The following is a 67866-nucleotide window of genomic DNA, read 5'->3' on the forward strand; positions in this document are numbered from 1 at the left end:
CACACATACTTTTTCCACTCTACTACCCCCTAGGCCCCTATAATATTATATGCACGCACACACCATTAATGAGTAGTCATACATGTGATGCTATTTATGTATGGGATGGGCCATCATTCATGTGATGTTAACCATATGGGTTTGGTACTAAAAGTTAAGAACTGATACTTAAAAAAAATTCTTTATGGAAGGGAAACAATTGCATGCTGTAAACTTCGAAGGATTCTAATACAATGACCGGGCCAGCGCTATCTTGCGCAAGCGCGTGGGAAGCACGTCTAACCTTTTCTAATCCTCACATGCATGGTAAAATGTAATAAAATGTAGTTACCGAGGAAATGTTTGCCATTCGCTTCTAATGTTACTTAATTATAAGTCCTTTATGCATTTATTTATTTTTTTGCTGCCTGCACTTATGGTTGGAAGAGAAAATAACACATAATAGGCTTATAGCTGTTCGGGCAATATGATAGGAGTTTTTTAAAAAGTATTTTTAATTAAAAATATATTAAAATAATTTTTTTTTAATTTTTAAAATTTGTTTTTAGCATATTCAAATTATCTAAACACATAAAAAAATAAAACAAAAAATTTTTAAAACGCTTTGCCTCCATAAAAAGAAACAGGTTACCATGTGAGTGATTAAAATGCAAATGGAAAGAGTCAGGCATGCATGGGGAAGCTGGAAGACGAGCCCATGATTCCTGGTGTCGGTATTCACGGATTTGTCTTTGCCTGTATTTATCATATGACCATCCCACATAACAACAAGACTTGTATTTTTGGCTTCTCCAAGGATTCTTCAACCTCTATGTGTCTGAAGTTTTTAATATTCTGCCCCTGACAATTCATCAGATTCAATGTTGTTTTCTAATCCAACCGAGGTAAGGTTCGTGATCTCGATCTCTGGCACAAACATTCATAGAATTCTATACAGGTCGGGAGTTTATCTAGTAGCATTGAGAAGAATTTTTTTTTTTTTTTGTAAAGAAATGTTGAATTTATCGAAAGATATTAACACAATAAAAATAATAAATTTAAACTTTTTAAAAATCTTAAGGATTTTCTTAGATGAAAATAGAGCTCTTTAAGATTTATTTGAAGATTACTTGAAGAGCATCATAAATAATTAATTCAAGGCCGAGTTATTATAAATTATAAATTATTTAAGTATATAGTTTCTAATGATAATTCACATGAACCACCAGAAAAAAATATCTTGAATCCTTTTAGGAGAGAAAAATTATTATACATTTAAGTGTTAGCTCTTTTTTTTGTGTTTAGATATTTCTATATTGTAATGTTGTGTTATCATGTGCAGAAAATAAAAGGCATGATATAAAACCTAAATACTTTATAAATAACAAAAATCAATTTGTCCCTTAAATAATATCACATATATTTTTAGGATGATTTTATAAAGTTATTCAATCAAGTCCCTACTTGATTTTTTCTAGGTCTAGATCGAATTATAATTCCCTGTATTAATTACATTCTAGTTCTTAATTTTTAAAATTTATTTACAATCAAGTCACATTTAATTAATCATTCCATTTTAATTTATCACCAATGGTTTTTATGTGTGATTCATCATTAGGTTCCCTAATAAGTTGGTTCAAATATAAATCACAATTCTAAATAAAATAGGATAAAATAGGTTAAACAATTTAATTTATTGTTAATCCAACAATTGATTGATTTCTATTTAAAGATCAAGTAAAATATTTAGCAACATATTATGATCTCCCAAATAATAGAAAAGTCATAGATGGTTTAACTTAACCTTTCAATGATCAGTTTCTCAGTGTAATTATTATCTTTTCATCAAGAATGTTTTGATTTAGATATTATAACCTGGGATATATTTGCTTTATTAAATCATTTTTATTCTCAACACCATAGTCATTAATTATTTGAATAAGATATTAAACTCTTTTAAAATTCCATTCCATCTTGGCTAATGATTTTATAATCAATATTATTTGAGAGCATATGAAACATTTTTTTTTTAATTCATCTAAGGTAATGAATCTTTTCTTGATTACTCAAATATCTTTATATAGTTTATATTATACCCAATATTTTTTCGTTTGTTGCCTTTGATTAGGACAACGTGTGGTCATAATCAAAGTATACACTTTCTATAAAAAATAACTTAGTAATTTCAAGTCTAAAGATTTTTTACACAACTATCACATGAACTTTTCTTTACATATAAATGATCTCTTCATATAAAATTCTCTTGTGTGCCAGTTCAGTATATATGTCATCTAACAAGAATCTACATATTAGTTTTAGGTATTTCTCATATTTTTAATTTATAAGAACCATTATTTTCTTCCATAACATAAAAAACATAATATGCACTAGGTCTCAATTTAATATTCTTAATCATTGAATCAATTTATGCCTTATTGACCAATTCTTATTATCATCCATTCGGTTCTAAAGAATTAAACGTCAATTAATTTTTTTCTCACATATTCCTTGGTCGATTTAGAAAGCCTAATTAATTAACCAAACACAGATAGATAGCAGAACTTGATTTATGCCTACCATAGCATCACAGAATCACAACCATGTCAATAACATGAACATTGAGCTTCTACAAACACACTTCAGAGGAGTACTGGGCTTTTGCAGTGATCAAGAGGGCGTCCATAGACTTCAGTCTTTCACGTGAAGAATATAAAAATTGTTTTGCTTGTTTTTTTCTGTTCATTGAGACTTGAGAAGATTCGATCAGTGAAGTGCGAAGGTCAACTCCCCAGCAATTTATCGCATTATTTTATCCGTTGCAGGCCTCCAAAAACGTAAATATTTTATTGCATGAGAATACGTAACCCTACTAATGCGGATCGAACCGTTATTCCAGAATGAGCATGTTTGTCCTCTTTCTAACATCACCAGACATTGAACTCTCCTTTTATTTTGATGTCCATGGTAGTACAAAGTCTTCTTTGTTGCTATTTGTAATCATGCATGCCATTACGCATTCCCACATCATGCCGTGCTCAGCTAGAGCTAATCAAGAGCTTGCTTTCGTCAAGCTCCAGCCCATTCTAAAGTCAAGACGATGGAGGCTTAAAAAATTAGGGCATCTATCTTAACAGTATTTTTTTCTTGGATGTCAAGATGTTGTTTTGGGCCGAGTACTTGCTCATAGTTCCATGCATCATCAATACGTACAATCTGGCTTCCATACGTTCTGCCATGGGAGCTATAGGCACCCATCAAATAATGAGATCGTTTTACTCTCTACACATATTCATGTAAAATCACATTTTTAAAAACTATAGACAACATGAATACGAAAAAAAATTGGTGAGTGCATATTATTACCCATGGGAGCTTTTATCTACACAGCGGGCAAAAAAAAAAAAAATCCTGAAATTATATATAAAAAAAATCAAAAAATTGCAAACATGTTTTAAAAAAGAAAGAAAATTAAAGTTAGGATTTGGGTTATAGAACTGGTTGGATCGAATAAGCTTATCTTATCCCATGACATTAGATGCATCAAACAAAAAAACATAAAGGAGTGATCACAACAAAAAAAAATTAATTAAAAAGAAAACAAAAAAAATTAATTAAAAAGAAAACAAAAAAAATTAATTAAAAAGAAAACAAAAAAAATACATTTCAATATAACCAAGATGAAATAAAAAAATAAAAGGGGAAGAAATGACCTAAAAAAATTTGAGTGCGTTTGTTAGCATGCAACCCATGCACATGAGGCCATTATAATTTTTAAAGAAACTAGAAAAAAGAATATAGAATACTAAGCGTCAAATAATAAAAAAGATCAATATCACCCAAGTCAACCTTTCAAATCCGTCACCTCGATCATAAGCTCAATACAACCCTACTGGCGATAACCACGATTCTCAATTCACAACCAACTCAATATTAAATTATAAAATTAAAAATAAATTGAAAAAAGTCGCTCCAAAAAATTTAGTAATATAAAAGAATGAGAACCAAATGATAAACAAAAAAATCAAGGTGAAAAAAAAAAACATTGATTAATTCAAGGGTGAAATTAGAAAAAAAAAAGAAAAAAGAAAAAGAAGAAGCAAACATTTCACAAAATAAATCAAGTAAAAAAAATCTAAAATCAAAAGAAAGAGGATCAAATATGAAACCAAAATAAAATAAAAGGAAAAATAATATTTCAATATTAGAGGATGAAAATGAAAAAAACTCAATTTGATAAAAGCCACAGAACAAAAACAAAAAAGTAATATAAAAGAATGAGGACTAAATACTAAATAAAAAACTACGAGGGTAAATAACATTTATTGATTCAAGGGTGAAATTGAAAAAAAAAATCAAACATCTCACAAAAAACTCAAATAAAAACCCAAAATCAAAAGAAATATGATCAAATCTAAAATCAAAACAAAATAAAAGGAAAAATAACATTTCAATGCTAGAAGATGAAATTTAAAAAAAAACTAAATTTGATAAAAGGCCTCATAACAAAAAAAAAATGTAATATAAAAGAACGAGGACAAAATGCTAAATAAAAAAAAATAAGGGGTAAAATGACATTAATTGATTCAAGGGTAAAATTAAAAAAAAAACAAACATTTGACTAAAACAAATCAAAACGAACGCTCAAAATAAAAAATAAAAAAGGATCAAACCTAAAACTAAGACAAAATAAGAGGAAAAATAATATTTCAATTAAGGGTGAAATCAAAAAGAAATTTAAAGTTAACAAAAGAAATTAAGACAAAAATCATAAAATCAAAAGTGAGACGACTAAATCAAATACAAAGACAAAATAAGAGAACAACATGAATTTTTTTATTGGACAACATATTTTTCAAGGCAAATAGAGAGAGAGAGAGAGAAAAGAAAAATGTCGTTGGAACCAAACCTCATACCGGATCAACACACGCACCACCTCATTTGAAAGAGAACATCGTGATCTTTTTAACGCCGTCATGAATGGACAATTTCTACCACCCAAATCCTCTGCACGAGCCTCTTGAAATATGCGAAGTGGTCTAACACAGTGGTGCGTGAACAGAACATGACGACAAACTTTCTTCTTTAAATTTGTTGTTTTTTTAAATATCAAATTATCTATGTCTTGATCCTATAACTATAAAATGAAAAGACGAATAAATTTTTAGATTCTAATTTAAAATTCTTTGATCGAAGGGGTAACAAAGTAAATTTATTATTCATTTTCAAAGCAAAGGACAAATCTGCATCTATCTTGACCCGATAATTATAAAAAGACCAAAAGAAAAATACAAATAAGCCCTTAGATTCTAGTTAAAACTTATTTGTTTTAAGGGGCAACCAGGTAAATTTAATGTGTTTTTTAAACAAAAAGATGAAATCACTACAGTACTATACAATTAAAAATAATAATCTTAAACCCTAATCAAAATAATAATAACCAATTAGTCATTATACAATTACAATTGTACCGGGAGGCTATACAAATGAGTTTTCTTAGAATGACAGATTAAATAATAATTACACTAATTAAGTCTATGTGTACAATGATTTCTCCACCTCATTCTGTTTTTGTTTTTTTTGTTTTTTTTTTTAATGCTTGGACTTAAAATCCGGCTAAGAACTTGGTCACATTCAATTTCTTGAATTAATGGACTTTAATATCTTAGCTTAGGTATCTCCTTATTTTTTCATGGACAAGGCAAACACCGAGTGATTCTTGTGACCCAGCCCAGATAGCAAAACGAGCTTAGCAGTTCGCACTTTTCATCCCCGTTGTTTCAAAGTCTAAGTGCAAATAAAGAATTAAGCTCCTTAAGATGATGTGGATTTTGCCTCCTCTGTCATGTTCTCAAGTTCCTTTAGCTGTTTGTTACATGTGGTGGATGCTGTAAACATAATAAAGAACTCTCAACACGATGTCACGAAGCTGCGTGTATATATCTTTCTGGTATTTTTTTATTTTAGGAATCTGCCCAGGCGCGTAATGCATGTGTTTATTATGGCAAAGAAATAATAGAATCTCAGTGATTGGAATGAGCAAGTTCGCACGAGCGATGATTTATGATCATAGACACTAGCCTCTTCTTAATTCATAGCTTCATACCGAACTGAACAGCTGGAGTGCTGGCTATTGTTCACTACTTATGTGATGATATATGATCTGCAATGTGTTGAATCTTTCACTTGGAGCCAATATCCTTACGGAACCTGTCATGCATTCGGGCCTGCCGAGCCATTGTTGAACATGGTGGACAGGGAACAGGAACTTCATTCTCCGTGTTTGCTGTCAGGTATTTTCTAGGATCGGGGCTATGTATCTGCATTAACCCCAGATAGGCCATGATATCGTCAATGTTAATGCTTTTGGACTTTGAACTTTTAATTTGGCAGGGAATTCTTTATTTCCCAAATGTTGGATGAGATAGCTAGTGCTGACTGTTGAGAACCCTTTTGGGGGCCATTTGATTTGTGAAATGCACGTGCCCCTGCGTTTTGGTGGCCGCATCTTTTGCTTTGCCTTTTACATGTTCGAAGGTTGTCAATTCTGACACTTGGCAGAACCACATAGTGGGCGAGTGGTGGAGTGGGGATTGATTTCTACATGAGATCGAAAGAGCATGGCCACGTATAAATCCAGAAAAAAAATCTAAAAAACTCCAATAAACCCAAAAAAAAAAGAAAAAAAAGTAATGTGAGCTCGAATTATCATGTTTGAGCCTTATTATTAGTAAGATACATGGTTGTTTGAAAAAAAAATAGTTAAGTGAGCTCGGACCATCTTATTTAAGCCGAATTATTACCAAGATATATAGTAGCTTGAGCCTATACTAGAAGCACACCCATATATGCTTATTTGGAGGTATGTCCACTGTTAGGCGCACACCACTATTGAGCATGCTACCTAACACTTGCATGGATTCGAGCTATCATGCTCAAGCCCAACATGCTTAGGTCTAGGCAGTACATCTAGACCCCCCCTTTTTTTTATCTCTAATGAGCTCAGACACTTTGTTAGAGCTCAACACTTTCTTGAATTTTTTTTCAAAACCCCACGTGGATCCTTTGGTATCTTATACTTATCTAATATGTATTATTTTAAGTAAAATACAACTCAAAATATTACAATGATGAATTTATACTTTAGCCCCTTATCTCTAAAAAAACTCGTGTGCAATAAATATATCATGAATCCTTCCAACTCCTGGTTAACAATCTCTTTATTTTTAACATTTTTAGCATACATGTTTTCAGAGCCTATCTCTCAAAAATATCATTGCACTTTCTCTCTTTATAAAGTTACTGATTTAAGCATCTCAGATTCCCTATATCCATCAAAGGGAACCTTTTGTAAGTACAACTACCAACCACCGGGCTTTTCATATCAAGCCACTAGACATCTTGGTTAGGAAGAATGAGTCATGTTATTTGAACTAAGAGATTAATTGATTATCCAACATATCAACATTATTCCTAAGCATCTTAGATTTTAAAACCTTATTAATTGGCGTTGTCTGTAGGGAATTAATAAAAGTCTATTAGTTTCTAAAACTTGTTTTTGATATTTCTAGGTCATTCTATAAAACACAATCAAGACACACTTGAACCAGGACATGGGAAAAATATACTCGTTACCGCGAATATTTATATCCAACTGCACTACCAGAAAATCGATAAATATAAACGGAAATACCGAGGGAATATTTTTATTGGTAAATTGCCGATGGATTTTACCGACAGAAATATTCCCTCGATATTTACCAAGGGAATTACAATGGGAAAAATAATAATTAAAACAAAGCAAAAAAAAAACGATGACGTGCCATTTTTACCAACGGAATTACCGACGAAATTTATTCCATCGATAAAATCCATCGGTAAATTCATTGGTAAACTGTGAACATTGTTCATCATGTCAATTACAAAGAGAATCAACAACGGAAAATTCCGTCGGTATTTTTCAGAGAGCTCTGGAACTGTTTACTTCCCAATTGCATTGTTAATTACTGTTCTGTACAGACAAAATTACCGATAGATTGAAAAGTCGTCGGTGATATTTGACGGTTTCTAAAATATTTTTGATTAAATTGAAAATTTAAATTAAATATTACAGATGAAATCACCGATGGAATGATTAAAAATATTAATATTTAATTATTCGTTGGTAAAACGCTCCAATAAAAAGTCTAGAATCTCTAATTTCACTACAGACGGGGCTCCTTTCTTCTTCCTCCTCCTCCTCCTCCTCTTCTTCTTCCCCATATGTACAAAACATCAATATCCATTTCTTTCTCTTCTCTTCTCTCCTCAACTCCTTCTCTTCTCCTCCATGCTCAGGTATGTATTCTTCTCCTTTCTTTTTTTTTCTTCGTAGTTTTTTTTAATTAATATACTTTACGAATTTTTTTTTCTCTTCTTAGTTTCACTTGCAACCACATTAAGGTAAGATTTTTCTTTTTTCTTCTTTATTCTTGTTTTATTTTTCACTATATTTGTTATTTTATTTTATTTTTAATTGTTTTTGTTCTTAATAATTGTATGAATATTATTGTAGGATTTTTTTTCATATGATTTTCTTCTTCTTTTTTCCAAGCTTTTTGAGTATTATAAAGTGTTGATTTATATTAATATAATTATTTTATAGTTTTGTAAAATGGATTTTTTTAAAAAAAAATTAAAATAATTACCGATGGAATTACATACGGTATTTTTTTGAGGAAAATACCGACATAATAAAGCAGATAATTTTTTTTTTGCGTGCCTTTCTATCAGTAAATTCATTGGTAATAATATTTTTTTATTACCGACAGACAAAAAATTACCGATGAAAAAGTCACTTACGAAGCATTTTCATTGGTGATTTCGCTGGTAAATTAATTACCAATGAAATGATAGTACAAATACCGATGGAAAATTCCGTCGGTAAATCTAAAGATTGTGGTAGTGTTGGACCTTCAACAACTCACCAGTCAGGTTCAACTCCTCACTCAGGTCGTGTTGGTAACCTAATGGAAAAATCAGACCTTGTCACCCTGAAAAGTCTTGACACCATCAACTACACACAACACCCAAGTGCCAAAGCCACCGGCCACACCAGACACCCGTAGACAATTACACTACCTAAAAGAGACTATGCAGAATGACATTTATGAGACTTTCTCAAGGGTTTGCTTGTGCCATTGTGATACCCATGTATATAGCTGGTACTCCAAACATACTCCTCTTAACTACCCTGAGATGGATACCGGTTACCATAACCGTCATTCCATGCAAAACTCCGCGGACTCCCAAAATCATAACAAATAAAGGACTAAAAGACGATTTGTACATAAGTATACCCATAAGAATAACTACATCCCCTATCATTGAAGGGTTTTTCCTTCTTCAAACAAGTATTGAACACTCGACTCCTTAAGGATTACATTTCTATAAAAATAAGTTTGGACAAATATAATGGCCTGACCAACTCGAGGGAGCATATATAAAGTGTGCGTGGTAGCTTAGAGTTGGTCATCTAGGATAGTGAATCAATGTGAAAAAAATACTCCTCATAACCTTATAGGGGTTTATGCGTTCATGGTATAACAATTTAAAGGTAAGCTCTATTAAAGGATTTAGTGACCTTTGCGCCAACCTAATGGCATGCTTCAACATCAGAATACTCACCAAAAAAAGCTCTACGAAGTTATTTGGTGGTTATCAAACAAGAGGGAGAATCTACACAAGCATATTTGAAGAGGTTCAATAAAGAGATTAAGATGAAAGAATTGCTTAAACCAATAGCCTTAGAGGCCTTGATAAGAGGGGTAAGGAAACACGCCCCATGGAGAAGATTTTATACCTTACCATATATAAGCTTACTCAAGGTGAAACAATTCATAAAAAATTACATACGAGTGGAATAGGCCAATTTGCTAGGACATGGACCCTCTTGTTTTTATAAGGACAACTAGCATGAAAGGCCTTTTAGATAAAATTATTCTCCTAATAGAAATGAAAGATCGAGGAAGAACCATGAGGGATCAGCCCATAAGTATTTGATGTATTATAAGGATTTATAACTCCCTTAAATAAAAATAAGATCACTTATTCAAAGTTATTAAGATAGTCAAAGCAAACACCTTTACACCACTTCCAAAACATATTCCTCTTAAGAATGTCTCCCATGCCTATCATTCAAATCACCTTTGGATGTGTAATCCTCAATAGAAATGTAAGTTTTTTAAAATAAAAATAATATATCTCTGACATACATTTCTCATCTACATATCTGTAATAAAGGCTTTCATACATCTTTCAAGGAAGGGATTAACTTGGTCTCCCTAGGACAATAGTTTCATAATCCCTAATGGATGGGTATGAGGTCTTCTTATTACAATAACATCATTCTTTAGGTGATGCCTAAGAGCCTCTTACTAATTCATCAGGGGTTGATTTTAGATCCATTATTCTCCAGTGCAGTCTCGAACTGACATATTTTTTAGGTGATACCTAAAGTCCTCTCACCAATTCTTCAGGGGTTGATCCCAGATCGTCCATTCTCTAGTGCAGTTTTAGACTAACACATTCTCTGGATGATTCCAAAGCCCCTCTCACCAATTCACCAGGGATTGATCTTGGATCTCCTGCCTTTTCAATGCGATCTTGGACTGGCACGAATCTTTAGTGGGGCTCCCAGAATTTATATTATCTCTATGGATGATCTTGTATCTCCCACTCTTAAGATAACCTCTCTCTAATAGAGTGCTCTTACACCCCATTACATCGCGAAAAAAAGCCACAAGCCACCCACTCTCAGAAAAAAAAACCACTCTTTAGCGGGGGCTCCCATGTCTCATGCCATCTTAAAAAGTTTTATACCTTCCACATTCTATTGACCACTCTTTAGCGGGGGGCTCTCATGCCCCATGTCATCCCAGAAAGGTCGCATACCTCTCACACTTCAATACGACCACTCTTCAAATGATGTATTTGGTCTCTCTAGTGCAATATCACTACTCTCTATGGGTCTGTCCCATTCACTCCTTAGAATTTTTTCTAAGTATAAGTGTTGATATAAGTACTTCCCCCTAGCAACTTAGAAAATTTTCTAAGTATAGGTTCCTCCTTCACGGGTTCCCCTCATCCACTTAGAAATTTTCTAAGTATGAGTACTTTCATGGTTCCCTTCTATATACTTAGAGATTCTTTTTTCAACCATGGTGTCTGCCCCTACACATGGGGCTCTTTAGTATATTACCGCGAGTTTTCACTCAATTTTCATACGAAGAAAACTCGACAAAACTTGTGGAGTTTTCACTGGGAAATTTTAAAAATCTTTACGTATAAATATCATAAAGATTTAGGGGGTTACTATTAAACCCAAATTTAACAGGCCTAAAAAATCATAGAAGGCCTAAAAAAATCTTTATGGGCTTGGGCTATCATGCTTGAGCCCAATTACTATCAAGGTGCATGGGCTCGGGCATGGTATCCCGGGCCTATGCTTGGCGTGCTGCCTAGCACTTATATGGGCTCAGTCTACCATGCCCAAGCCCAACGTGTTTGGGTTTATACAACGTGTCTAGATCTATTTTTCACCTCTAATAGACTTAGGCACCTTGCTCTAGCCTAACACTCCCTTGAGAATTTTGTCAAGATCCCACACGAGTTCTTCAGTATTTTATATTGATCCATTATGTAAAAAGACAAAATTCATAGGTTATAAATACACAATGAATCCTTATAATTCCAGGTTCACAATCTCTTCATTCTTAACATTTTCAGCATATATATTTTTAGAGCTTATCTTTCTAAATTATCATTGAACTTTCTCTTTATAAAATTATTAACTTAAACATCTGAGAATCCATACTTCTATCAAATGAGGCCTTTTACAGGTACAAACTATCAATCACCTGGGCTTTCTGTATCAAGCCTTTAGACACCTTGGCTATGAAGAATGGATTAGATTGCTTAAACTAAGAAATCAATCGATTATCCAACGCATTAGTTTTTCCCTAAACATCTTTGATTTTAGAACCTCATCACTTTCTTATTTATCTTTATACCCTTCTTTATATGTGCAAATTATCAACTACAGTTAAAATATATAGCCAACCTCTCCAATCTAAACACCAACATGTTTTGTATGATTCAATTCATTTTTTAATTGAATTCCTCTCTTACATTTCAACACAAGATTTGAAGGCTCTTAAAAAAGTGATATAATGAAGAATTTTACAGTAAAAGTAGCATTATAATTCACCAATTTGAGATCCATGACATGTGTGCGTAGAAGGTTATTACGGATACATAGACTGGATGGATGGGTTGGGGTTGGAGTAAAATTGAACAATGAAGCTTTCGGGTTCATAAACACAATATCAACCGTGAGCAAATATGTGAAAATATTAGCAAGACATATAATGTTCTGGGATATAAGAGATGAAGATAGTGGAAACAAGATAAAAAAAGAAAACGAAGACAGAATTATGTTTGACAATGGTGTATAAGACAAAGTAATTATTTTTGTATCATGTTTGGTTATGATAAACAAAATATATAAAAAAAAACATATTTTATCCTTAACATGTATTACTATCAAACTTACATATTTTAAAAAATAATTAGATGTTATCTTGTTTACTTTTGTTTATATTAAGTGTTGAAATCAATAATATTATAATAACTCCAATTATAAAACCCGGATTGGCCTGGTGGGTTAACCCGAGACCTAGATCGGTCTGAGGTTAAGAAAAAAATAGAGAAATTGTTGACCCAACCTGACTCGATCAAGACCCAAGTCAATCTATGACCGGGTTGATCCGGGACAAAATATGGGTAAAAAACCCGTTGAATTTTGTTTGATTATTTTGGTCAAAATAAGGTTGTTTTGATTCCTTTAAAAAATAATTAGGTCAACCCGGGTTCACCATCTCGACCCGTAACTCGAACTTTATCCCATGTCAACTCTCGATTTGGATTTTAAAACTATAAAAATAATAATCATTTTTATACATATATTGATTTGGGTCAATCTGCATTCACACTTTCTATTTATGACTCAGGCCTTGCTATGAGTCGACCTTCAGGTCAGATTTTAAAATTATGATAATAAGCATTTTTATCCTTACATTCATTTGAATGTAACTTGTGTTAAGTTTTTAAAACTGTGATGATAACCATTTTTATTTTTATATTGACTTGGGTCAACCCGAGTAGAGCCTCTTAACTTGTGACTCGAGTCTTGCCTCGATCGACTTCTGAGTTAAGTTTTAAAATTATGATAATAACTATTTTTATCCTTACATGTTTTAGTTGAATAATTTTAGAATTATTTCTTGAAACATATTATTTTTTGTTTTGAAAGTTGAAAAAATTGCTCTAAAATTATCTAATAAATAAATTTATTTTATATTTTTATTTTTCTAATCAAATACATTTCTATATTTATTATCTATGTTCCTTTTATTCTGAAATAATAACCAAATACTGTATAAGAATTGAGATTGAGGTCATCCTAATTGTAACCCTTGTACCATAATTTCAGGCATGCTGAATCCGCGATCACATGCTGTTTCTCTGTAACACAACTCACATGGATAAGATGTCTGCTATATGTTGCCGCAGGTGTTCATATACGTGGATGATGAGTTGACCAAAATGCCAAATGGTTGCACATGAATTAAAATGATCGAAATCTAAAACTTGAAGGACCAGAGTGGGCTGTGCTTGTCCTTCCTCTGTTAAGACTAAGATGTCCAGTAAGAATGAATGCATCTGAGCTTGCTTCAGGATTTATCACATGATGTCTTAAAACACGTGAGCACAACCCTTGTCTGCCTAGACCTGTTTGAGGCTGCGCATGTTATTATTTTGAATTTTTATTGTGAGTTTGCAAGTTGCGGGTTATATTTAGACTTGTTTTCTTGAGGTGTCCTCCCATGATTCCAATAATTTTGTCATTGGGAACTGCTAGTGGAGGAAAAAGCATCCAAGAACAGGTTTTTCTTTAAGAAAGGGATGGTTTAGATCTATTGCACCTAACCATCAATAATGTGGTCTGTGTGTTGTTCTCTTTTTTCAATCTTTTTAGACAATGCTTGGTCCTCTTACTTGACATCTGCATGTGTCATGTTAGAAGACCTTGTGGCTTAATTTATGCAGATCTTTAAATTGGGATTCACTTCCCTTTTGTTTATCTACGCTGGACGCTAAAAATATAGGTTGGATTAAGACATTTCACCGAGCTAATATCTGTAATGCTTCTTATCTCCCAAACAATCATCAATAATTAACTTTGAGAGGTAGTTCAATTAGTCAGATCTTGATCTTGAGTTTGCTCCTAATAGTTATGAATTTGAGTTTCTTCAAAGCCACTAGAGACTTACATGATTATTAACTTTAGAGCGTGTGAGATTAGTCGAGATGCGTCCAAACTGACCCGAACAACCATGTTAATAAAAAAAATCATCACTGTAAATTCCGTTTTCTTTCATCAAATGGTTATCAAATACCATAATCCTTTATGGAAGGTGAAGTTTGCAACAATTTTTTTTTCTAAAACATAGTTGATTTGTTCATATGATTGTATCATTAGTTATTTATTACATTATATTCTAAAATAACCTTGTAACGGGGAATTAGTACACAATGATAGATGATGACTCAAAACTAAGGTCAAATAAAATATCTGCTTTGGAGGAAGAAGAAGAAGAAGAAGAAAACTTCAAAATGAAACCTCAACATTGATGGTGTCCTTGATTTACTTCAAATAGAAAGAAAAGGAAGACTTGATAAAGATGTGGGTCTGTTTGGTGCCGAGGACACCCAAGAAGCCTCCTTTACTTTTATTGATTCATAAATTTACTCCAGAGCTCCAACCTTTGCTTAGCATGCAAATTTGGTGCTGCTACTAAAATCAACAATCTTTAGTTGAAGAAAAGACAGCTTAATTAACCTAAAATACCCTCCCTCCCTCTCTCTCTCTCTCTCTCTCATGCGTTGACCATCTATTATTGACACTGTAGCAAAAATGGAGTGGTTTGAGTGCTGAACCTAAACCCATTAACTTTGGAGTGAGCCACCGAACCAACCAAGAACTTTCAGGTCACCAAAACTGTCAAAGTCCACATTAAGGGGCCCACTGCAACTGTATATCCAGAGAGATAGACTGGTAAAAAAAGGACGCACACAACTCTCTCAAGAATCTGTTCCATGAAAGAAAAGATAACAATATGTCCAAAGTCCGGAATCCCAAAATTTTCCTTCATTTTCTCACGAACCAAACATCATTTTTAGCCGAACAGCCTGTCCATGTCTCCCCTCTCTGGTTTTTCTCTATTGGAGTTGTTTCTACTTTGCAGTCTAGAGGTAATAATGATATAACCTTTACAATATTTACTTTCTCATTGGATTCGTTTTTCTCTCTTTGAATCTCATGTTCTAGATAGATAGATATAGAGTGTCATACACAAGATAATTATCTTGAGTTAAGAAAAAAAATGCATGGTTTTAAGCTCTTTGATAGATTCAAGAGCACACAAGTCCATGCTTTAAGCCCCCAAGATAACAACTCCGGTTCAAGAGGAAAACTTTCAAAATCTAAATTTACAAACTCTGGTTCAGGAGCTCAAGCTTTACTTCCTTATGGACTCCCAACAACTGAGCTCCTTGAACCCCCTATAGACTCTTACTTGAAACCTATAGACTATGTGGAATCTTTAGCTGAAATTCATAGACGCCTGAATACTTGCTCACTAACGGATAAGTCAATATTATGCATCGAGCAGTATTCGATTTTGCGTGGATTAGGTGATCCTAAGTTGCTTAGAAGGTGCCTTTGCGCAGCGAGGCAATATGCTTTTGATGTGCACTCGAAGGCAGTGCTTTCTGCTTGGTTAAGGTTTGAGAGGAGAGAAGATGAATTTATTGGTGTGTCATCAAAGGACTGTAGTGGGTACATCCTTGAATGTCCTATGGCTGCTTTGGTTTCTGGATACGATCCAAATTCGATTTATGATCGTTGCCAATGTGGTCAAGATGATCTTGAGGCATTTGGTAGTCAAATGTTGGTGGGGAATGAGAGCTCGAGTTTGGAGGAGGATGGTGATGTTTCATTTTGCATTGGTGATGAGCTGGTTCATTGTGTTAGATTCAAAATTGCTTCTCTTTCGGGCCCATTTAAGGCAATGCTATATGGTAGCTTTGTGGAGTCAAGAAGAGATAAGATTGATTTTTCGAAGACTGGGATATCAGTGGAGGGGATGAGAGCAGTGGAAGTGTACAGTAGGACTAGGAGAGTTGATTTGTTTTGCCCTGCGATTGTTTTGGAGTTACTTTCTTTTGCAAATATGTTTTGTTGTGAGGAGTTGAAGTGTGTTTGTGATGCTCATTTGGCTTCGTTGGTCTGTGGGATTGAGGATGCATTGATTCTTATTAATCATGCTTTGGAAGAAAGGGCAAATCTTCTCGTAGCCTCTTGCTTACAGGTGTTTCTAAGAGAGCTCCCAAACTCTCTGTATAACCACAAAGTGAGGGGTGTTTTTTGTATCCCGGAGGCAAGGGAGAGATTGGCCATGCTGGGGCACGCTTCATTCTTCCTCTATTATTTCCTGAGCCAGGTTGCTATGGAGGAGAATATGGCACTGAGCACAACAGTGATGTTATTGGAGGGGATGGAAGAGTTTGCTACAGAAAAGTGGCAGAAAGCACTTGCTTTGCATCAACTAGGCTGTGTAATGCTTGAGAGAAAAGAATACAAGGGTGCCCAATTTTATTTTGAGGCAGCTGTTGATGCAGGTCATGTTTATTCATTAGCAGGTGTTGCTAGGACCAAGTACAAACAAGGGCAACAGTATTCAGCATTTAGGTTGATGAACTCTCTTATTTTTGAATATAAACCAGTAGGGTGGATGTACCAAGAGCGATCTTTGTATGGTGTTGGACGGGAGAAAATAATGGATTTGAATACTGCAACTGAACTGGATCCAACCCTTTCATTTCCATACAAATTCAGAGCTGTTATGAAGGTGGAAGAGAAACAGATTAGGGCAGCTATTCAAGAGATTGATAAAATTATCGGGTTCAAGCTCTCACCTGATTGTCTTGAGTTGCGGGCATGGTTTGTCATTGCTCTTGAAGATTATGAAAGTGCTTTGAGGGATATTCGAGCATTATTAACCTTGAAGCCTAATTACATGATGTTCCATGGGAAGGTGAGTGGAGATCACTTGGTTGAGCTTCTCAACCATCGCGTTCAGCAATGGAGTCTGGCTGACTGCTGGATGCAACTTTACGAAAGATGGTCTTCTGTTGATGACATTGGCTCTCTGGCTGTCATACATCAGATGCTGGTAAATGATCCCGCAAAGAGCCTACTATGGTTTCGACAATCTTTGCTTCTTTTGCGGTAAGTTTTGTGATGGAACAACTTTCTATTTAGCTCAAGCAGCTGCACTATTATGCAGTTTAATCATCATCAAGTTTGACTTCTAATAAGCTTATACCATTTTGCATTACTTTATTTGTTTAAAATTCTTCTCTGCAATCTTTGGAAACCTGCATCCCTTGCATGTTTTTGTGTAGCAATCTCATTTTTCTTTCCATCAGATAATAAACCCATATCCAGCTTGAAAACATTATGTTTCTGTACATTTTATCTAATAAACTCATACAATTCATTGCATGAATAATGTGTTAATAATGAAGCGATCCTATTTTTTCTTGATCTGATATAGTGATTCTAAATCTCATGTTCATTTTTGTTTCTTTTGTTTCATTGTCTACACATCTTTCCTTTTATGCACTTCTGGAACAAGAAGGAATCTTTCCTGAACATGTAGTATAATGAATTTGGACTTGTCTTGTAGATGTTTGACCTTGTTATATTCATTAACATGAAATATACTACTGGATAACTTAATGCACTAGGTTAAATTGTCAGAAGGCCGCAATGCGCTGTTTGCGGTTGGCTAGAAATCACTCCAGTTCTGTGCATGAACGACTGATATATGAAGGATGGCTTTTATATGACACCGGTCATCGTGAAGAAGCTCTCTCTAGGGCTGAGAAATCCATTTCGATCCAGAGGTCATTTGAAGCTTTCTTCCTTAAGGCATATACATTAGCTGATACAAATCTGGATCCTGAATCTTCATCTACTGTCATCCAACTTCTGGAGGAAGCTCTTAGATGCCCTTCAGATGGTCTTAGGAAAGGACAAGTGAGTAATGGCTATACTAGTATGTTTCTCATATGCCCATCTGTGCTCGATGTACTTGTTTGATATGAGTGTTGATAATATGCAGGCATTGAATAATTTAGGAAGTATTTATGTGGATTGTGGTAAGCTGGATCAGGCTGCAGACTGCTACAAGACTGCCCTTAACATCAAGCATACAAGAGCTCATCAAGGTCTGGCGCGTGTCTATCATATAAAAAATCAACAAAAAGCTGCATTTGATGAGATGACCAAGCTAATAGAGAAGGCACATTACAGTGCATCAGCATATGAGAAACGATCAGAATACTGTGACCGCGAGCAGGCAAAAGACGACCTTAATATGGCAACACTTCTGGATCCTCTAAGAACATACCCATACAGATACAGAGCAGCTGGTAATCAGCACCACTCCTTTTTGAAAATTCTGCCCCCTTTCGATGCAACTCCTCATAATTTCACACTTATTTCAATGCCATTCTATTGACTTCATTTTTCTTCTCTTTGCTTGAACACAATTATTGACTGCGAAATCAAAACTTACTCTTATTCTCAGTGCTAATGGATGACCAAAAGGAAGCTGAAGCTCTCGAAGAGCTTACTAAGGCCATAGCTTTCAAGCCTGAGTTGCAAATGCTCCATCTTCGAGCAGCATTTTATGAATCAATGGGAGACAAAACCTCTGCTCTTCAAGATTGTGAGGCAGCTCTCTGCCTGGACCCAAACCACTCAGACACACTTGATCTGTATAATAGAACACAAGACCAAGCTACACGAAGCATTTGAGCTTTTCTTTTTCATTTTTTTGAAATCATGGTCTATCAGGCATCCAGCGACAAAACCATCCCAGCTATGAGAAGGAAGGACTGCATCAAGAAGCTGTAATGAACTCATTAGTATATACATCTTAATGGTATTGATGATAGAGCTAGAAAAGAGTGTTGCAAACTGCATTTAGACAATGTCCCTTGCAGATAGTTATTTACAGTCTGCATCAAGAAGCTGTAATGAACTGATTAGTATATAGATCTTAATGGTATTGATGATAGAGCTAGAAAAGAGTGTTGCAAACTGCATTTAGACAATGTCCCTCGCAGATAGTTATGTACAGGCATGACCACATGATCAATTAGTGGTATGGGATTGATGCTGGAAGGGTTCATGTACAGCAACTTCATGCTATTGATACTCTAGAATGTTATAGGTTTCACAATTTGTCTCTCATTAGAAACAGGAATTATTTTCCTTCTCCTCCTTGAGTTCATTCGTGTACATGAACGAAAGCCAGGGAAGGGATTTAAATCACTTTTGTTGTATCATGCTTTTCTTTAAACTAAAGATAGCAGAAGTGATGTTCTCGAGTTAACTACTGTTGTAGTTCTGCATTTCTCCAGCAGACCACTTTCTGGTTTCTACTTCTTTTGTTTTCAGCTCATTCTCTTCTCTTCTATATTTCCATGCCTAACTTGCATTTTGGCTGAGTGAGCTCATATGCAGTAACTACAAGGAATTGGGTTGATTTTTTACTGTGACAGATCCGGGGGCTGAGATTTCTCTATATGCTCCGGACCACCCCCTAACAATAAATGCATACAGAGTCATAAACAAGGGTGATAGGTGTTTGAAGGTTACAGCAGTGGTAGACTTTGACTCAAATTTTTCATCCTGAGAGTATTTGCAACTGGTAATATTCAACAACTGACGTTTTTTTATTTTTTATTTTGCAAGTATACTTACAGATACTTGAATTTTATACAGACGACTTTGGCATCGGAGAAAGAACAAAGCAATGGACAGACAAGAGGTCTCCCTTCCTCAGTTATATACAAACATCATGCTTCACGTTAATTAGATACAAGTATTATCTACCCTATAAAGCACTGCTTCTGAGAAACCAGCAAGAGAATCAGGGAAAACAGGACATGAAAAGAACACTTGAATCCGAATTTCAGACTGAGTTAACCTCGCAACTTCCTTCTGTAGACATAATTTCAAGTTCTGCCCACCAAAGGGGTGATAATTTTGGTGTTGCTCCATCAGGTCCCACTGATGTGATCTCTTTTAACTTGGCTGCAATCTCTTTCATCGTTGGTCTGTGCTTTGGATCAGGATGGATGCAATTTCTTATTACTTCAGACAATTTCTCAAGCTCGTCCTCTTGGAAAGATTTTAGAGTTGGATCCACCTTTTCTTTTAATGGTTGCTCTCCTCTCAGGTAATCTGATGCCCAGTCAGCAAGATTGTCCACTGCATATGGGATCCTACCGGTTATCATTTCATACAAAATTACCCCAAAACTGTAAATATTGCTCTCTGGATCTGATGATTGTGATTCTAGAAGCTCCATGGATGGTGATCCAGTCTTTGCTGCTGTTGCATCATTCCAGAAACTGAAATCTGATATTTTGGCTGCATAGTCTTCAGTTAGATATATTGACGATGATTGCAGGTTTTTATGGGCTACAGGTGGAGTTAGTTGATGCATGTATTCGAGGCAATATGCCACGCCCATTGCTATTCGTAGTCTCATTCCCCAGTCCAAGTGTTCGGCTTCTTTTACTACAAGAAATCAAGAATTCAACTGTCATCCATACCATAAAACAGTACTATAGGTCAGTTACTGAAACTTCAATGACCTATAAGTGCTATGATGCAAATGTACTGCAGCCATCAAGTATGCAGTCTAACTGAGAAGTAGAACGGCTTCCTTTGTAGATTGTTGCAAAATACAAGGATATGAATATGATTTGCAGTTCTGAGAGAGTACTAAATGAATAGGAAAAATCCAATTCTTCTTTCTTTCTTTTTTTCCTTTTATCATCTTTTGAGATGCATATTCAGTTCTATGCAAATAAAAATTCAGTGCTAGTTCACAGATTGAACAAAAGCCGGCACTGATATTTTCTATGAGCACACGTCCTATAAATGCCATATTAATTTAATGATCCAGCAGAATGTAACTATATCTTAGATATGATCACTTGACGAATTCAAAAGAGGCATAAAAATGTAAGGTACTTACCGTGCAGATGTTCAAACAGAGTTCCATTTGGAGCATATTCAAAAACCATTATTCTTGTGAAAGGCTCATCTTCTTCACAAAATCCAATAAGGTTGACAAAATTCTTGTGGTTCATTTTCGATAATGTGTCAATCTGAAAGGTTAGCAAAATTAGCATCAAGGGGGGCGCCAATATTAAATGGATGAAGCTAGCAAATTTCAATTTCAAGTACCTTATTTCTGAATTGGGCTTCCAAGTTTTTCGACCAGTCTTCACGCGATTTTACTGCAGTAGATGTCACAGCTATTTCAACCCCACTCGATAGTGTCCCCTTGTACACTGTGCCATCTGAAAAGGGGCCAATAATGTTACTGAAATCTTCACAAGCGACCTCAAGTTCTGGTCTCTTGAGTTTTGGTACACCTGAAAAGACACATTACCAAAAATCAGAAAAGACAAGATTGAATCAAAATCTATACATGTCATTTGTGGAAGCAGCAGATGCAAAAGCTGTGGTTAAGGAGCTATGTTAATCCACAAATTTTATGCCTCCGTGCTTGGCAATTTCAGGGTTTTGTGTGTGCGCACAAGTGCATGTGATCCATACGAAAAAGAAGATTTACCCGTTACAAATGCCTTTTGTAGCTGCCCACTTAAACCTGTGGCCCAAGGTTTGACAGTGACTACCTTGCTTCTTCTAAAGAGAAAAAAGCCAACGGCTGAAATCAAAGCAAGCATCGAGCCAGCAATAACACCAGCAATGAGAACAGTGTGAGTTTTTGACTTTGAATGCTCCAAATGACTTGGACTTGGAGCAGGGACCATTGACACCCAATCATATTGTGGTTGTACAATAAAGACATTTGGTCGATTTTCTGGAGCAGGTGAAGCTGGAGTTGGTGCAATCATGGGTGAGGGTGAAGGAGGCAAAGGAAGACTGGAGGGGGATTCTGCTGGAGAAAATGATGGAGACTCCGAAGGGGATGGTGATGGGGAGAATGATGGAGACAGTGATAAAGACGGCGAATCTGAGGGTGCCATTGATGGTGATAGTTGAGATCCGGATGGTGACAATAAAGATGGAGAAGGCGATGCTTCAGAACCACTTTGATTTGTTTTACGACGATTGTTGTCTATGGGTGGATTTGGAGGATCTGCCACCTGCAGCAGCATCCGGTGAGCTATATTTCTAGATTGAACATTGTTCCTGACAAATAAAATAAGTGTTGTCAGGAAGCTGGTGGGAAGTTAATTTAAGTTGAGAACTGAAAGCACTTGTTAGTGTAAACTAAACTGAAAGCACTTGTTAGTATAAACTAAACAAGTAGTAGATTCCACGAAAAAAATAGTTGAAATCAGGGAAAAACTGAGGCACACAAAAGTCGCTTCATGTTTCGCCTTGCATACACCGGAGGAGGTCCTCTGTTTGCATTAGCAAATTTGGGAGATGGCAGAATAAATCAAAAGCTGGATTGTACATTGTGATTAACTAGGATGTCAGTTTCTTTGGAATTGATTTTATGGCCATTGCGTTCTCCTATAAGTTGCTTTAGCTTTTTCGTCTTTTCCTTTTAGTTATTATTCCAATATCATAACCACCTCCCCTCTCAAGCCACCACTTCCTCTCCTACTTTTTCTGCTCTGACATCTGTATAGCGGCTGCATCAAGTATCAGCTTGTAGGAGTAACAGTAATAGCACTTGCTTACCAGGTAATGTCTCTGCAGCAACAGGAAGCTCTTAACTGATTTTCATCTGCCTGAACTTCAGAAAGCACCTTGAGGTCATTTACTTCAGGAGATATGCCATCTAGAAACTTGTTATTGTCAAGCAAGCTGCAATAAGGATCAGATATGATTTAGTCAAACCATTCAAGCTTAAGAAGGAAAAAACTAGTAATATAATCGGCCAGGATGAATTAACTTACAGGGTAGTCAGTGATAGATTATTTGCAAAAAAGTTAGGAGGAAATGGTCCACTAAAGTTATTATATCCCAAGTCCAACACCTCCAGCTCCTCCAGCTCTCCAATCTCTCTAGGAATGTTTCCGTAGAAAGAATTGTTGCGTAAATTTCTGAATGGAAAATGTGAATTAGATAAAAACCCATAAAATGGTTTCCAAAGATCAAATCCAGGCTGAGGTTTAAACTTACAATGATTTTAAGTAAGCTAGTCTCCCAAGTTCAGGTGCCAGTGTCCCTCCAAGACAGAGATCTGTCAAATGCCTACAAGTTGAACATTTCTGATTTTAAGGAAATAGAAAAGAAAAAAACAACTTTGCTACTAAGAGGAGAAATGACTGGATGTTTGATACATGCTAAATGATAATAAACTTCATAATTACACAGATAATTACTGCATAAATGGGGTAAGAGTAGCGTACGAAAAGGTAAAAAAGAAGAGTATAGATGACATGATAAAATCACAAAAGGAAGAAAAAGAAAGCTAGAATTGCTCCATGGAGGCCCGCATTATTATGAACTGTCCATGGAGACATCACACACTGCATTAAATAGTTTGTCATCTGATCACTTCTAGGGAAAGCTTTATACCATGATCGATTCTGCACCAACAAGTACAATGACTGACAACAATACAGACTCTATGTATTCCTTCACTTCAAGTTCATTCAACAATTAAACTCAATATGACAGCTCAAGTCTGGATTTTGATCCAACATTTCTGACTTTAGAATCTGCTTGGATAAAGTTAACGTTATTCACGAGCATTTCACATTTCCAGTAATATACAAGTGGAATTTACCATCTCTAAACACATTGGATCTTTGATTCAACTAAATGGACCATCCAAAATCACAAATTTAATTAACTTGCAAGCAAAAAGGATAAAGATATACTCCTGTAGGATCAGAATGCTTGATTACTTATTATTTGACACTTTTCTTACTTACAAGATCACAACTTGGCCATCAGAGCATTCGACACCAAACCAAGAACAAGGATCAATATCTCCATCTTTCTCAATCCAATTCGATAAAGCTCCATGTGGATCTCTCTCCACCATCTCTCTAAACCTCAACAAAGCCAAACCTGCACCATTTTCAAACACAATCACATTTCTATATAAAAGAACACCAACTTTAACAAAGCTGTAAGGACATGCCAAACAAAAGCTCGTAGCTATATGGACATAAAACGTAGCATAACTCGTCACCTTCCGTGTTTAGAGACCAACAAAAGCTCAAGCTTTGCGGCAGTAACAACAAAACCAGCATCAAAATCTTCATGCGAAGCTTCACACCGTTCAATCTCCACCACCCGTCCATCATTAAAAAGATAGTCAACAACTTGTGAAAGTAATTCTTGGGGTAGAAATATGTATCAAAAACACACTAGAGAAATAAAGAAAACAAAAAAAGAGAGAGAGAAAGAGGGGGGGAGGCTTGACGGAGTCTTGGGTTGGCAAGTGGAGCTAGCTAATTTAGAAGAGAAGAGAAGAAAGCGCGTGCGTATGGGGCGATTATAAACGTTTTTTTTTAATCAAAGGCGACGACGAAGGCCGAAACATTACAAATTACCCGAAATATCGGGCTAAGAGATTAAAAAATTGTGTGCGGCGGTTCAATAACGTTGGGTTTTGTTTGTCTGGTTGCTGATGGATTGGACTCTGTCTTCTCTACAAACAAATTTATATATAGCGCCGTCCTCTAAGCTTCCCTCCACAACCACTTGCTTGTCACGTGACGTGTAGTTGTGATTCCTTTTCTACCTTTGTAATTTTCTTTGTTTTTTATATTGAATATTATCCACGTAGTAAATCGAAGAAAAATTCGAATCTGTGACAGATCAACAATTATGCGGGATTCCTTCAAACGAAGAAACCGGTCTGAGCATCCCCGTTTGATTAACTCAACAGATTGATTCCAAATGTTGCAGTTGCATGTTCCATGGACGTTGCAAGACACCTTCCTGATCTTGGCGCCTGTGTTTATATGTTAATTAATTCCTGATTCTGAATTAATATGTTTATCATGTGAATTTGTCAATGGTAGGGCACTGTCTGATTTATGACAAATTCATGTCTGAACAACATTATTTACGTATGTATCTTAAGCTTTGACTGTTATAATATAGGTTTGGCGTGTGTATTTCTAAGTTACGTGGGTATAATTAAATAACAAAATATATTCTATCAGATATGCCCTTAACCTATATCTGCACTCTCTTTACACTTAAATATTGTAGGGCAGGTGAGATAATTATGCGGTAATTGTTTTATTTTATTTTTCGAAGAGCTGCCTTGTGCAGGCCAGGATTGAACGAGTTCATTGTTTAAGAGGACCAGTTCAATTTACACTGCAGATAAAATTGAAAATGCCATCCACAAGCTTCAGAAATGGCGCCATTCAATGAAGAGTCAATAAAGGCGGAAGCAGCAGTGCAGTATGCATGCATACCTTGAATAATACAGATTATATTATTAAAAGCAATAGGAGTTCCAGCCAGATTCGGACAGCAAATTAGTTAGATAGCACATTACTGCATAATTCACATTTCGATAATTTAATCTGAATCTTGAAGCCAGAGCTACGGGTTGAAGGTTCTATGCTGCTTGATATCATTTATAAAATCACCTATAATTCTCATTAATTATGAATTTCTACTCGAGCTGGGAATAAGATGAAAAGGGAGCACGAAAGGCTACTTTATATATATATATATATATATGCGCACAGTTTCACATACGAAAATCATTAAGCCATATTTGTTGAGTAGAGATGATGATAGTTACGTGATGACAAACGATTGTTACATGGTATTTTTACATGTTTGCCGAGGGGACCAACTTCAGCTTGATTGCTTGTGTTAGTAGCAACATAACAACCAAGGAATCCAAATATAAAGAAAAGAAGAGTTGAAAGAGAGAGTGGGCTATAAGATACATACATTCAACCTATATTATACATATATAGCATATAGCAGGTTCTGAATGATGAGACTACATATCGAAGGATAGCATGGCAGGGGGAATCATGGCTTCGAAGATAAGCATGGGAGTTGGGGAGGGATATTATATATAATTCTTCGAATTGGTTGAAAACGATTAATAATCTTCATGGAGTATGATCTATTTTGAGGTGCAGAGCCATTGTAGTGGAGATTCTTTTTCTTTTTCCAGTTTCTGTAAAATTATTGAGGCCTGACAGAATTATGTTTCAATATATTGTTTTTGCTTAATAGTAGGAAACTAATCGTGACCAGCAGTTTTTGCACGCAACAGTGACCCTGCTGATCTCTGTTCTTATGAGAGGAGCTATCTAAAGCATTGTTAAACTAATGCATTGCAAAAAAATAAAATACCTTAAATTTCTGGTTCCTGTATATAGTTCGCTTCAAAATGGTACAAGAACATAGCAGAGATACGGATGTTTGATATTATAATAATGATTATTTTTTAAATTGATTTTTATTTAAAAATATATTAAAATAATATTATTTTTATTTTTTAAAATTAATTTTTAATATCAATACATCAAAATGATCTAAAATTATACAAATATATATATTTTTTTTTATCAAGCGGCCAGCCAAGTTGGTGTGAAACACACTATAAGAAGCACTAATTAACCAAAGTTTGCAACTAGCCTGTAATTAATTCTCAAGGTATTAATCTGTGCGGAGGGTGGGTGGGAGAATGAGAAAGGATTAGGAATTGGGATCTTCCTATCATTGTATGCGAGAGAGAAAAGCACTAATAATGTTTCTTGATTATGAGTTTTTTTTTTATTATTTTAAAGCATTCTCTCTGCAGAGAGCAGCAAAGTGTAAACTGGGTATATGAAACTAGCTATTTCCAAGCCATTTGGTTAATTATTAACAGTGTAAAAGGGTGCACTACGTAGCAATAGATGTGACAAGAATTGATAGTCCAACTACTTAAATTTGTTTATCTACATTTGCTTGGATTATAATGACCGGCGGCAATCAATAAAACCGTTCTTCACCATGTCATCTTGTATTCTAACTAGCAAGCTACCACCACTCCATGGGAGCTTAGAGACTGGAGCTGGACCCATGATCGGACCACAGCTACGCACTAGGGCACAGAGGCTGGTCAGGGCTGGGCCACGATTACTTGCTCCTGAATCTTTATGGGTGTGTTGTTTACGGGTAGAGTCAGGCTCCTGACGTGGATTGGAGCGCATTTGGTTTCCTCGTCTAAAATGACATAGTAACCTCTTGGAGCAATAAGAAAATGCCATGCGACCTCTTCAAGCAGTGACACTGTATCTTTTCTTTCTTTTTCTTTTTCGTATCTCTGTTTTTCATAAAGAGACGCAACTTTTTTAGTCTTAAGCAAGGTTCTGCCGAGGAACCGGTCTTTCTACTGGTTTGGAATCAAGCTTTCCAATAGATGGGGGAATTACACTGAATTCCACGTCCAAACATTGACCAGGTTAAAAAGTTAAAACGAGTCACGTAACAGAGAGCCACCACATCTGGCAATGCTTGCCCTACCCAGTCCATCCCGTCTTGAGATGAAGCTATGGCACATAACACAGAAAGGTCAAAGGGAGGGAAGGTGTGCTGGATCATGGATGATTGCACAGATTTTACTAGCACAAGCGATTCTCGCTGGCTAAAGTTCACGGATAGAGAAGTTAGTCGAGGGCTAGTTAATAAATTGAAAACATGTATATTGACATTTGACACTGAGGAAGGAGAATTAAACGGGATGGCTTCGGGGTTTTTATTTCTTGACAAAATGAGGCCTAATCTTGACCGAGTTTTAAAGCAACGGAAAAGAAAAAGGAACCATAAAATATTGGCCATCTTTCGCTAAAACTAATGGACCAAAACTCACTCTAGCCCAAGAACTTGTGAGTTCTAGATGAACCCACTTTGGAATTCTAGGTTCTCTCCATATTTTGAGGCCCGAAAAAATCCCTGGCCCTGGGTTTTGGGACTTTGGTTGATGCTGTGACTGCGTTATTCCTGCCACATGCAACCGTGGCTCGCAATAAGTTATAGGTAATCTTTTTTGTATTGAATTTTTAAATTCAGTTCAGTAGTACATATCTTTAATTTTAGATATTTTTTATACTTTAATTTTTTTTATATAAAAAGATAATAATATATATTGGTCTTTGTAGCTTTAATAAATATTCAATATTTAAGATGACATCGATTAATAATATTTTAGAAATAATACTTTGATGCAATAAAAATCTCGTAATTATAACTTTATAATTTTTTTATAAAATATTTTTGTCCCATGAACTTTATCTTTCCTCTAGATTCATTATTCTAATATTACATGAATATTAAAGATAAATTAAGTTTTTATTAATAATAAATATATATCTATATGAATATAATAATGCAACGTGTAATTAATTAATTGGCTATAAGGCATATTAAACTATCAGTTATTAATATTTATTTCCTTTCAAATTAAATTATAAATTAGTCTTTGTAATTTTTCAGAATGAATTAAATAATTTTTTAGTTTAAGAAATAATTAATTAATCTCTTATTTAAGATTTACTATGCATAATTTAAGATATCTTTGTTTCAAAACACATCCTGTTTTTTCTTTCTTTTTTTTATCAATCTTTCCATATTATATGTTTTTCTTAAACAACAAAACTAATCATAAAAACATGAAATGGGTGAAATAGACCAAGTTCGAAATAGATTTAAAGATATATGGATTAATTAATTATTTTTAAAGTTAGAGGGACTATTTAATTATTTTACAAAACTACAAGGACTAATTTATAATTTACTCTTCAAATTACTTTTGATGCCACATTTGTCCAGGTACCCGTAGCCTGATTGGATCTTTAAATCGTCCAGGATATGTCTGCGCAAATTGGCCAACAAAAAGTTATGTGCGATAGCTTATGTTTGATGAACATTGCAATGCTGCTGCTGCAACCGATTATTTGCACCGAGAAAATTCGCCATTGATTGTCCTGAAAAAACCTCACGTCCAATAGAATTATAAAATTCTGTAATTATAGAGAATTGATAGAATTATAAAATTGGGTGAGCAAATAATTAAAATTTAATACTTTGCCTGTGTCCTCTGAGTAAGTACTCCTCCATTTATGTCCAACTTGAAACCTTCACCAGTGGAATTCCCATATAGCTCAGAACCAGTTGGTTCTCCTTCACTCCTTCAATGGCCGCACAGTAGAAGCTTTCTGTTTCTCTGATCAATTCTTTGGCCTCCATAAGACTATCTTCCCTCATTCTCCAAGCCTGCAAGCCTACCTCTGAGAGTGCCTTGCTTTCTCTGGCAATAGTTATAATTCCCCTGGTACCACTAACACCTTCACCATCGAGGCGGATTGAATCCTTAGCTAACCTTAGAAACTCCACAAGACTACTAGCACTCTTCCCTTTCCCCATCTGAGGGAGACCCACCGCGCAATTGAAGGCTAACCATTCACTTCTTATCCCTCTTTTCTTTGTCTTCTTCATCTCAGTAACTAAGGCCTCCTTATCCATCTCCTTCATTTTCAATCTCAAACCAAAAGTTTTTGCATGTTCATATAGGCGAGTTTTCATCTCCTCAGACCTCCTCGTGGAAGTAACACCGCTAAGATCCTCTTCCTCCTGCCATTTTATTCCAATCAATCTCACCATTCTTTTTCTTCACCTGGCAAGATCCTCAATCATTGGAGGCCATTGCACACCTTGACCAACGTCAAAATCAACTATGTGCACTATGTCAGCATCTTCAGGGAGGGCTTCTAGTATTACAGAATTGGCTGTGAAGTGAGCAAACCTTCCATAAGGAAATATCTGATAGAATGTTTTAAATGCAGCCTCATAATTCTTGCTCGCTTATTTCCATAGAAAGTCCACTTCCCCTTCCAGTGCTTGAATCATATAATAAGCAAGTCGCTCGACAGTTGAACCAAAAGGACAAGCCTTCTCTTTTAACTGACTCATAATTTTTCCAGCCAACTCTTTCGTCTCCATCTCCTCAGCCTCTCCATAAGCCTTAAGCAGATGGAGAATGCTCAATTGGTTATCAAATTCCATCCCAATACCAGGCAGAATCAAGGATATTTGATTCATCAGCGTGCCTATAGATACCTCCCTCAAGAGGCTCCCTGCATCATCTCCTGGAAAGTTATGTAGAGCAGGTAGTCTGCTCTCACTTGCCAACCAGTCGCTAATATCCTCAATTTCATTCACCATCAATACTGGGTCATCTAAAGTAATATCAGACTCCGAAATTAGGGAACATTTCTGCTCCACTGGCCGGAACATAGTGACGGGCGAATCGTCAACAAGAATAGGGAAACTTGGAGGCTCATCAACATGTATAACTGGGGAAAATGGGATAGAAGAAGAAACGTCAGAGAAATCTTCAATAGAGATACATGAAAAAGAGTGATCAGGATGGCTGCTTAATTGGCCATCTCTGTTTCGAAAAAATCCCCTGCTTCTTCTATAGGACTGTAAGTACTCTGCCATGGATAACAAGGAAGATCAACAAGCAATTTTTTTCCATGGAGTTCACTCAAGCTCGTCGTGGAAAATGCATTTATAGCCTTGATAATGCACCTGGAAGCTGGAAAATATAGAGGTAGCACGTAATGAGAGGAGCAAAAAAGCGACATTAAAAAACATTGAGACTGCGGGCATCATTGTCACTCGTATCCTCTTTCTCCACACTTCTAACTTGTACTAGTTTCCATTTCAATCAACTTCTCCTTGGGCAAATTAGCAGGCTGTTTATAAACCACCTTTGTCTGATTACCGATTGATGATAATCATTCAAATCAGAGTAAAAAAAATATTCTCCTCAAAGAACATCCAACTTCAAAACATTCCATTTTAGACATTAGAGACATTTATATTATAACAATTTCAGCCTTTGCATTAAGATCCCTTCCCAAATACTATAGCATGAAGGACATGGTTCTTTGTCAACAGACCTGAAGTACTAGAGAGGGTTATAACAAAAGAGATTGCTAAAATATCAGCAATAGATTCGTTCTGACTTGCGTCTCAAAACACTGCTCCAAATATTTTACCAGACTCTTCATGTCTGCTGGTGATAATTTGCAATCTGTTATGGATCAGGTCTACCTAAAGATTTTTATAAGGAAACGCCATTGAGATAAACTGTTGAATAATTTACTTTGCAGATCGATTTTTACATCAATTCCAAGTACTTGAGTTCTAAAATTCCTTTCCTTTTTATCCCTCTTACCTCTGTTAACACAGATTTTTGTTCTCTTACATGTCTTTGTATCTGCAATTAGTTTGGCTTATATTCAGCATCATCAATGTCTATCAATCTAGAAATAATAGTTAAGTTTATAGTATTGGTTACAATAAGAATCCAAAGGCTTTTGTTGAAGAAAACTCTAGCTTCTTACAATCATACAAATTAGAGGTATAAAATGCTAAAAATAACTGTCAAAATGGTCATATCGTTTCCATCCACATCCATGTCAATACAGGACATTCTTGTTACAAAAATTGGGAGCAGATAATTAGGATGGGAGCTGACAATCATTGATAAGATAATCGTTTCCATATTCTAGCTCACTTGGATAAAATTCCGCCCTGCGTACATGGATATACGTATCTCAATGGATAAGTTTAGAAAAATTAATGAAGTTGAAAATAGAATAATGAATTTTGGTTTCAAATTCATGACGTAAGTGAAATTGATAATGGGTTTTGATAAATAAAAGAATGAGGAAAATTATCCCATAAAATTAATATGGTAATAAACAATAAAAAAGGATTGTAGAAAGAAAATTTAAGAGTAATGGCGCAAGCATCGATTAAAATCGATAACATTATCGTAAAATAATAATAAGTTTGTAAATGAAAAAAAATGATGGAAATGACAAATTGAAAATGAAAGAAAGGAAATTCAATATTAGGTCTAGAATTGTAATTTCCTGTATAAATAACATTCGACTCGTTAATTAATAAAATTTATTTACAATCAAGTCACACTTGATTAATTATCCCATTTTAATTTCTAACAAATAATTCTTATACATGTGACCCATTAGGTTCTCATAAGATCAAATATAAATCATAATCCTAAATAGAAGAGGATTAAATAAGTTAAATTAATTAATTTATTATTAATTCAACAATTGATTGATTTATATTAAAAGATCAAGTACAATGTTTAACAACTTGTTAGGATCCCTCAAATATTAGAAAAGTCATAAGTGGTTTGACTTAACCTTACAGTGATCAGTTTCTCAATATAATTATTATCTCATTATCAATAATATTTTGATTTAGTTATTATAGCATAGAGTGTATATGCTCTTTTAAATCATATTTGTTATCAACACCATATTCATTAATTATTTGAATAAGATTTGAAACTATTTTCAAATCTCATTCCACATTATATAAGGATTTACAATAAATACTATTTGAGAACATGTAATTTTTTTTTTATAATTCACTTAAGATGATGAATTATCTCTTAATCACTCAAATATCTTCATATAGTTCATATTATACTTAATATATGCTCATTTGTTACCCTTGATTAGGATAACATGTAGTGGGATCAAACCATAACATTTTCTGTATAAAATAACTTAGTGGTCTCAAGTCTAAAAATCACTTACACAACCATCACATAAGCTTTTTCATATACATATATGATCTCTCCATATGAGATTTTCATGTGGGTCAGTTAGTGTACATGTCATCTGACAAGCACCTACATATTAATTCTATGCATCCTTCATACCTTAACTTATAAGAACAACTGATTCATTTCATAATAAAAAAATATAACATGTATCAGTTTCAACGACTGTAGTTAATGTCCAGTCTTTATAGAAATTAACCATGAACATTTAGAAACAATGTTTTGATGCAATGAGAATCACATAATTACAACAATTTTATAATTTACTTTGAAAAATATTTTTATCCATAGAACTTTATCTTTATTTAGATTTATTAATAAAATATTAAATTTATTAATAAAATATTTGATGAATATTAAAAGGAAATAAATTTTTATTAATAATTAAATATATTTACAAGAACATAAACATTATCACATGTTACTAACCTATTAGCTATAAATCATATATGCAAATGATACCATCTCTACATAGCCTATAGGCACACATCAAGTAACTTTTATAGTTGTGGTTTGAAAAAAGTAAGTTTTAAAAAATACGGTTAGCTGTGATTAGTTGGATTTAGATACATGTTTGGTAAAAATTATAGTTGAAGTTTATGTTTAGCAAAAAATATGTACTAAAATGTTTGGTAGTTGTTTTTTGGAGTGTGGCTGCGGTTGCTTTTCAAAGTGTTTTTTACTTGGAAATGCAATGTTTTTTTTTATTTTTTAAAAATTATTTTTGATATCAGGGCATCAAAATAATCTGAAAACACCAAAAAAATATTAATTTTAAACAAAGAAAAAAAATAAAAAAATCAAATTCTTTCAAAGGCGCTTTTGAAACGCAATAACAAACAGGGTTCTAAGAAATTTTACGAAACTCAGTTAAAAAAACATGTAAAAACCGCGTTTTAAACTCAATTTTTTAGTGAGTCCCATAATATAAAACGCAATTTGATTTATTACTAAACACCTTACTGTGTTTGTTTCACCGCAAATACAAAAACTAGCAGAAAACAAACACAGCATTAAAGTGGGGCCCGGGACCTAAATAATGGGTCCTATAGTTAGTGTCGAATCTTCTAGAATTAGCTCAGAATGTGGTTGGAGACACTTTAAACCACAATAATAGTCAATAAAACATGTGTTAGGACTACTTAGGTTCAAATGAGATATGTGCAGTTTCAAAAACTCGAGTATAGACTAAGACAAGATTATTTTCTTTGAAGATATAAATTGAAAGATAAGTATAATATCAACTAAACAAGAACAGGAAAATCAAAACACGGTGAGATTTCCCCTTTACCCTCCCTTATTATTCTGTTTGCAAGTTGACCACCTATGTTTTTTTTTTTTTTAATTTAACGTGGGTGTCCGGGCCAGTTTGCTCGCACCTCAACTAATCTCACGGGTCCTGAAGTTAACGATCATGTAAGCCTCCAGTGGCCATCATATGAGCAACTACAGGGTTCGAACCTGAGACCACAGAGGAAGCAAATCTCTTGATCCCAAACTCTTACCACTGGGTCATCACCTAGATGGTTCACCTATGTCTTTTTTTAGTCGGTCCATGTTTATGCATAGGCTTACCGAGACTGGATGGGTCGGTTTAATCAAAAGCTGAATAGAGCTATTGGCAAGAGGCTCAAGAGAAATTCAATTAATATTTGACAGTGCAAGACACCAGTCCTGTTCTTGCCAATACCAATTACGCGACAGAGTCCATTTCCCAGCATGAGATCAAGCATGCATATAGTCAAATAAACATGGCCTTGTGCTGAACGTATGACAATGAGCTGGTTTTCACTCCATGAGTTTTCGTCAAAAATCGAGCTCAAATCTAATCCATGGACATTCACACTTCCTCGTTTAATCAATCTCTCCTCCACCTACACAACTACCATATTGAATTCACATTTGAGCATATTGAATGATTGAAGGCTTGAAAAATTATAAATACATCACTGTACTTGCGGTGCATTAGGGAAGTCAACAAGATCTAGGATCCTGAGCCAGCCCATTTGCCAGCTTAGGAGTAATATTATCTCTGCTATATGCCATAATGGGGCAACCTAGCAGTTCTTCTCCGCAAGCAAACACATATCATATACGATATATAGACCAACAAGAAGCATCCACCCTACTCAAGGTTTTTCCATGTCATGCCAATCACGGCATGTGGGTAGAGTCTTCTCTTAGTCACAACCCCTCTCACCTCACTTTCTTCTCTGCTGCCATGTGAAACTTTTCAGAACCCACCCACACCCACTTGCTAGGCTTTTATCGTTAACCTTTAGCTTTTGGTATTTGGTAACCAGACTACTCAGCATTTCCAAACACGCCTTGTCTACACAACAGTGATTTTTTTATGGTCCCCCATTTCACTCACGTTGGATCTTAAGGTCCCTCCTCCTTTCCTAAAACTTATCACCAAGGAGGTGGTGGTCCTAGCAGGCACAAGCGTTTGCATTGCAGGTGAAAGATGGCGCTAACATAACATAGATCATGGATGCTACGTACTACTGGGACCCCGACCAACATCTTCAAAGTGTTAGTTGGTCAGTCCCGTGCCATTTAAAACGAAGTTAAGATGATTCATGGGAGCTGTTGAACTGATAAAAACTAGCTCTATCACTTTTAATTAGGTGATTGTGCAGTCTAATTCTGATCAAGCTCACCTTACACACAAAATGTAACCCATGCTCTCACTTTTAATAGACGATCTTGCCACCGAACCACACAGTTATTCCACTTCATTACAATTTAGACAGAAAAAACATATTATCGGTGCAGAGGACAGACATCTCTTACAAGTTAAAATAATGTTGCGACAAAAGGCAAGCAGTAAAATGTCCCACAAATACCATAAGAGAGAGAGAGAGAGAGAGAGGCCACTTGACACAAGGCCCAGATGAAAACAGGAAGCTAAAAGAAAACCTTTCTCTCAATCTCCGATTATTACGGTTTTTACCTAAAATAATAATAAAAAGAAAAAAGTATGCCATCGATGTCTACAGACGAGGACCTTTCATCCATAATTAGGCTAAATCATTCCATCTCCTAACCTACCCCTCCTAGTAAACCCTCCATTCAAAAAGCAAAGCCAAGCTACAGCACCAAGAGTTTCTATTTACCCTCCTCAACCACCTTAACAAACCGCCTAGCATATTCTCTCCGTCTCTCTCTCCATCGACCTTTCCTTTTCTTGCCCCTCGTCCTCTTAAACCTTCATCACCCGCTTTTGCAGCTCTTCATTCAATCCCCTAAAAATCCCTTCACAAAAGCAGTCAAAACCCATTTTATACTCCTAATTGTTTCTGTTTTTCTCAAATCTATCAGACCCAGAAAGAGAAGAATTCAATTTGGATCTCCACCGCTCAATGTGGCGGCCGTGGGCTAAATCAACAGTTAAGATTCACGATACCTCGTCTTCTCCTTTCTCTTTCCCCACTTTCAAAGATATCCAAAACCTCTGCACAGAGGACCACCCCTCCAGTCACATAAAAAAATCCTCCTCCATTTTCCACCGGGTCCGGGTCGCCAACACCTTCCTTCGCTCCCTCGCGTTATCCTTACCCGAACTAAAACCCGGACCCGAACCAGAAAACAATGCCTCTCCAACCCCTAACAAAACGACAACACCACCGCTTCAACAACAACCTTCTATTACAATCCCGGGTACCGACAAGCGAATTGTCGTCTACTACACAAGCCTACGCGTGGTTCGTTCAACATTCGAGGACTGCAAGATCGTCCTTTCTATCCTTCGTGGGTTCCGCGTTTTGATTGACGAACGAGATCTCTCAATGGATTCAAGTTTTTTAAACGAGTTAAATCAGATCTTCTCGAACGGTGGTGGTTGCGGTCGGAAGCTGACATTGCCACGTGTCTTTATCGGAGGGAGATACATGGGTGGAGCCGAGGAAACCAGACAGTTAAATGAATCAGGTGAGCTCAAGAAAATCATAGAAGGGTTGCCTGTAGCGGATTCTGGTGTTTGTGAGGTGTGTTGTGGATACAGGTTTATTCTATGTGGTCAATGTAATGGGAGTCATAAGTTGTATATAGAGAAAGCTGGGTTCAAATCTTGTACGGCTTGTAATGAGAATGGTTTGATCAGGTGCCCTTCTTGTGCTGTCTGATTTTTATTTTTATTTTTATTTTTTATTGACTTTGCTGAGGAAAATTAGAAGGTTTGTTGTTATTTCTTTTTGTGATGTAATAATCTTAAAGTAGGTGACACGTTAAAAATTTAGGAAACTAAGGTTATGTTAACATTATAAGTTAAGATTACTTCCTTTTTTTTAATGAAAATATGATCATTGTGGGTACTTGAGCTAGTGGACTAGCGGGGAGAAGGGCCACTCGGGTTTGATTTTTTATTTTTTGGGTGTATGTTTGTTGTTCTTACGGTGTTTTACTTGTCTATTAGACTTGCAAGGTGTTCAATGAATCCGAGAATTAGTCGTGGTGTGCATAAACGGGCTCAGATACCCCGAGTTATATATATTGGGATGATATTTTTTATTTATTAAAATTTATTTTTTATGATTTGAAAATATAAAAAATTAATTTAAAATTAAAAAATAAAATAAAAAAGTTAATGTTTTTTAAATAAGTTTAAAACATGAAAATAAAGATTCTAGGCAAAAGGGTGGGATGACTGATGGGGGTGGTTATCTCTTGTCTATTTTCTTTTGTTTTGAGCGAAGTTTGATGTTGACTCCATTTTATTTTATTTTTTCGTTTGTTTGGAGTTTAGCAGGTTTACTTTCTTTTGGAAATTGTTCACTTGTCTCGTATATTTTGTCCTCATTTTAGTTCATTCCACTTTTGGGTTCTGTGCTTTTTGAGAATTATTCAAATCTAGAGAAGGATGGTTGGAGGAACAAAGTTCATCTTTTCATTGACTGTGGTGGATATTACAGATTACACATTGACTGACTTAGAAAAACAGAGAGAGACTCTGCCCTATCTGCTACATTACAGGGTAGTATAACTGGCATTTGAGCTTGAATATTTGTTGAATCAACGAAACTGCTACTGTTTAGGGACTTGGTAACCATAGCTGCCGCCTGCTAACTGATCTTTGCTGGCAAGAACTGAGTTTTTAGCTTTCTTTGTGCAGCCTACCCTGAAGAAATGGAAATCGAGTTTTGACATGCTTTGTTTTAGCTATGGAGACAAGTTAACTATGGTTGTTAGAGATGTATAGAATCATGTTGACAAGTGCCTGTATTTATACACATCTCTAACATGATTTATACTATTACAGTGTGGGATTATTTGGTGGCTTTCTTGTTAGATAGTATAACTCTGTATGTTCGCAGGGTTGCAGCAATCAAGCCTCATTTTGTTTCTGGTTTTTAGGTAGACCAGTCACAACAGAATTGATGCGTTTGCATAGATTTCTTGTTTCTCTAAGAAGTGAAAAGGAAATGACAGTCCGTTGATTATAACCAGCCAACTAGGCGGGCAACAGACATTTTCCCTTCCACCAACCGATTTCATACCCATTTGATGTAATTCCCCTTCTATAACTGGCAATGGTACAAGAAATTAAGAATTCTTCTTCTACAGCTTTCCTAATGCACATGGGAGGGAGACCTGTCTTCCCAGCTTTTAGAGTTTACGACAGTTTTTTGTCATTCACCAAAGCCTTCATATTCATCTCTCCAGCCATCAATCTCAAGCGAACAGTTGTGTATGTTCATGTAGTTGCGCTTTGTAAACTTAAAAATCTGCCCACAAGAAAAAAAAAATGCAATCCACTCTTTTATTCCGTCTAATTTACTGACGTGCTTTTCAAGGTGGTCTTGCTTTCCTAAGTTTCTCAACAAGTGAAGTTCGTCGCTGTCAAGATTTCTCATAGGCACATTGTTTCATAAATGTGATTTTTCATTATTGTTATAAAAATAGGTCCACGATCCAGATACCTCTCAAAATATTCCCCTGCTATTTTTTCGAATTTCGCTCCCAGAATTTAAGGCACTGAGCGGTTTACCAGCAACATTATTCACTCACATTCGGTCCTTTCTCAAGACCGGACACGCTGCCCGAACCTCTGCTCTCCGAGCAATGGAAAAACCCTTGGACTTGTGTTCCTGGTCTATCTCGACGCTAAATCTTTCACTTAATTACCTGATTTCATTCCAAGAAATTCAGAGTCTTAGATAAAGGCGAAATTACTTTGCAATTGCCAGGCGCCTTTGCTAAAGTTTTCGAACACGATTGCTTGTATAGGGACTTCTTGGGTGTCCATTGAAGACCTTACATCTCTCGTTATATCATTCATCTAAAGCACTCGGTTTTCGAATCTAACCAGTTTGCGTCTAGTGGGCTGCTCCTTGGTTCAATTTTAACAGAGCTGGTGATTTTTTTTCTCATTTTCTTGCGGGTTGTCCGAAGTTGAGGAAGTCATGCGTGCTCCGGTGTTGTTTTTTTTCTTTCTTAATCCCTTCAAGATCCTGAAAATATCAAGACCCCGTCTTCTGAGCATAACTCTTTGCCCTCTCAGGAAACCAACGAATTAGCGAAGTGCCGTGCACGAGCATATGGCGAAAATGCTGTCTTGGTATGAATGAAACGACAATCCTTAAAAGCAGAATTCCTTGCAGAAAGGATACGATATCCAGACGCTTATCTACTCCCCCGTTGCCCAAACCATCGGCCTGTTTGTTTCTGCGTTTCAAAAGCGCTTTTGATAAAATTTAAATTTTTTTTATTTTTTTATTAACTTCAAATTAATATGTTTTTAGTGTTTTTAAATCATTTTGATGTGCTGATGTCAAAAATGATTTTTAAAAAATAAAAAAACATCATTAGCATGCATTTTGACACGAAAAGCTATTTAAAAAGCAACCACAACCACACTGCCAAACAAACCCGAAAGCAGGGCTATTTAAGTCATTTCAATTCATAAAACATTAAAAACAAGAACACCACCGTGTGAACAAGCGTATCCCGTGGGAGAGGTCGTTTTGAATTACATTCCAAGATGTTTTTAAAATTTTGAATTTTTATTTTATTTATTTTATATTTTTAGATTATTTTAAAGTATTGTTATTATAATTTTTTAAAAATAAAAAATATTATTTTAATATATTTTCAAATAAAAAAATTAAAAAATTAAAAAACAAAAAACATTCTCAAACACTCCTTAATATTAGGCTCCCATTTCAAAACCAAAGTAATTAGAAAGTGGTTTTTTTTATATGAATATTTGTTTATTTATTACAAAATATAAAGAGAATTTTAAATATTCTTAAATTATAAAAAAATACTTATAATGCATTTTATCTTAATGTATGCATATAAACTATTTTTAAATTATTTAACATTTTTATTTACTTAAACAAATGTTATGTAATATTTTGATTTGTTTTTTATTATGTTTTCATGATATTTATATGCTGTTAAAATTTTTTTTAAAAAAAAATATTTAATAATAATTTTAATTCAAGTTTTACAATATTAAATTATAAAATAATTTAATAATTTTACTCATAACCCTTCACAATAATTCATTATCAAATAATTTAAATTATGCAATGATAATTTCAAATCAAATGAGGAAATTATTTTTGAAGTAAATAATTTGATTTTTCTTAAAATGTTTTAATTTAAGCTATACAATGATAATTTTAATTCAAAAATCATAACATTAGATTACTAAACAATTTAGTAATTTAACTTATAGCCCTCCCCACCAATTCATTACCACATAGTTTAATATATTAAATCTTATAGCACAGCATAACAATTATAAGTATATTTAGTTCTGGATTGATAAATCTAATTTGTTTTTGTAATGGATATTTATTATTATAACAGTGGTGGTTTTTTAAAATATTATTTTTTAAATAATATATTAAAATAATAATTTTTTATTTTTAATATTAATATATCAAAATTAATTAAAAAAAACATAATTAGACCGGAAAAAAAAACTGAATTAGTCGCTTAGTCTTTGATTAAAAAGAGAGTGAATGAAACCATCTAGGTGGTGGTCCAGTGGTAAGAGCTTGGGATCAAGAGGTTTGCTCTCTCTGTGGTTTCAGGTTCGAGCCATGTGGTTGCTCATATGATGGCCACTGGAGGCTTACATGGTCGTTAATTTCAGGATCCGTGGAATTAGTTGAGATACACACAAGCTAGTTCGGATACTCACGTTAAACAAAAAAAAAACAAAAAAAAAAGAGAGAATGACGAATGTATTTGTATATTAGTTCGGAATTCGGATACCCTAAAGGGCCTAAACAGACATATTTGTATATTAGTCATATGGGCATGAGTTGTTTTCACAAATAAAAGCGTCATATCATAATTTTTGCATTGAAATACAAGAAGGCAAGGAGACCTTCTCTGCAATCTGTCTCTCTTTCTCCCCTCCCAAATTCTCCAAAACAAAGAAAAAGAATCACAAAGATCATCATCAAGAACTGAAAGGAAACAGAAGAAAATGGAGGTGGAAGGTCAAGATACAGCGATAAACATAACAGTGAAGTTCAGTGGAAGATCCATTCCAATCTCTGTCTCTCTCGACTCCAAAATCAAAGACGTCAAATCCCTTCTGCAACCTCTCACCAACGTTCTTCCCCGTGGCCAAAAACTCATCTTTAAAGGTACCCATAATCTCTCTCTCTCTTTTTTGCTTATATATCCTTTCTTTTCTTTGAAATTGAGATGGAATGTGAAGAGTCCTGAAAACGGCGTGTCGTTTCTTGGTGGTTCCCTTTTGCAGGGAAGTTGTTGGTGGATGGTATGACTTTGAGGGAATCAGAGGTCACAAATGGGGCCAAGGTCATGCTTATGGCCTCTCAGGGCTTGCACCAAGGGGTATATTTATTATTTCTTTCTTTTCTTTTTTTTATTTCTCTTCAAGCCCTAATAGCATCTGGTTATGGAGTCTTGATTAAAGGATTACTCTTTAATTATTATAAGCTTGTGATTGAAGAGAATTAAAAATTCCCATTTTTAGTTTCAAATTTTCAATGAAATTTTTGATAGATGATAGCTTAAAGTTTTAAGCTTTTTAGTTTTGATAATGGCTGAAGTTACTGGAAAATGTGTGTTTTTGTTTGAGGTAGACTTTGACACTGTTATTCGATTATGTTAAGTTGATTTTAATTTTTGGGTTTGTTTGAACAGGATGGTCCAATACTAAAAGATGCTAAGACTCGACCGATTTCAAGGGCTAATACTAGTAGTAATAAAACGGTGAATGAAAAGATTGGAGTTTTGTTTGATAAGAACCGGGTTGAACGATGGAAGGTTACTGGAGTTATTGGACTGGCTGAATGCAACTTAAAGGTATAAATTGTGAATCTTTCCTTGTTATCTATCAATTAAATTTTCGTTTTTAACTTGTTTATCAAATGAAACACTAGAAGAGAAAAGGAAGAAATAATATTTCAGATTTTCTTCATCAGACTCTAGATGTGCTATTCGCCTTGTCCATTTAGGAACAAAAAATCCATTTAGGCTGTGGAAATCTCTTATGTTTTTCTCAGGACTAACCTTGCTATGATGTTGATCTAAGATTTGACCATAATGATGAGGGAAAGCCAACCTTTTATTTTTCCTGAATCAAGGCCATTAATGTTATGTTTTCAGTATTCAGTCTCTTACATTTGTTCTTGTTTATTGGAATTCAAAAGGCAATACCTGAGGAAGTGTGGACATGTGGACCTTCTACAAGAGTCCTTGATATCAGCAACAATTTTATTCTAGATGTACCAGCCCAAATTGGCTGTTTAAGTTCCATGCAGGTGAACAATATATTTTCCTTTTATTTATTTGTTTGGATTAATTGAGTGGACTCTTCTGTTAAAAGTTTCGTGGATCTCAGTGTTTAATTTTAAATTTTCTCAGAAATTTTTGCTCAATGGAAATGGTATGTTGGATGAATGCATTAAATGGAAAGGACTAACATCTTTGAAGCATTTGACAGTTCTGTCTGTCAGCCATAACAAGTGAGTATTACATCAATTGTGATGATTTTGGTTATCATTTGATTTGCAGCAAAACTTGAAAAGCTTGTGACTAAATGTGCTTTTGTGGCTTAAAATAATTAATGAATTTACCTATGTTGCCATCCTGCTCAAAGTTTGTTGAGATTGTTCTGTGAATTAGCTAGTTGTCTCTGGTAATTGTTATAAAGAGGAAGTCGGTAGCAGGACCTAATATGTAATATAAGTGTCTCATTCCCTAGCATTCTGGATAGAAGTAGTATTATAATATGAGGAAAGCTATAATCATAGAGAAGCCTCATTGAGAAGAGACAAATTGATCCACATTTCTTGAATCTGTTATAGGAATTCCAAGCTCATGCTAACTGAGGTGTACTAGGTAATCAACCTTAAATAATTTATCATTGAAGACAATAATTATCTGTTGATTTCTTGCTTAATTCTCCGCAAAATTGTGCATTTCTTATTGAGTTCTGTTTATCTTGGTTTGTTGAAGGCATAGTCTCTGCTACATGTGATTTGGGGCAAGGTTAAGCATCTTGCCTCGTGTATTTTCTTATGTGCAAGCTATTGCATGCTGAGACTTTAGGAATTTCTCATATATTAATTTCAGTTTTTTGATATAGTTAGAAAAGTTAGCCTTATCTCATTAACTGGTTTAGTTTTAAACACTTGGGATTATATAATGTGGCATCAAACATGTAATCTGATGCAGTTTATCCACCTTGCCTTCTGAATTGGGTGCTCTGTGCTCTCTGAGACAACTGCATGTTTCAAACAATAAGTTGAGTAGCCTCCCGATGGAAATTGGACTTCTCACCCAGCTTGAGGTTTTGAAAGTCAACAATAACAGGTATTGTTTATATTAGAGATTTGACATTTGGAGGATACCCCCCCCCCCCCCCCCCCCCCCCCGCGGGCACGCGACCCCTCCGCACATGTCCCTCTTTTATTCTCCGTTTCATCTCTCTTTCTTTCTTTGGTGGTGGAACATTAAGTTCAGAATTAAAAAGTGAAAGGTCTGTTGCCTTTGTTGGGTATTCTTTTCTCTCTGGTATGAATTATTTGACAGATCCTGATTTTAATGTTTCTCTGTCACAGAATAAGCAACGTTCCTATGTGTATAGGGGACTGTAGTTCTCTTGCCGAGGTAATATTTTTGGTGTTTCCTCCTAATCTCTGATTCTCTGTGGTGGGGGGAGTACATGATTCAGCTGTTGCTTGACAAACTGAATCTGGATGGATAATTTCTCATTTATTCAGTGCAGTTTTCTTATGTGCTTGACCAAGTTTCTATGTGGTGCAGGTTGATCTTTCATCAAATCTTCTGACAGAGTTGCCTGTTACATTTGGGGATTTGCTTAATTTGAAGGTCCCTAGTTTATTCATGTTTTCATTATGCTATTCCCTGTTTTCTCAATTTTGTGATACCAGCATGCTTGAGGTTAACAGTAACTTCCTGAGTATTTTGCCCATGTATATTTGCTTCCACTTCAAGAAGCAGGCAAGCAACCTTACCACGTGATTCTGTATTTATTGGTTTCTCCATTGTTTGTGCAGGCTTTACATCTAGGCAACAACGGGCTAAAATCCCTCCCTTCTACAATATTCAAGATGTGCCTGCAACTCTCAACTCTAGATCTCCACAACACAGAAATCACAATGGACGTTCTTCGTCAGGTTTACTCACCTACTTCCTGTGTCCTTTCCTATCCCAGCCGTTGTTGTTTGATGACATAATAAAAGAACTTATTGACAGCTTGAAGGATGGCAAGATTTTGATGACCGCCGTCGTTCAAAACATCAGAAGCAACTGGATTTTCGAGTTGTGGGCTCTGCTGAGTTTGATGAGGGTGCTGATAAACTTTGATGTTACAGGATTACATTTTGAAGTGGTGGCAAATTTGTGGAGTAAGAAGGGCCTGTTTATAGAATCAAGAAATTTGCTATTGATTATTTAAAAAAAAAAAAAATAGGCAAAGGAGGCTGGTGATTATATTCCTCAAAAGCAACGTAGGACTACCATGTGTTGAATGGCTAGTTTCTCTGAATTGTTTGCATGATTGCATCACTCAAAAAAAAAAAAACCGAATATTTTTTATTTTAATTGATTAGCAGCAATCTCAGTTTGTCACCTAATCTTGAGCGGGTGATGTTAATGATTCCAGCCTTTCAGATGAAGGTTAAAATAAATATTAGGGTTCCAAGTTTTGCTCCTTGTATCTGAAACGGTCTATATTTTTTAGTATATTACTAGTTGGCATGCCTGCTTGTTGCTGCAGGCTTATAAAAAAATATATTTAATGATGTTATAATTACGAACTAGCGCTAAATAAGTAATAAAAACTGAAAGTATTGTTGATCAAAAACTTAAGAGAAAATAGAATGAAACTTAAGAGAAAATAGAATGAGTTGTCTGAAAAATATTGATATTGTAGAGATATTGGAAGGCTTGAGTGATTGAAGAATATTTATAATATAAATTATAATAATTTTTATATTAATATTTAGAATTATAATAAAAATAATTATATTTATAACAGAAATAATTATATTTTTTATATAAATACTTTGAATTATATTTCTTAATCTTTTAAAAAAATGATGGTTTTTCTTCAATAGTAATAATAGTATTTTTTTTAAAATTTATTAATGATGATAATAATAATAATAATAAAATTTCTAAATTTATTAATTATTTTATTAATAATATTAATTATAATAAAAATAATAATATGTATAATACAAACAATAATATTTTTTAATTATAATAAAAATAATAATATTTAGAAACTCAACATTGGGTCCTGCCTCTGGACCCAATGCTCTTGAGTCTTTCATCAAGATCCATTATCGCGGGTCTAGATGTTTGACCCAACAGAATCGCGTTCAGACCCAAGGGGGTTGGGGGTTGGGTCGTGTCCGGACCCTAAGGTCCTTGGCGGGACCCAAGCAGGTTGGGGTTTGGGTCCATGACAGGACCAAAAGTTGGCGGTGGGGCTGTGTCCAGACCTAAGGGAGTTGGGGGTGGGGTCCGAGTCTTGCCCCAAGGGGGTTGGGGGATGGGTCTGTCTTCAGACTCAAGGGGGTTGGGGTTTGGGTCCTTCCGTGTCCGAACCCAAAATGGTTTGGGTTGGGGTTCTAGTCCGGATCCAAGGGGGTTGGACGTTAGGTCTGTGTCCTGACCAAAACAGGTTGGGGTTTGGGTTCGTCGTGTCTGGACCCAAGGGGGTTGGGGGTGGGTTCGTGGCCGGACCCAAAAGATTTGAGTCATGATGTTTGACCTAATAGAAGTTAGGTCTTAGTCTGAATCCAAGACAGTTGGGTCTGATCGCCTGACCTAAAAGAAGAGGGCCCATGTCAGGACCCAAACCTCAATAGAGCCATTGGCCTGGGTCGACAGCCAGGCCCGCGGGTCTGGCCCCAACACCATGGCATGACAACTCAAGCATCTGGTGTCCGCAGCCTGAGGCGCAATCCCTCCTCCCTGCAGCCTTGGAACTCTTTGTGATGGGCATGATTGTCCTTGCACCAGGTGCCTGTCCTTGGGGCTGCAGCACATCATGTCCAATTAAAATATGTAATCAACAGTGCAATGAATCTTGTTAAACAGTGTTTTTTTTAGCACTGTTTCAATTCATAATGAAATGAATCTTGATAAAGAGAACTTTTCCAATATAATTTAACTTTATGTATAATCATTTGCTCCGTGTTTTTAGTGAAATAATCAATTAATCCTTTTGTTTTAAAAACCTACTATCATTTCCTTATGCTTTAACAGTTGGTTTCATAGTTAGTCCTTGTGTTGGTTTCTCGTCATAATTAAAAAAAAAATGTGCCTAAAATATCTTTCATTTGAAATCAAGTTTTCTATTTTTACATGTGATAGACAAAATTTAAAATGCATTCTAAAAAGGTGATTTAAAAATTTCTAGAAGAATTAACGGTAGCTTTAATTAAAGGACTAATTTATATTTATTTTTCAAAAATGAGGCTAACAAAACAAAAAAAAAATGTAGGTATTAAATTATAATTTACTCTTTCTTTTTGTAACTGACCATATGAGTTCCATCAAGAACTCGGCATGTTTTTTATTTATTTTTGTTTTGACTCGAAAGGTTCCTCTACTGTGTTTAAACTCAAAGGCGGGCATGATTTTTTTAAAAATAATTATCACAGTAAATTAAAAATATTGATCTATCAAAAAAATCAATGAAATAATATAACACATGTGCAAAACGTGATATTTATAATTTGTCGGTATTCAATGTAGTGATATCAAATAAAATATATTAAACGGGCAAGAGAGTAAAGAAAAGAAAAAAAAATTATTAAGATGCATTGAAACTCTGATTATTACATTGTTAATATCATCAAAAAAATCTCGACGAGACAATTTCAACTATATCAAGAAAAGTTGTCACAATAACTTGACATCCAAAAATGGTTGGTGGTTCATTTTTTTAACGGCAAATGTGACCCACTCAGGTAACCATTGATTATCTTTTTTTAATGTTGTTGGATTTATTTTATCGAGGATTTTCTAATAATATTAAAAATGTCATAATCAAAGCTTTGATGTGTTTCAAGATATTTTTTTTTCTCTCCTCTCATTTCTTCTATCCAATTAATATTTTTTTATTAAATATTACTATTCTGAAAAGCAATATCGTGTTTTCTAATATAAATTATATTATTTTACTAAAAAAATCACTTTTATATTATTTCACCAATATTTTTTAAAAATATGCTAAGAACAAAAAACAGCCCATGATTCGCATGAATGGTTTTCGAATTTGTAAATATGAAAGCGAGGACAGGTTGGACTGAACAATTTTCAAAGTTCCATATTCATCCGAGGAGTAAAATTATCAATGAAACTAACAACTTTCTCCCTATTTTCATACAAGGAAGGAGTCCCTGCGACAAACAACGAAAATTACATCAAGTCCGTCGTATAGGGCAAGCCAGTCTCTCTCACTAAATTTTCTTTCAAAAATCTATTGAAAGATATCATCACCTCGCAGGATCCGGTTGTGTCCACCATGCAAATGCCAAAGTCAACCTCCTTTATCAAAGAAAAACTAGTAGGGTCGAGAACAGCCGCAGAAATTCTTCTCATGACAAATGCCATGGCAAAAACTCAGGTTTCACATTACTTCCTATTCATATCTAGCGATAAAAAAGCATCGCAGGGGAATATAAGTTACTATTTAGTTTGTGTCACATGGTTGTGTGAAAAATATCAAATCTTGTGTACTCTCAGATGCAGCATTGAAATAAAATCTAACTGTTGAAAGGACTCCAAACCCTCATCCTAAAATCAAGACTGACGAGCTGGCTGGGGAAATGGACAAGACAACCTAGGAGAAGTAAACGGATACTGGGGGAATGTCAACATCATTGCCTTCATCATCCTCACATGCGACAACAACATCAAAGTGGTGACGATATGCAGGCAACTCCGCTTTGGCCACTTCCCTAACCAGATCAACCATCTTCCTGTCCATCCTGTCTCTGTGCCGAGGGAACATGCTATTGTAAAGCAGGCAACTACCATGTGAAATGCTATAGGCATCAAGCCCCTTATGCTTGAGCCATTGCAGAAGTTCCCTCAAGGTAGGATTGTCTTTTAGAATCCACCTGTCCCAAACTGTCCAGCTCATATCCTGATGCTTGATAACCTTGGGTGGGACAGGCTCAGCCATGGAGAATAGAGGGAGTGCAAGGTTGGCAAATGTATTGCGGTAGTCCTCCACCTTGTGTCCACCATCCAGAACCTTATACAGCTCCAAGCACACAAGACCAGTGGCCATAGCTGTGGAGGTTGCAATAGCAGGGATGATCCTTCCAGCAATAAACTTGGCTTTCAGTTTGTCAACCTCAGGAATGCTGTAGTTTCTTGCTCTCATGTTGGCAAGACCGGCTATCAGATCCATGTGGTAGTTTGTATCGTCATCCTGCACAATCAAGGAAATTCACTTAAATTTGGGTTGGCACAAGAACATCAAATGGCCGATAAAGTACCTCCCATTATATTTTGGCCACATATTAAAAATTCTTCAAGTCCACAACAAGAAGCAAACATCAATTCATGCAAATATTTCAAAATTATCAGCTGCTATAATAAATGAAAAAAAAGGTTGGATAACATCCTGCTTTGTTCAACAGCAGGATGATCCAAATAAATGCATGCTAAATAAATTGAACAAGAGGGACCACCTTCTCAAACTGAATTGGGGTCATCCTGTATGCAGGTGGCAACTTATGCCTGCACTGCTCTAGTTTCCTGATAAGTTCATTGATTACCGCTGCATCATCTACAGATACAGTAGATATAGTGGTAGCCTTTTCATCTGTCTCAATTTTCACATCTTCTCTTGGTTGAAATTCTGGCACAATCACCTTCTCTACAGCCTCGGCCAATGTCTTAGGATGTTTCACCCACTCAGGAACAGAGATCCCAAAAGTCTCCGCTCGCAATATTGATGCTGCCATGACAAAATGGAGGTGACTTGGATCTGCAGTTGAGAACTGAAGTGGATGAGGGAATCGCTTTGGTGCTGACCAGAACGGAGCACCAGTACTAGTAGATGCATCTTCAGGGAAAGTGAAGATCAACTGCTTCACCCGATCAGCAAAATAATCTTCAAACCTGAAGTCAATGTAAGCATAACGTCAGAAAACAGAATGAGGTATGCCCTACCATAAAGAAAGAATAGGAGACCCAACACAAGAGGGTACCTTAAACGCGCCCATGTGATGCAATCCTGGAATGTCTCACATTTTTCCTTCTCAAGGCACTCAAGAACACGTTCCAAGGTGTCCCTTGACTGAGCATCACCAGCTTTGGTCATAGCATTAGTATAATCAACTGGATTTGATAGATAGGCATTAACTTCTGTTGGTGTTTTCTCAACCAAACCCTCAAACTCAGATCGAGCCCATGTCAAGCAATGATCAATGTTATGTGGGAACGAATGCACAGTGCACATAGGTGCTTGTTTCTCTGGTGGGTCCCTTGAAGCACCATAATTTTCAGTCAGGTGAGGAATGATCATCTGAGTGTTGCATTTGGCACCCAAGGTTCCTGACTCGAGAAGAGGCTTTTGGAAGTACAAGCACCTCTGGTCAACATAAAGTCTTGCATTGACATTGTCTAAAGCATTGACAACAGCAGTTAAGTTCTCCCAGAAAGTATCATCAAATACATTCTCACTTTCAGGGGACACACGATTTTGCAGTGCTTCAATCTTGAGATGAGGATTTATTAATGCAGCAGCAGAAGCAGCAACAGTGGATTTGGCCTGTCCAATGTTCCAATCACGGAAGAGAAACTGCCTGCTCAAGTTACTCTTCTCAATCACATCATCATCAGTTAATGTCAGCTTTCCCTGTTCACCACATGAAACACCCATCAGTGCTAAATTTTTCAAGAATTCACAGCCAAGCGCACCAGATCCTACTACAAATAAATTAGCATCCTCTAGCTTCTTTTGAAGCTTGGACCCAAAAACTGAGATTTGGGCATCATAACGGCTATTTCGTGGCTTGAAGTCCCTGGGATCCAAATTTGCTGTTGGAAGTGATTCCACGGAATCAAAATAGAAGAACTGTTACAGCAGAAAAGGCAAAGTTAGCTTACCACAACAAGCAGTAAAGTTGAATCATTAGGTAGATGTTTAACTTTGGAAACAGCCACATCCAAGGCAAGTAAAATTAGGTAAATTAAACATGGCTAGTTTATCAAGCCAAGATGTTATGATAAAAACTCACTATAGGTTAATAAATGAAACCCTCAACAGTATTTAAAAGTCCTTCTGATCAAACTGAATTAAAGGAAAGCCCAAACAAAGCACACAACATTATTTAAAACTTCTTCTGATCAAACTAAATTTGTTGGTCCAAACAGAGTGCGCAAGTATGTAGATAAAATTCTTTAACTGTGTGTATACAAAAGAACCCTCCATTTGTTTATGTACAAAGACTACAATTAAATAGATGAAATCTTCAACAGTGTTAAAAAGCTCAAGAACAAAAACTGAAGTTTACCGCATGCCTAAGTTGGCTAGAGAGAGAAAGACTTAAGAAGTTTCAACAAAATAAAAAATTGATACGAACCTGAAAGAGAGGATGAAACTTTCCAGAACATGCTTTGACAACCTCTTGTCCCACTAGACCACCAAACATAGCTGCCATAGGATTCAGTACAGCCCTGGCACCAAAGGCAAAGTGCCGCAACAGTTTTGGGTTAATGTCCTCTACTCTCGCATCTCCTGAGTTTTCATTGATGTGACTTGCCAGAGATATAAGCTTCTGAGCATCTTCTTCTGAACCAGCAGCAGGGAAACGACCCATCTCAGACACGAACTTGTCCAGTGCTTGAAATGCCAAGTGCAAGAGAGGTGGACGGTCAAACTTGGAGAAATCACTCAATAGAAATTCACCGGGATCTTTAATTGCTTCTCTCAATGGCTTAAAATTCAACACCTTGGGTTGTTTCACCTGTGTGACAATCCCACCTTTCTCATAGGTAGCAAAGTTTGTGGTGTCCTCCTCGAGATTAAATGAATATGGTCTGGAATTTTTAATCTTTCTTGGTTTTCCATCATTCATTTCTGTCATTCCCTTCACTTCAGAGAAAACAACAAGATCCCCATCTTGAAACTCAAGCCTTTCATCATCAACGCATGACACCAGTGCAGGGTTATCATTGCTGATAGATGCAATTATACCAGTGTGTGGTTCCTCTCCATCAACATCAAACACTGTGAATTCAGGTCCAAAGTCACAAAACACAGAGCCAAAGAGACCTCTAACTTCAGCCTTGATAAAAGAGATGGGGGGCTTATGATTATGGCAGTAGTCGTTAAACTCAATGGCTTTGTCAAGATTGAGATCTGTAAATACGACAGCCTGCACCACCAGAAAACAAGCATCTGGCATAAAGCAGTATAAGCAAATACATATGATTTCTGTAAAATAAGATAGGCAATGTATTCGAGCAGACCAGATGAAGAAATAGCAGACACAATCAATAGCAGAAGATGAATAGAATTGTTAGGGGGGCAACTTAGACACAACATAACTTCAAATAAAAAAAAAATAACTTGTTATGGGGACCAATATGAAGCATATACCAGATCATAGGGACTATAGTGAATTTTGAAGATTTTGGGGGACTGTTGGCTTACAGGCCACCCTGGACACAGTGATGATCCACTGAAAACATAACGTCATTGGATGGTTTTTTTCCCCATATTTGCATGAACATATAAATCCTTCACTTTAGCATTTAGATTATCTTAGAATTTATTAACGCACCGAAAAGGTGGTGCAATGCGATCCTTTGTACCAAGATGAGTACACCTGGACACTAATCTTCACTCCTGTCCTCTTGTTCATGCCTTCCATTATAATTTCTTAGAACATTTAATGCTTTTGATAGTTGAGACCATCTTATATAACAGGTTATAAATTTTATTTTTTGTTAAGTGAATATTATTCTTGCAAGCTTTTGTGGACAGAAGACATTGGAAGTTCATTGAACCAAGCAATTGTATTCTTAAGAATTGGCATGTCTTGCAGTGTAAGGTCACACAACAACATGATGCAACACAGAAAGAAAAGGGCCAGTTCTATGTTTTTACTTTTGTAGGGTTATGCATGTAGCATAAAATAACAATAGGCCCTGTCTAGAATAGCATAATTAAGCTACGAACCTTAACTGGCATTGACCACCTAATTTGTTGCAAGAGAAAATTAGTCGTTGACAATACAAATGATTTAGCTAAATGCATATAATATAACAACAAAAATCCAAGTTCAGTAGCATATTCTGACATGCATTTGTAATAACATTTTTTCCTGTGAAAGAAAGATTTACTGGTAACCTTGATAAAGTACCTGCTAAGCAAATTGCAGGTTTTAATCAAGATTATAAAAAGGTGGTCAAGATGGCACAATGCATATATTTGGACAAGATTTCTTCTGATAATATCGAAGTGGAGAAACAAGGAAGTACCTGGAACTTATCAAGTTGTTCTGTTGTCAATTCTGTAATTAAGGTAGAGATGGTGACTGCATTGTTGAGATCCTGCAACTTCTGAACAGATGCTAGGGCCCTGTTCTTACCAACATCATTCTCGGAAAAAACAAAGTTACTGGATAAATCCCACAGCTCCAATATTCCTTCATCATGCAATGTCACAGACTTGACACCAGCAAGAATGAGGTTTTTTGCTGTAGCAAGAGAATCACAGCAGATAGATACACATTAGAGAGACAGAAAGAGTCAATAAATTTAACACCAATAGGAACAAGAATCAATCCAAATTAAAGACATTAGCATTCCTTAAATAATGCTATCTCAACTCAAGCAATGGCTTCTACAGTTTTAGATAATCACCCCACACCCAAAGGAAAAATAATATATATTACAGACTATCCGGTGCCAGGTTAATAAAAATAACAATCCAACTGATATGACTCCAATTGATTCTATCAAAATTTGAGATAAAAAGACAAACAGGACTAAAATGGAAAAGATGTGAAGAGAAATAGCTAGCAGAAGCTCCCTTTCGTAATCACAATTTTAAATTTTTGTTTTATTTGTTACTCGAACCCATGATATATACAAATCAAACCAAAAAAAACAAATATCAATAAATCCAGAGTCCTCCAGTGTTAGCTCCAAGACTAATCACCAAAGTGGTTGAGAAGCTAATGATAAAGACATTTGATACTACTGGTCATGAGCGCGTAAGGATTGTCACTTTTTAATATATTGCACAAGCATAAAGCTGAACCCAAATCTTGAACAATGCAGTACCAAAATGGCAAATGAGAAGTTCCAGGCAGAATAAAAAGAGCTTGAGAGGTCAAATTGAAAGATCTAAGATCAAGTTCACTTGCCAGGAGAGAAGCCAGCAACTATTATCAAAGTAAATTAGTTTTAAGGTTTTTTCTTTAAGCATTTTCTGCAAAATAAAACGAGATTTTAAGTTTACTATGCTCAATCATCCATGTATGATGCGCTCCCTCCCCCCTCCCTTCTCTGTGTCTCCCTCACAGAAATGATTCGGTAATTTGAAGCCAGGGAATGAGAAAAACAGATTTGAAATTTCTTGCTCAGAAATCAGGCTCTATTTTGTAAAATAAGCAGGGTTATCTTGTTGATCCTAGCAGTCTCGGATGATTTAAAGCCACCCGTAATTAGTTTAGAGTGCCAAGGCCTCCATCTATATTTTAGGGGCACATCCAATCATAGCTATAGTCACCACACAAATCTCCATTAACCATCTCTATTTCATGTGCTGCACCATTCTTTGCTATATTTTTGGTCTGTGGTTGGATTGCGCAGATCCAATTTTGCCTATCCTAACCTTAAAACATAATAAATGAACCAAACTTCAAAACCACAGAAACCAAATCTTATATCAATAAAGCAATCTATTCACAAACAAATCCAACAAATCACAAAGGGAAAACCACCCGGTAGCATCAACTAGAAAAAAAGGTCTCATAATTCATACCAATCTCAACACCAAGACCATGCATCCCGGAAACAAGAACGTTGGAACCAAAAAGCCTTCGCATCGTCTCTCTTCCATAAACAGCAAGCTGGCGACTGTGAAGATCCTCATCAATCTCCATCGGTTTCGAATCACCAGGTGACATAATCAACTCCTCTTTACAGCGGTTGTTACTGTCTCTGTCGGTGTCACTGCAATTACCAATAACGCAACTGTTTTTGTTACTAGACACGTTCGATTCCAAGGAGCAATCGATCCGGTTCTTTTTGAAAGAAAATGAATCTGATATGCTGTTATCTGGTGCTTCTTCTCCTTCAACCAGCACTGCTTCAACAGGTCGCTTTATAGGAAGCATAAAGTATAGTAAACTGCCAAACAAACGACGAACACCAATCAAAATTGTTAAAATGAAATTAAAAAAACGGTGCTGCTAATAAAACCATAAACCCTGAGGCCTAATAAGATTCGAATGTGAAGATGTTAAGCAATAGATTGTTTAGAGGAAGTGATAAACGTACCGTTTAGCCCAGTGAGGAAGGATGGAATCTGGGGGGGGGGGGGGAGGGTTGGGGTTGGGGTTTGGTTTTGGTAGCTTGTAGAGTGTCTGTGAAGGAGAGATTTTTTTTATTTTGGGTTTAGAGAAATTGAAGTTGAGATGGGGTAGAGACAGGAGTATTTTATGGTTTTGCATTCGGTCTGTGGCCTTGGGGCTTAGGGTTCTCGACTGGGATGGGATGGAAAATTTTTAATGGACCATCTAGATTGTTAAGAATTATTTATGTAAAATAAATAAATAAATAGAAACATAGATATTAGAATTAAAAAAAAACAGAGAGAGAGAGAGAAAATATTGTTTATCTAAACATAATTCACTTACACACAACTGTAAACAGTAATAGATTTTTCTTTTTCTTGGTCTTAAAAAAACCTGTATTGAGATAATTTTGGTGTTCTAAAATTAATTAGGGGCAAGATGGGTTTTTTGTATTTACATTGTACAATAAATTTACATCATTGCCCTTAAAAGAAATAAATTTTTAGCTTCTACTAAGGATAACTTTTGTATTTTCATAGAAAAATGCATAGTGAAATAACTTATTTACTCTTGGAATTGAAGAAAAAAAAACTAATGAAGGAGGCTTTTCATAATTTTAAATTTTGTTGCACGGTAAAAGACCTTGAAGTCTTTAATGTCAAATAATTTAACCCCTAGATTAAATAGTATTTTTGTCATTTTATTGCTGGGTTTTTTTTTAATTAATGAGTTGAGGTGGGGTCATTTAAGTATTTTAATAAATAAAAAAAATACGCTAGTGCATGATGTGGGGCCGTCAGTCACTCTGCCATTTTAGGACGGTGCATGCGACTAATTCGAGTGGCCAAAATGCATCTCAGCATGTTTTCCATGAAAAAAACAATGTTTGCATAGATAAGTTTGTTGGTTTGTCATCGACTACCATTTCTCTTTTCTTCTCCTTTCTTTCCTCTTTTTTTCTTGGTCTTTGTGTTGGCCCTGCAATTTTTCATATAAACTATTAAGAGGGTGTTTGGGAGTGTGATAACTGTTGTTTTTCAAAATGTTTTTCACTTGAAAATACATCAAAATAATATTTTTATTTTATTTTTAAAAAATCATTTTTGATATCAGCAAATCAAAATGATCCAAAAATATAAAAAATATATAATTTAAAAAAATCAAATTTTATCCAACCTCCGTTTGGAACGTAATACCAAACGTTCCAAACGAGGGCTAAACCTCTCCCTTTTTTTATTTAATCCATGTTATTTTGTTATTATTTGCTTTATTTAAAATAATTTATGAAATTGAAATTTTATTTCAATTTCATCCTTATTCAAGTTCTTGCTTTATCATATTTGGTCTCTATTTTTTAATTGTTATTTATAAAATTTGAGATAATTTTTTTATTTGAATTTTTTTCCTGATTTCACTCTCCATTATTTTTTTCCCTATTAGATCCTCATTATTTTTATTGTTGTTTTTTTTCTTTGCAAAGTTTTTAAAATTGTTTTTTTTACTCGATTTCATCCTTCAACTTTTAATTTGTTTGGATTTTAGCTTTTTGGTTAAGTCCGTATTTAGGATTTTATGAGTCGCAAGTTTTGAAAATTAACTCAACTTTAGGGGGTTCACTCGAGATTTATTTGTTTTGTTTGATATTTTTTTAAGCTAATTTTTTTTGTTTTATCCTTTAGTATTTATTTAATTGGAGATTAGGCTCCATTTTTTCCAACTTTTTAGGTCCTTTGTTTTTTAATTTGATTGGGTTCTCTTTGTCTTTTTAATTATTGGTTTTTATTAAGTTTATTTTTATATATAAGTTTTATTCTTAAGTTAAATAGAATTGATTGGTTGAATATAGGTGAATTATCACCCATGTGACTTCTTTTAATGTAGACGTGCACTCCTTTACAATGGGGTTTGGACCGTTTCAACAAGGTCTTCTGGTAGTGAACATTGTCCACAGTGGAATGACGGTGAGTCTCCATCGATCTTTTATTTCTTTTTATTTCATGTATGATATTGGCAGCTTATTTGTTTTAGTTAATTTTCACCAAAAATTTTTTGTATGGTTCATCTGTTATCATTCCTATGGTTTAAATCAGACTATTACATTACTTAATTTTATTGGATCCATCGTATTTTTCTTATTTCTTTACAAATATTACCATTGCCTAAACATTCATGTTGTGCATTAAAAAAAATGATAGGCTCGCACCGTAGCATAGGTCATAGGTCTAGTAAATCTTAAAAGAGAATTTCATACCATTTCTTACATAAATTCTTTCAAAATTATTAGAATACAAGACGAGTAGTCTATTTATAAAAGAAGAAAATGAGAATATTAAAAGACACTAGAAAACTCAAATATCATGAAAATCCAAGAGACTAAACTCAAGAGTCATAGAAGTCCAGTTAACTCTAATGGGTATTCAATATATATAATTACAAATTTTATAACACGTCCCCTTAAATAATCATGTACTAAAAATGTGTCTCATTAAAACCTTGCAAAGAAAAACCCAAAGAGAGAAAACATAAGTGAAGGAAAAATAGAACAACATTCTTGTGTGATTTTTGAATACTTCAGAATTCATCAGAGGGTTTTATATAGATACTTCAAGATTCAAAAAAATACCAAATTGCCTCATTAAAACCTTGCAAAGTAAAACTTAATGGGAAAAAACCTAAGCAAAGGAAAAAGAGTACAATTTGCATTGACTTCACCTCAAAAGTACATGTCTTATGATAAATCTTTAAAATGACGCATTCTAATATTTTGGACAAGTTTCTTAAACATTGAGGTTGGTAAATCTGCTAAATTATCATTTGACCTGATTTACTTGATATTAAATTTTCTCTTTTATTGAAGCTCGTAAGTATAAAAGAACTTTGGTGAGATATGCTTTATTTTGTCTCCTTTAATGTAGCCTCTTCTAAGCTGAGTGATGTAATCAACATTATATTCAAATAATATTATGGGACTATCATCAATGGTTGACAATCCATATTTTATTTTTATGTGCTGGATAATTAACTTTAACCATATACATTCTTGACTTGCTTTGTGGATTGTAATAATTTATAACTGATTTGATGAAGAAGCCATTAATATTTGTTTGACATATCTCCAAGAAATTATAGTACCTTCATAGGTAAATAGATAACTTGTTTGTGATATCCTTTTTATAGGGATCAAAGAGATAACACGCATATACATATCCAATCAATTGTGAATTTAATCCACTATAAAATAACCTCATTTTTATTGTTTCGTAGAGATAGTTAAGTATATATTTGACCACATTACAGTGTCTTTTAATGGGATTGGAACTGTATCTTGCTAATAAATTAATTACAAAGGCTATATTTGGTCTTGTATAATTTTCAAGATATATAAATGCACCAATAGCACTAAGATATGGTACTTATGGACCAAGAATTCCTCCATCCTTTTCTAGCAGTTGAAAAAGATCTTTCTTCGTATCAAGGGATTAAACAACAATAGATGTACTCAAAGGATGATCATTGTCCATGTGAAAGTGCTTAAGGGCCTTTTCTGTATACGTCGATTGATTGACAAATATTCGATTTGAGAAATGTTCAATCTGTAAACCAAGAATTTTTTTTGTCTTTTTGAGATCTTTCATGTCAAATAGGTTGCAGTTTTTGTGAGCTCTTGAAGAGTACCAACAAGATTTAAATCATTGACATATACTGCAACAATAACAAATTTGGACGTGGTTTTCTTAATAAAAATGGATGGGAAAATACCATTATTCTCAAACCTCTTTTCTAGGAAATATTATTTAAAATGATTATACCATATCCGACCAGATTGCTTCAGCCCATATAAATTTTTTGTAATTTAATGGAATAAACACTTATAGGTTTATCATAAAAGGCTTCGGGAATTTTAAATCCTTCAAGGATTTTCATATGAATATCTTTATCTAATGATTCATATAGACGTGTTGTAACTACATCCATTAAACGCCTATCTAGAGTTCTGAGACTACTAAATCAATCAAAAATCTAAAAGTGATTACATCCACAACTAGAGAATAAGTTTTTTCATAATCAATGTCAGGTCTTTGTGAAAAACTTATGCAACAAGTCATGCCTTGTATCGTATAATTTTATTGGTCTCATTTTGTTTTCTAACAAAAATCCACTTATATCTAATAGGCATAACACCTTTAGATGTATGAACTATATGTCAAAATACTTCATGTTATACAAGTGAGTTTAGCTCCATTTGGATTACTTCTTTCCACATTGGTCAATCATTTATATATTAATATTTTTTTATAGTTTATGGCTCAATTTCATCATCACTTTTAGTGATGTCAAAAGCAACCTTAAATACAAATACATTATTTATGACAATTTTATTTTGATCTAAAATCTTTATTGTATGAACATAGTTTAAGAAGATCTCATTATTTTCAGGTACCTGGATCTTTTCAGGAGATGCCTCTTCAGGAGGTTTCTCTTCAAGATGATCAATATTAAAAGATGATTTGGACACAATATTTGTTGCTGGTTTTATGGATAAAGACTTTTCAAGAGTACAATCATTTATTTGTTGTAATTTTTGTTTTCTAAGATTTTTGTCCTTAGCACCAACAGGTCTTTCGCGCTTCAAGCATGGTATGGATTCATTTACTATTATGTTGTCTTTTTATCCTTCAGGGATTGCAATTCTGGATGGAGCATTTGTAACTAGAATGTGGGATTTAACCACCTTTTCACTATTAGTGAAAACATGTGACAATTGATTTTTAAGATTTTGTAAATGAATTATCTTTTGAACTTTAAGTTTACATTGATTTGTTCTTGAATCAAAATGAGATAACTTCGGGTTATTCCAAGTAATTTCTTATCGTGCTTCAGGAATTAATTTTTCTTCCCCTAATGATGGGAAAATGTTCTCATCAATAAGGTAGTCTTCAAAACATGCCTTAAAAACATCATCAGTTAAAATATTTAAGGAATCTAATAATAAATGGAGAATCAAAACCAACATAAATTCTCATTCTACATTGTGGACTCATTTTAGTTATTTATAAGGGTGTTACAAGCACGTATACTACACAACTAAAAGTTCATAGATGAAATATATTTAGTGGTATACCAAAATCAAGTTGCAAAAGAGAATATTTATGGTATGCACTTGGTCTAATTCTAACCAATGATGCAACATGTAATATAACATGTCCACAAATAGATGTAGGTAATTCTGGTTTCATAAGTAATAGTCTAGCAATTAATTGAAGTCACTTTATAAATGATTCAGCTAGACCATTTTGAATATATACATGAGCAACTGAATGTTCAACATCAATTCCAATAAAAATGCAAAAATTATTAAATTCTTGAGAAGTAAACTCACAAGCATTGTCCGGTCAAATTATCTTAATTGGATAGTCAGGAAATTGCGTATGTAGTCTAATAATATGTGATATTAATCTAGCACATGCAACATTTCAATTAAAAGTAAACAAATATATGACCATTTACTTGATGCATCAATCAATGCCATAAAATATCTAAAAGGTTTGCATGGTGGATGAATAGGTCCTTAATATATCTCATTGAATTCTCCCGGGAAAAGATGGTGATTCTATAAAAACCTTTGATGGAGATGGTTTGGTCATTAATTTTCTTTAAGAACATGGAGCGCATGGATTTTCACTTGGTAAAAGAATCGTTAGGTTCTTTAAAGGATGCCCATATGAATTTTCAATAATTTATCGCATCATTATTGATCCAAATATCTAAGTTGATCATGCCAAAACATAAATATTTTTAGGTCGGAACACATCTAATGTATCAAAACGTTTGTTTTAATAGATTTCATGATCGTATAATTATAAATTCCAAAAGAGAAAGCATGTAATTTTTCAAGTACAAGCTTCTGGCCTGAAATACATGAAATAATATAAAGATATTCTTTTTTTTCATCTATTATTTCAATATAATAACCATTAGCATGTATATATTTAAAATTGGGTAAATTTTTTCTGGACTCAAGTGAATATAATGCATATTTGATGCCTAATTTTGTATTATTTGATAACAAAATATTAGCTCTTTTGAAGTTTTTAATCATGTCTACTGGACCTGATATTATAATAACATTAGCATTGATTAATGTCAAATATTCAAAGAATTTATTTTCCTTAAGAATTATGTGTATTATTGCATTGTCTGCTAGACATAAATTTTCATCATGAAAAATCATGTCTTTATTCAAAATATAATTAAAATTTATTATTTAATTGAGATAAAATTGACATTGTTTATTGAAAATACAATAAAATAAATATCCTAATACAAATATAAAAAAATATTAATCATCCCCAAGGATCCCACCACTAAGCATGCTTTTTGTCTTATATGGGTTTTCAAAAAATCAAAAATATCAAGATAAAATTGACATTGTTTATTCAAAATAAAATAAAATAAATATCCTAATACAAATATTAAAAAAACTATTAATCATCTCCAAGGATCCCACCACTAAGCATGCTTCTTGTCTTACATGGGTTTTCAAGAAATAAAAAAATCAAGATAACCATTGTGATCTTTATAAATAAAATTAATCTCAACTGCATTTTGTTTTAGAGAGGCTTGATATAAATCTATAAGATGTTTTGGCGTGCGACAAGTACATGACCAATAACCATGCATACCACACATATGACATTTATCTTCATGTTTATACAAATCCCTCCCTTTTCTTGTTTAGGCTCATTGTGTCTCTATATTCTAGTGATATGATGAGTTGTTTTTTGAAAGTTATCTCTTCTCCTTTTCCATTTATTATTTTCATATCTATATCCTTATTCTTTTTTATCTTTTGGACAAAGGTTTCATTCACTTCAAGGAATGGTTTAGAACATGTGAGATGGGATTGATGATTTTTCATTAAAAGCTCGTTATTTTGTTCAACCACAATAAGACATGATTAGTTCTGAGCACCTCTTTAAATTATGTTATCTATATTGTTGTTGTAAGACAATATTTGAGGCATAAAAAGTATATAATGTTTTATCTAACATTTGATCTTTTATGATATTTTTACCATATAATTTCAGCTGAGGTAATTTTAAAAAGAGTAGAATTATATTTATTGACCGATTTAAAATCTTGGAACCTCGGGAGCAAACAATCATAACAAGCTTGAGAAAGTATGGTAAACTTTTGGTGGTTATATCTTTCTTTTAGATTTTTCCACTTAACAAAAGGATATTTTATTATGAAATATTCAACTTTCAATCCTTTATGGAGATGGTGGCGAATGAAAATCATTGCTTTTACGCAATCCTACAAGGATGCACTATTTTTTTTCTTTGATGGTCTCTCCAAGATTCATAGCTTTCAGATGAATCTTAGCGTCTAGAGGCCATGACAAATAATTATTCTCAGATATATCAAAAGCGGTAAATTCGAGTTTCGTCATATTCATCATATATATATATATATATATATATATATATATAAAATAACTTATTAAATAAAATTATGAATATAAAAGGAAAAAAATCAGTCTTTTAAGACTGTTATTTATTTAGTTCCTTAGAAATACTAGTTCTTCAAGAACTATATTTAATTTTTCAGGAACTTACAATACTAGTTCTTCAAGAACTTTAAATCTTGATTCATAAAAAGGACAAACAAATTGCCAAAATAAGTTATAGAACCAAATATATTTCATAAAGTATGAACAATAATGAAAAGAAAAAAATTGAAATTGATAAAAGCCACGTAACATAGGAGTTCATGCATGTCAAGATTTCACTATAAACTAGAGTGATCATGCTGATAACATCTTAAAAATAAAGAACAAATAAGAACATGGATATTCAGAATAAGTCCCAAAATAGAATTTTATACATTTTCTTATATAAATTTTTTTAAATTCATTAGAATACAAGACAAGTAGTCTATTTATAAGAAAAGAAAATGAGACCATTAAAGAACATTAGAAAACTCAAATGTCATAGAAATCCAAGAGACTAAACCCAAAAGTCATGGAAATTTAAGAGACTTTAATGGGTATTCAATATACATAATTACATATTTCTAACAATTTGAATTTTGTCCTCGAATTATTATCATATCATTTTTCTTTGGTTTTGCTTGGAATTCATTTCATTATATTTAATTTACTTGCTCGTGTTTGATAATAAGAATAATAGAAAATGAATTAACATAAAATATATAGGGCGTGATTTTTTGACTGTAGCATTAAACAGTTTATTGTGGATTACTACAATAAAATTATTATTTTACCATTGGATGGGAAATGAGAGACTTAGTGGTGGGGGTAATTTGGTCTTTTTCAATGACTTAGTGGTCATTAAAAGATTTTTTAGGGCATGTTAGTCTTTTCTAAAAAAATTGCACAGTAAAATATCATATTTATCCCTTGGGTCATAAAATTTAGAATTGTTGACCAAGAATTATTTCATCTTTTAAAAACTTAAAAATAGTAAAATTACTTATTTACCCTTGTGGTCAAACAAATTAGAGATGTTGACAAAAGGTTTTTTTGGCTTTTCACTTCTTAAAATAATGTAAAAATACATTTTTACCCTTAGAAAATACAAAGGAACAAGGCATACATTCAGAGGCATTTTTGTCCTTTCACATATTTTTTAAATTTCCAAGCTCATGAAAGGCATTCTAGTATTTTTAAGTTGGAAAAATATTTTTTTATTTGAAAAAGTTGTTGACACATGCTCTTTACACGCCAACGCGTGAGCGTCGTCCGTGCTTTTTGGACTGCGCGTATGATGTCATACGGTGGCCAAACCTGTCATTCTATCATGTTTTTGAAAGTGTCATCATGTTCTCTTCCTGTTGAGGTGGCACGTGGCGACGGGTGATGGGTGGTTTGTCTATGATGGTCATTTCTTTTTTTTTCTTCCTTCTCTTCTCTCTTTTCCAAAGAAAGTACACATTTGTTCTCTTTTATTTTGGTTTGTCAATTTTAGTTCTTATGTTTTTTATTGTTTATTTTCATCATTGGGTCATTTATAAAAAAAAAATATTTTAAATTTCGTCCTTAAATTACAATTTATCATATATTATTTTTTCCAATTCGGTTCTTATTCTTTTTATTTCTAATTTTTTCCTTAACTTTTTTGTTAAAGTTTTATTGGTTTTAAATTTCATCATTCAATAAAAGTTTATGTTGTTTTGTTTTTTACAATTTAGCCCTTATTCTTTTGATTTCTTTTTCTTTTTGTTAAAGTTTTTTTATTTTTCATTTCACCCTTCAGTTTAATTTTTTTTATGCCCTCTAATTTATTTATTTTTATTTTCACCCTTATTATTTTAATCATAATTTTTTACGTGATTGTTTTTTCTCTCGATTTGATCATTCAGTGTTTTACTTTTTGAGGATTGGGCTTCATGTTTTTTTATTTATTTGTGGACCTTCTAATATAATGACATGGATCACGAGTTTGAAAAGTTAATGCAGTTTGACATTATTTTTTTCTTTCATGATTTTATCATTCTACATTATTAATATTAAAAAAAATATTGGTTTTGTGGTTATCTTCAATTTATTTTCTATCCGTTTATCTTAGTCTCATGATCCAGATCATGAGTTTTGCAACTTTTTTTTTAATAAAGGATTTTTAAAAAATATTTTTTTGTATTTAATTTTTAAAGAATTGTTTTTATACAAATGAAATCTATTTTATAAAAATAATATTTATTTTGAAATAATATTTTTAATATGTTCGGCCTTGCATAATATTTTTTTTATTTTATTCAATTAGTTTCATATGTTTTTCTATTTCTATTATTTTTTATTAGTTTCAATAAACAAATTTAGTAGATACAAACGAGTAAATATCTCATATTTTATGGGATCAAATATTTTAATCTACATCCTACTTTTAATTTTTCAGATTCTCTTTTAGTTACCGTTAATTATTATTTTTATTTATTTACATAAATAATTATTGATTTTATTTTACTACATATTTTCATAAGCTTTTTGATTTATGTCTTGAATTTTTTATATTAAAAAATATATCAAAATAGTATGTATACCTAATACTTTCTAAAACAATTATGACTCAGTGGTGTAGCATAGGCCATATAGCAAGTGTATTTTATATAGTGTAGCATTTTCTTTGAATGCATTAAAAGTGTACATCTCATCTATTTATATGTCAAGTGTATAATTTCACATATTTTTTCTTTACCTTTATATAAAATTCTTAAAATAGATGTATTTTTAAAAGAATAATATTATAGTTATTAAATATAGATTGCTTATGTGTCAATATATTTATGTTTTAACCAGTAAAGTTTTGATATCTACTAAAAACTTAAATATACACGTTCAGTCTATCTTGTCACACATGTAGATAACAAAAATCAGAACATTGATACTATAATTAAAAAAAAAAAAAGAGAGAGAGAGAAAGCATGATAAAAGCCTTTAAAAATAATTACTTTGTTTCACATTTGTTTGACATAGATTTATCGTAAATTATTTTTTTCTTATACTATAAAAAAGTGTTATTATAATAAGTTGTATTATATTAGATTAGGGAGTATGAATATTTAATTTGTTATAATAAAAGAATATATAAAATATAAAAGATTGTTCAGATTAAAATACATGTGATTTTAAATCTATAAACATGTAAAATAAAATTCAAGATAAATATGCTTTTAATATAAATACAATAAAAAAATATTAGCATGCATACAGATTATATATTCAAACTTGTAACATATATAAGATTAAAGTTCTAACATGAATATTAATAATAAAAACAACAATACTTAAATTAAATTAAAGAAAAATATTTACTTGTTGAACACTTATAAAAATGTAATTTTGCTGTTCACAATAATAAATTATTTATTTTTGAAGTTTTATTATTTTTCATTTGTTCGGATGTTTATAAGTTGAAGCACGGTGAATTCTGGTTCCAGAAAACTTGCTCCGAGAGAGGACTTTCCATACCGAGAAATTATGACAAATGCAATTATTCAACTACCTCGGTGACTACTAGAATGATCCAGGTCCGTGAATTTGTTTCAAACTCGAAGGTAGAAGAAAGAAAGAAGGAAGAACGACGAGGAATAATCGATGCCGATAATTACAATTAAAATGACACATCCATACGTAAGATATTTTGTTGGACTTTCCGCGCAAGCCACGGGCTGGCAACTGTTGATTGTTTTTATTTCTTGTTTGGAACTGGAAAGAAGTTCCTGATTGAATTTTATCTTCACTTCCGTTTCCTACCGAATATGTTCTCTCTCTTTCCATCTTTATTTCCTTTTGGCGACGATGCCCTATTGGCCACTGGGACCAGATAGAGTCATCCTAATGGGCCAACAAATGACAGAGGGTTGCTTCTTCCCTGCAAATGGAACCATTCTTTTCTTGGAGCTCATATCTATTCCCATTCCCTCTTTCTTTTTTCAACTCTCCTTTTCCCGTCTGCCCTTTCTTGTTTTTATTTCTCTTGTTCTAGCAAGTAGGATATTTACCATACTGCTGCGTTGCCTTTGGTGTTGATTCAAGAGCATTGCATTGGAGACTGACTGTCGCATTCTATCACAACGCATCATCCATCTGGTAGAGCACACCTGCCTGCCTTGAAGGTTGGAAAAGATCACCAGGCAATTCCATTTTTATGGTAATTCCTAGATGGCGATCATGCTCGGACATTTTATGGTACAAGCGACTGTGGATCCATGCATTCATCCACATATATGTGGGAACCGCACCTTTTTCACATCTGGATTCTGTTTTAAAATCAGATTCAATTCCAAAGCATTTTCAATGTCTGGGAAGCTTCCAACGTAATAAACATCCATTGCTCTTTTGTCATTGCTTATTATCTGGCTACCCCAGAAGATTCTGCAACGTCCCTTTTACATTTTTAATACATGCAGTCTACAATATGCCTTCAAGGTACGTATCTATCCATGGTGAGTATTGAAAATGGCGTGCCAGACTTGAGAACAGCGCTTTAAACAACTACTGTTATGCATTATTAGTTCAGAAAGAAGGGGAAAACATTTGATCCTGCTTCTGCGTCGATCCATCCTTGTGGGTTTTCTCTGGTGCTAAACAATGCTATCAGATACATAAATTGGGTTGAAAATGTTGAAAGCCTTGCTGAAGCTCGTATTATGAGTAAGAACTAAAGAAGAAATGAGACGGCTTTCGGCCCATCCTTGTTAATTGGGTCCTGATGGGCTTCAGCGGCCGAAGTTCAAACTCTATTTCTGCTTATCTGTTATGACTTAAAATTCTTCATAAAAGAGTTTTTTATGGTGATTAGAAGGAGTGACTCGTATCATTATATTAATTATTCCATGTATTCATCTTGAAAAAAAATATGGATATATATATATATATATATAAAATAATTTATGACCCACAAAAAATTATAAGAATATTTCTATTTAGGAATTATTTATCCTATTTATATCTATTTTTTCTATCCTTTCTTTAAAATTGTCCTAGGAAAAAACTAATAAAATATTATTAATTTCTCCCTAAATGCCATAGAAAAATTTGCATTAACCATACTCATTTAATAAATGTGTTAAAAAAATTTCTCGTCTCGTCATCAAATTTTTCCCACCTTATTTGCTTCTCTTTCATTTTTTTTATTTCTCAAAAAAGAAAAATACAAAATAAATTAGAGAACAACATATAATTGACAAAAAATTAATTTATAAACAGATTTGAGAAGGTGGAGACTGGAGATATATACATATACATATATATATATATACATATACATATATGTGTGTGTGTGTGTGTGTGTTTCACAAAACTAAAGAGTACTGACTAATTGAATATGTTAAAATACAGGGGCTAAGTAATAATTGACTCTCAGTTAATTGGAATAAAAATAGTGTTTGATGAAACTATTGTTTTTTAAAGTATTTTTTACTTAAAAATATATTAAAATAATTTTTTTATTTTTTTATTTTATTTTTTACATTAGCATATTAAAATAAATAAAAAATTAAAATTTTTAAAAAATATT

At 34.1% G+C, this 67866-nt stretch overlaps 7 protein-coding genes across 8 annotated transcripts in view; 3 read left to right on the forward strand and 4 right to left on the reverse strand.

The window, feature by feature from the left end:
* The window catches only part of LOC7487815 (probable transcription factor KAN2), a 2072-nt gene extending 2013 nt beyond the window's left edge, over positions 1-59 (reverse strand). The window contains exon 1 of the mRNA XM_002299961.3: positions 1-59. This exon is cut by the window's left edge and continues 539 nt beyond it. The gene's annotated coding sequence lies outside the window, so the exon portion shown is untranslated.
* Positions 60-14954: 14895 nt separating this feature from the next.
* LOC7487816 (ethylene-overproduction protein 1-like) lies at positions 14955-19544 on the forward strand. The gene is made up of 4 exons (XM_052447271.1): positions 14955-17368; positions 17890-18181; positions 18267-18576; positions 18735-19544. The coding sequence occupies exons 1-4, from the start codon at positions 15462-15464 to the stop codon at positions 18962-18964; spliced, it is 2739 nt and encodes a 912-aa protein (XP_052303231.1). The 5' UTR covers positions 14955-15461; the 3' UTR covers positions 18965-19544.
* Positions 19545-19868: 324 nt separating this feature from the next.
* Positions 19869-24804, reverse strand: LOC7496794 (inactive receptor-like serine/threonine-protein kinase At2g40270). The gene is made up of 9 exons (XM_024593656.2): positions 24354-24804; positions 24091-24229; positions 23333-23404; positions 23107-23253; positions 22889-23014; positions 21804-22387; positions 21413-21603; positions 21201-21333; positions 19869-20737 (listed from the first exon to the last, which is right to left on the reverse strand). The coding sequence occupies exons 1-9, from the start codon at positions 24466-24468 to the stop codon at positions 20127-20129; spliced, it is 2118 nt and encodes a 705-aa protein (XP_024449424.2). The 5' UTR covers positions 24469-24804; the 3' UTR covers positions 19869-20126.
* A 3931-nt stretch (positions 24805-28735) lies between these two features.
* LOC112323788 (uncharacterized) lies at positions 28736-30729 on the reverse strand. Of its 2 annotated transcripts, none has more exons than XM_024583166.2 (2): positions 29218-30729; positions 28736-29118 (listed from the first exon to the last, which is right to left on the reverse strand). In XM_024583166.2, the coding sequence occupies exon 1, from the start codon at positions 29792-29794 to the stop codon at positions 29252-29254; it is 543 nt and encodes a 180-aa protein (XP_024438934.2). In that variant the 5' UTR covers positions 29795-30729; the 3' UTR covers positions 28736-29118; positions 29218-29251. Both variants share the same exon structure in this region; 1 of them encodes a protein (XP_024438934.2).
* A 5048-nt stretch (positions 30730-35777) lies between these two features.
* LOC7487818 (uncharacterized protein At5g39865) lies at positions 35778-37117 on the forward strand. Its single transcript, XM_024601581.2, has one exon. The coding sequence runs from the start codon at positions 36167-36169 to the stop codon at positions 36926-36928; it is 762 nt and encodes a 253-aa protein (XP_024457349.1). The 5' UTR covers positions 35778-36166; the 3' UTR covers positions 36929-37117.
* Positions 37118-41085: 3968 nt separating this feature from the next.
* LOC7496795 (LRR repeats and ubiquitin-like domain-containing protein At2g30105) lies at positions 41086-45019 on the forward strand. The gene is made up of 10 exons (XM_002298458.4): positions 41086-41410; positions 41530-41624; positions 41937-42098; positions 42446-42556; positions 42660-42760; positions 43473-43610; positions 43859-43907; positions 44064-44129; positions 44318-44437; positions 44517-45019. Exons 1-10 carry the CDS (start codon positions 41248-41250, stop codon positions 44625-44627), a joined length of 1116 nt encoding a protein of 371 aa, XP_002298494.1. The 5' UTR covers positions 41086-41247; the 3' UTR covers positions 44628-45019.
* Positions 45020-47890: 2871 nt separating this feature from the next.
* Positions 47891-54997, reverse strand: LOC7496796 (ubiquitin-activating enzyme E1 1). The gene is made up of 7 exons (XM_002299964.4): positions 54810-54997; positions 54292-54659; positions 52782-52999; positions 50879-51673; positions 49502-50370; positions 48980-49412; positions 47891-48717 (listed from the first exon to the last, which is right to left on the reverse strand). The coding sequence occupies exons 1-7, from the start codon at positions 54980-54982 to the stop codon at positions 48121-48123; spliced, it is 3453 nt and encodes a 1150-aa protein (XP_002300000.4). The 5' UTR covers positions 54983-54997; the 3' UTR covers positions 47891-48120.
* Positions 54998-67866: the final 12869 nt, after the last annotated feature.

Source organism: Populus trichocarpa, chromosome 1, assembly GCF_000002775.5.
Source record: "Populus trichocarpa isolate Nisqually-1 chromosome 1, P.trichocarpa_v4.1, whole genome shotgun sequence".
Taxonomy (NCBI): domain Eukaryota; kingdom Viridiplantae; phylum Streptophyta; class Magnoliopsida; order Malpighiales; family Salicaceae; genus Populus; species Populus trichocarpa.

Bases quoted from the DNA above. Each gene is read 5' to 3' on its own strand.
- LOC7487816 (XM_052447271.1), top strand. From the start codon at position 15,462: ATGCATGGTTTTAAGCTCTTTGATAGATTCAAGAGCACACAAGTCCAT. The intron at 17,369-17,889 runs GTAAGTTTTGTG...TTAATGCACTAG, and splicing joins CAATCTTTGCTTCTTTTGCG to GTTAAATTGTCAGAAGGCCG. The intron at 18,577-18,734 runs GTAATCAGCACC...TCTTATTCTCAG, and splicing joins ATACAGATACAGAGCAGCTG to TGCTAATGGATGACCAAAAG.
- LOC7496794 (XM_024593656.2), bottom strand. From the start codon at position 24,468: ATGATGGACGGGTGGTGGAGATTGAACGGTGTGAAGCTTCGCATGAAG. The intron at 22,388-22,888 runs GTAAGCAAGTGC...TTTATTTGTCAG, and splicing joins TGCTGCAGAGACATTACCTG to GAACAATGTTCAATCTAGAA. The intron at 20,738-21,200 runs GTAAGTACCTTA...GATTTCTTGTAG, and splicing joins TCTGTTTGAACATCTGCACG to TAAAAGAAGCCGAACACTTG.
- LOC112323788 (XM_024583166.2), bottom strand. From the start codon at position 29,794: ATGGTGAGATTGATTGGAATAAAATGGCAGGAGGAAGAGGATCTTAGC.
- LOC7487818 (XM_024601581.2), top strand. From the start codon at position 36,167: ATGTGGCGGCCGTGGGCTAAATCAACAGTTAAGATTCACGATACCTCG.
- LOC7496795 (XM_002298458.4), top strand. From the start codon at position 41,248: ATGGAGGTGGAAGGTCAAGATACAGCGATAAACATAACAGTGAAGTTC. The intron at 41,411-41,529 runs GTACCCATAATC...TCCCTTTTGCAG, and splicing joins CCAAAAACTCATCTTTAAAG to GGAAGTTGTTGGTGGATGGT. The intron at 42,557-42,659 runs GTGAACAATATA...AAATTTTCTCAG, and splicing joins GCTGTTTAAGTTCCATGCAG to AAATTTTTGCTCAATGGAAA.
- LOC7496796 (XM_002299964.4), bottom strand. From the start codon at position 54,982: ATGCAAAACCATAAAATACTCCTGTCTCTACCCCATCTCAACTTCAAT. The intron at 54,660-54,809 runs GTACGTTTATCA...TTTGTTTGGCAG, and splicing joins CTTCCTCACTGGGCTAAACG to TTTACTATACTTTATGCTTC. The intron at 51,674-52,781 runs GTACTTCCTTGT...CTGGTGGTGCAG, and splicing joins AACAACTTGATAAGTTCCAG to GCTGTCGTATTTACAGATCT.